Here is a 72,089-nt window from a genome sequence, read left to right as displayed (position 1 = left end):
AATATTTTAATACCAGCCAGAGCAATCTCAGGGTGAACTACTACTGAACATTTTTTCGTTTCTCGAATGGTCGAGTTGAATAAATATAATTACAAAGTGCCTACGCCTTATTTAAATCACATTTAAATGGAAAAAAATATTTTAAATAGTCTCGATACTAGATCAACAATTATATATACAATCATTTCTTATAAAAATGATGTATTAAATGATGGATTAAAAATTTCATATAAAATGATGTATCACATATGTATAACATAGTTACAATTGTATTTCGACACCTTTTAGAGAATATATTTTTTAAACTAGTTTTTATGTAATCACAGATTGCCTAATTTTTATAATTTATTTATCATTGGTAAATAAATTATAAAAATTACTTATCATGGTAAGTATTTTCCTTTTCATTTGTAAACCAATAAAACCCAGAACAATTTCAGGAAAACAGATGTTAATAAATGAAGGCTTGTTTGCTTGTATTTAGTTATGTTAAATTGATACTTGTCTTGTAAAGAATGTTGTTTGTTCAATGACAGTGACAGTATATATCAAGAAATTGCATGTGTAAATTTATAATATTTATACTGATATGTCTGCGAGTGATGCATTGGGTAAAACCTAGCAAATGTTGAGGTAAACGAAATGAGAAAAGGTTTTTTTTTATAACATTGGAAAGTATTTTTTTATATTTACTTCACTTTTCATCTAAATAAATTTTGTTGATAATATTGAAGCAAATTTGTTTGTGAAACAGTTATTTTTTCTATATACAACATTCATTTTTTGATTGTTGACCTTACTAATGAATTCGTCAAACTCGCATGAAGAACAAAGTTAAATATTGATCTTCAAATATTTTGTTACTAGAAAAAATATGTTATTTCTTTTCTTAATTATAATTTTTTTATGTTATTATTTATATGCAATAAGAAAATTCAGTCAATGGTTATGATGATCCATGTTGATAATACCTCATAGTAAAAAAATAAATTTACCTGACTACTTAATTCATAATTTTTCTATATTTCTTTATAAACGTTGATAAATTAAGTATGTTGACATCAGAATTAGGAAACAGGAAGTTCTTGAAGGTAATTTTATTCCCAATTTTAAATTAAATTGTACTATATAGTGTATTGTATACTATTAGTACACTTTATTGGTACACGAGCAATTATCATATAAACATACGTACAAATGGCTACAAGAAATAAGTGATATACGTTTTGTATGACCTAACTTTAAACAATTAACCGATAATTAATTTCTCACGGTCTATATACAAGAAATTTGAAAGCTACCGTTCTAATACACGAAAGAAATCCCACGAATGTTATATAAATAATAATTCTAAACCGATAATGTAAGCTTAGATCATTGTGATTATGATTGTATATTAACAAATACATATATGTATATGTATACATATATATATATATATATATATATATATATATATATATTCTGTTTTGAAACTAAATTGAGACAACTTTGTAAATAACCTTGATCTGGTACTCGGTCAAAAATAATCAGTAGAGTTCGAATAACTATTTATTTAATTTATCTCTTGTAAAATTGCTTTATTGAAATTAATTTATTTTTTCATTTCCTTTTTACACCTTTGCCAGTGTAAAGGTTCAGTCGGTCCTTTTTACCCCACCCAGCTTTTATAAAGGTGTTATATATTATAAAAATATTGAATCTAACAATTAAATAACGTATATTTAAAATAAAAATTATATTAAAAGCTTGTTAACTTAAGCACCGTTGCTCATAATTAAAGCAAATAACAACGAAAGCAAATACTTTTGTTATGAATTTTCAAACATTGCCGTTTATCTCTAAGAATCAAGGTGTTGGCTGGTTATACATCTTTTTCCGTCTACTTTCAAATATTGTTATTGAAATAATCGTACCCTTACTTGTTTTTGAAATACTGGTGGTAAACCTTTTGACCCGCAGACTTTTAAGCTCCGCTCTATCCTATATATTGCTTTCTTTTAAAAATTCTATAATTTACTGAAAATATTTCCTTGACTAGCATCAATTGTCAAAATGTTAAATCAAATATATACAAAATAAATAAACTATATAGTCCAGTCCTAGACTCCTTGGCCTACATTTCCGCAGAGGATATGTGTTTGCCGTCAACCATACCCAAACAACCGGACACGGAAAAGACCTTCCTGGGAAACTTCCTGTTTGCAATGAGAAACACCGGACCTTAGCCCGGAAAACCGGGCATAAGTTTGTGATATCATCATTATTATTGTTGAAAACTCTCTTGGCTTCTGAATACCTTTGTAGAACTACTATTTATGTTTGCAAGGAAAGTTTAGAACAACTTCAATGCTAATATTTATCTTAAGAAACACTATACATAAATGTAAATATTTGATGATTTTCTTTGTAACGTTGTGAGATGATTCAAATTCAATATGGCGATAGCAGTATTGAAACTACAAAAAAAATTTGTTTAAAATAAAAAAAACTGCATTATGTGACGCAGTCAATAAATTTAAAAATAAACATTATTAAAAGGGGAACCACGCTGAAAACCAATATATACAGTTAATAAGATATACCTGATTCATCGTGTCATAGTCTATTCGTCATAGTTCTATATATGTATTTATATATATATATATATATATATATATATATATAGAACTATATACATAGTTCTATATATATATATATATATATATATATACTTCTCGAAATAATTACTATACTATATTTTTCTATACCAGACTAAAATCATTTTATATTGTACCCTGCCATAAAAACGGAATATTTCTACTACATGTTGTCGAATATATCGAAGCCAAAATTATAGCTTTCATTATTGAATAAAATATTTCATGCGTGTCGTTGACAAATAAAAAATGTAAAATAACAACATAAATATTTAACGAAAAAACGTAATGCTAATCACGTAATATGACCAAAATAACTATTTATATTTGATATTTTATAATTGAAATATGAATAATAAATTCGTAAATTTATGCAAACCAGTAATTTTATTTTTTTAATAGAAATATTGTATAATAAAAAAATATATAAATAGTTAATAATAAATATTTTAATGAATATTTTATATTTAACGTAATTTAGTAAATATACATAATATATTCCACTACAATAATACTTGTAAAAAGTGGCACTAACATAAAATCTTCATATAAATATGATAAATATGATGAATTGAAGAATTCAGAGAATTAGTCGGAAATATAAGATAGATCTGTATTATTTTTCTTTTTATACATATTTTAATACCAATCAGGTCTTAACGTCTCTTATGGGCTGTAGTGCTGAGTTTTTTTTAACAATTTTATAGATAACATCTTGAACGGAAAAATATTTATATTTCCTTGCTTAAATCCAATAGGTCTAACCACTGAGTAAACAATAATATGATTCTCAATTTGTAAATAATTGATTCATGAATTTGATATCTATCGAACAATTTAATGAATTTATGAGAAATCTAAAATAAACCTTCAATATTTTTAATTTTTTCATACATTTTAACCATAGTCAGTTCTTAACGACTCCCATAGGCTGCTTTCCTGAATTCTTTTAATGATTTTATATAGATGGCAATCTAAACATTCGTCTTATTTCTATGTAATGTACTACTACAATTCTTGTTATACTGATGAATTCTTTGAAAACTTCTTCTGGCTATTTTTACTTGAAAACATATTGCTACCTATATTTTTGAGTAAAACCTTTGTCACAATTGCTTAACATTTGACTGTTCGAGGCAAGTATCAAATTTGAAACTTGTGATCAAATGCCATAGCTCTAACCACTAATTTTCCAGAAGATATTGAATCATGATTAACGACAGTTAAAATTGTATTTGTTTTGCATTTTTTTTCATCGTTTGATTAATACAAAAATTGAAACATATAAATTTAAAATAAAGTCCACATTGGAAAATGACCACTTTCTTATGCTGTTCAACATCAATTAGAAATTTAGGAACAACTGAGACTATAAAATTTATTTTTATTGTTAGGCAAACACAATGAAATGTATCCATATTTATGACACAAAATGTAAATATCAAACCGTTACAAATTTTATTACCACAACTATTTATTTTCGTTCAATAAAATTGTAAAACAATGAATCATTTATAAAATTGCCATGCGTACATCTCCATTGTTTCTACAAAGGCACGTACGTATAATAATCAATTATTATTTTTTCATTTTTGAAGCACGGACGTCGGATTGCACAACCTGCCATTATATTTTTGGATTACCCATGTAATATCCGCTTTTTAATTCCGGGTACGAAAGAGTTATTTGCATGTAGGATAATACTAAAAGTATACATGCTAAGTAAGAAGTACTTATACGAGTATTAAAATTATGTAATGTATAAGTAATAATGCTATAATGATGATAATTAAGAATTAATTCAAATTGAGGTTGCAGAACTTGTAGTCATAATTTGCAATTTTATTATTTCTGCAATAGTAAAATCATTGAACATATAGAAAATGTCCTTTCTAAGCACACTATATCTACAGCAATTAATAAAATTATTGTGTTCCAATTGGGCAACAATAATGACAAACATTAATCTAAAAAATGGGTATAAGTGACATTTAGTCTTGTTGGATGATCTGCCCGATATTGAAAAAAAAAACGACTTAATAATTGAGCTTAAGCTCGTTAATAAAAATTAAATTTTTTTGGTTTTGATATTTAATGAATGAGTTGAACCATTTGTCGTAGGTCCATAATATTTTGGTATGTTCATTAGAACCAGGAACGTTATCATCATACAAAGTTTCATCAAAATTATCAAGAAACCAATTCTCAACTTGAATCTTTCGAATAAATATTCTAAATCAGTTCAACATTTTTTGCAAAAACTTGGCGGAAAATTTTTGAATTTTTTTGCTGATTCTAATGAAACGGCTTCTGCTTTAGGCATTTAAAAGGCATTAAAATTTGCCTACAAAAAATATTGTTACTGATTTTTACTATAAGTAATAAAAGCATTAAGTTTTCTGCTGCGAAAAATTTGAGCCCATTTTCAAAATAAATTCTTATAAACTTCAGTTTACAAAATACAACAGGACGAATAATACAAAAACATTCACAAAATAGTTTTTACAAAATATATTTATTTAACAAAATAAATATTAGCAAAATATGAATTATTGCAGAGAAGAAAACATTACTAACATCATGATTTTGAGTAATATAGTAATTACACCTTAAAGTAACATTGTATGTATTAAAATATGTTATAAATCTTTCTTATGAATATATATTTCCGTAAATACAATATTTAAAATTAATTTTGTCAAATTATAATCATTATATTCATAATGCAAGTTCAAACTTACATATTATGATACTTTATCGACATGGTGTATTCAATGTGCTAATTCTGTAAGATAATTAGAATATATTATGTAAAGAAGATATTTCAGAAGTAAAATTATTCACAAGAAATTAGTGACAACAATGAAATTGACGATAGCTAGATAAGCGTAGAAACCAAGAAAATAAACATGTAGTATCAAAAAAATTGTGACGGTTCCAAAAAATATATAGCAGTCAGAAATATGTCAAAAGTCTATATATAATTATATAAAAACTAAAATATTTATTATAAAAATGAACTTTAGTATAGAATTACTAACCTAGTGTTAATGACATTGGTTTTTACTTGGATATACAGATAGAGATGTTTCAAGTGAAAAATGCCCTCACCCGAAATTAAAAATTTATCACAGAGATTGTGATAATAAAATTCATCACATGAAAATATAAGAAGTGTTTAGGTTGCTACATATAAAACCGAAATAATTAAGTCAAAACATCATTACTGCCCAAGGAACAATTATTCTAATCTCTGTTAAATTAATAATAAAATAACTGTAACACTGCATTTTGAGCAACACTTTGTATAAAATACAGACTTCAAATAAAATTTACACAAACTACTAGAAAGGATTATAAGATCAATAAAGTAGCAAATTTGTAAGGATATGTAAAAAGGATAAAGGGCTGTACTCAAATCCATTCCTACTCCGAGACTATTTCTAAGGAAAATGGTTAACAACTTGCTGGTGAAAAGCAAATGAATGGACCTAAATTGTAGGAGCCAGGTTAAAAAAAGCTAATTCCTTTGGACAAAACCCTTTTTCTCTCCAAAACCCATGCCTGTACTTGCCCAAATCAATACCTAATCTCTGTTTAAAAATGACATCACTATACAAGTTTTCATATTTACAGGTGTGTATCAATGCTAAAGTATAAGAATAAAGGACTCTACTCAACATCATCTGTAAGTTGCTTCAAAAAAAAAAAAAACAAGAAGCAAACGAATAGCACTTAGTAATTGGCACCAGGGTGTAGAAGAAAAAATTCTTCGAACAAAGCCCTTTTTCTTGTTCATATACATCCAAAATCTATATCTGTACTTGCCCACGGTCAATACCTAATCTACGATCTTAAATAAATCGAATAAACATGATTTGTGTTTAAAAATGACATCACTATACAGGTTTTTCAACACATTGATGGTTCCAGATGTGTTGAAGCGTTTCTCTTTTTTTTTGATCAATTATAAGAATTGTAGTAGCTGGAGGCTTTGGACAAACAGGACTCGGACGGAAGACACGTTCAGGGTCAACAGTCTTCTTCTATACGAATCTTGCGTCATCGAACAATCATATCAGCATAAACATTCCCATTAGATTAAGATACGCACGATCTGGTTTTATTTTGTTTTCTGGTTCTTGTATATATGAATACAGGTACTATATTTGGACAGAACTACTTAGGGACAAGTAAGCTACAAACTTGAACAATGCAGCATAACTTCATTCTTCCTAATTAAAATTACTTTGAACAGATTTTAGTAGAACTACTAACTAATATACATTAACTAAACTATATGAAATTTTACGGAGATATCTCAAAGACAAAGTTTGAGATAAAGTTTCAAAATTATTAAACACTTTGAATATAATTATACGTATTATCGGACATCTTTCTACTTATATTAATTTCACTCGACTGATCTCGTTATGATTAATAATTTTATATTTTATCTTTTGAACTATTTGTTTCTATGATTTTATAAAGAAGTTATGATCTATCGATACTGCCTCTTCTTAGAACTCATCATGATACTCTTTAAAACAGTTTATTTGAAGGGTAGTTTTAGGCGTTTGCCTTTAGATACAAATAACATAAATATCTCCAATGAATATATCCAACAATTTGTCGAGGAATTTTTAATGATTATTCTAAACTTTCTTTAGAAAAAATAAGAACTATAAATTAATAATAGTTTTTACTGATATTTTATTATTGACTTATTGGCTGCTTTCATTGCAAGGATATGTTTCAACGTCGAACAAAAAGCTCAGTATTATATATATATATATATATATATATATATATATATATATACCATTTGTGTGTATTTGTACACATTTCCAAATAACAAACGAATAATATAAAGATCGACCCATGTAATAGACTATATAGAATCCCAACATATAAAACTAGAGAGAAACCAATTAACTAATGTGATTGCTAAATGTGTCCAACTTTTCGTAAGTAATTCGCTTTCACTAATAAAACTAATTCGTTTATTACGATTCGGCCATTGATTGATATTGACATATAAAATCATTTTGATTGAATTAGTAGAAACTAATAATCTGTCTTAATTTATTACCAATAAAAATATTTTACCGCTCTAAGTCTTATGTGAATTTACAATATTTCAAAGGTTATTACAGAAAATCGTATTGATCAGCCTCAAACCAAGCTGAGCTACGTAAAAAAGCATGGATAAAATCTTATGCACTAAATTTATATTTGAGAATTTTCTCATTATTGTTAATGATCGACAATAAGTTCAAACCATAACTATTAATTATTAGTGGTCTTCATCTTAGATAACTTGATCAGAAATACTATAAGCAACGTAATAATGATAACTTGATCAGAAATACTATAAGCAACGTAATAATGATAATCGTAAAATTTAGATAAAATATTGGAGAGAGTAATCAACAAAATTTTACTGATAAAGAGCTATTTTTAAGATTTAACGTGATAATAGATTGCTCAGTGGATAATAATGACTAACATTATTCACTGGTCATATTTTGTAACCTTTATTGTAACCTGTAACCTTAAAAAAATCTATAACTGCATCAATATTATCATTATTAACTTAAGATCATGTTAAGATAAAAAAACATTGATTATCGTAATTATCAAAGTTTTACCAAAAATATTTACCCTGTAATTTATTATGGTAATATATTGCATAATAATGAATATTGACAAATAGTCATTGGTCAAATTTGCTAAACGTTAGCTTGTATTCTTAACAAATCGCCTGCAATTACATCAACATATACTTTTATTATTAACAGATTATTAATAGATCATGTGATGTTACAGATCGTGACAAAATGAAAATCAGACATATTACGTGATATTGCTTGATTAAGGTTAAGCGCACTTGTGAGTTCGAACCTCCATTCTGGAAAACCTGATATCATGCAATAGTGATATCAATATTAGCTCAAAAATATTGATATAAAATATGTTTCCAAGTGCAAATAGCCCATTTAGGGTACTGTGGTGTAAAAAGGCAATGGAAAATCTTTTACACTATTTTTAACCCTGAATCTAGTTGGAGTTTAACTTAGTTCAAGGACCTACCCTGGGGCATTACTATTAATTATTCATTCATTATTGCTTGATCAGAAATATTGCAAGCACTGTAATGATAATCGTAAATTGTGGGAAACTGTACATTTCTATCTATTTCCATTATTACCAGATCATCAACAGATCCTGTTACGTTACAAATCGCAACAAAATAAAAATCTTTTATAATATATTCATATATTAAAGTCGAGAAATCGCGTGGAAAACAGCAAATACATATGTATATATGTTTCCGCAACGGCACAATAGAAAAGTCCCTCATAATCCCGCGGGCGTTGGGACATCGCGACGTGTCTGAAACGTCATATTATGCACACAGTATTACAACACCTCAGAAAATATAACATTTTCATATAAAACAAGCAAATGGTACAGCACATTGTTGAACGAAATTTATTCAAAGCGTAGAAAATATTTGGTATTTGAACAGCTATTTAAATAATACCTATAAAATAAATTAAAAACGCATAAATCGCAGTAGGTACGACGACAAATAATTTTAGGTATCCACTTACTTTGAGTTATTAGGAATTTAAATTTATGTTGAATAATGTATATATATATATATATATATATATATATATTAGGGCGGATCGATTTAAAGGTGACTTAGGGACAAATGATTTTTCGATTTTAGGGATCAAAATAAGATACTTTGCTGAAGAAACTATACCTCCAAAAAGAAAGTCTGATGACGCGTGCATTGACCCAAAAATAAGGGTTAAATGTTAAATAACCTCTCAGGGGGGAACCCAGGGGGTGAATTACAATTCATTTTAGAGGTGTGGTTTCTTCAGCAAAGTATCTTATTTTGAATCCTAGTATCCGAAAATCATGTGTGCCTAAGCGATTTTTTTGACCCATACAAATCGATTAATATTAAGCCAAATCGGGGTGATTGAGCTTTTCAGAGCAACATAGAGCTTTGGTGAAATTATAACTATTTTTTGGTTATTGTGAGTAATTTTTATTTATTTTGCTAATATGAACTTTAAAACTCTAACCGTGAATGACTTATCTAGAACCACAGTCAAAAACATTAACACAGTTGCCTAAATTTCCAGGAATTAAGACTTTTTGCTGAACTATAAATTTAAAATTTTCAAAATCTGTCGCCCTGAGAGGCCATCTTTTACGAAAAATGTACGAAAGTGTTTTAGCAAGTTTCATCAAAAGTTTTCGCATTTTGCTCATTAAAATGTTTTTTTTCTCGCACATTTAGTGACCAATTCTCCGGTAAAATAGGCGTTGTTATGATAACGATATGTTACGCTTCTTTTTTGGTACTAAAAACTGGCAAAATTTTAGTTTTAATTTTAGTGAAAGTTTTACAAAAAAAACTTCTCTTATAAGCATAAAAAATAATGAAAAAGCATGACTTTTTAGCATCAAGTTTTATAATTTTCCATCCTTGAATGAATCAGACTAAATTATATTAAAACTACAAAATGAAAAATAATGAGCCTATAATACAATTATAATATATCACTGCGTAAACTTCAATCTATTAATCATATTGTTCAGTGCTTCGTAAGGGTTGTTACTACAAATCCATCTTTATTAATATGTTTCTAAACAAAGTAGGAAAAACTTCAATTTATAAGATATTAATGACAATCATGTAGTTTTTGTGCCAAGCCTTAAATTCATTTTTTTGGAGTAAAAATGATTCAGCAAATAAATTTCTTTTTTAATCTAAGTTATTTATACTACTAAAGCAATAAAGTTAATTGATTAGCGTTCACATGCAGACAGAAAATAAAAGCATATAAATTCATAGTTCTTAATTTTTATATCTTTTTATCATTATTTGTGAATATCACAAAGATCGCAAGTAATAGTATTACATTCTCTAACATAAAACACCAATTTAAAAATTTAAAAATAAATTTTACAATTTTGAAAGCTGAATATTATTTTTATTTTATGAAATAGCACATTGAATCGTAATCAGTACATAGATATTTTTTTGATATTTGAACGGTTATTTACGTACTAAAGCTTATCATATAAATTAAATACGCACTAACCATGGAGAATCTGATATAAATTGAGCATAATTACCTTTATAATTACATAATGATAATTACAAGATTAGACTTTACTATACATATGTAGTCGAATTACAAACAAAAATATTATTGCGGTATCCTGAATAGAGTTTGAATTGTACTGTTATTATTTTTATGAAAAAAGAGCGTGTGTTGTTTCGCCAATAATAGAAAATTACAAAATATTTTATATACCAAAGTGTTATATATAAACAAATATTTGCACTCGCTTAATCAAGAATACATTTATTTAAACACTAAATATGAGTCATTCAGCTGCTCAAAAAGTTTAAAAAAAATTAATTAACGCAGATAAAACAAAAATAGCTGAAACTAAAATTAAAATAATACATCTTTAAGAAAACAGAGCGTTTAATCAATCATATCATTTCACAATATGAATTTAAATCAAAGAATTCAGTAAATATAAAATTAAGTATAAACACGAACATGTTTCATGTGTATAATGAATGATCACATCATAAATGAATTAATAAAAAATTAATAACAAGTGTGCTGATAAGTGGAACAGTGCTGAAATATTTGTGATTTTTTGCTTATTCATTTCATGAATATGTATTTCTATACTAACACAAGCTAGATTCATCTAGTGAGTACCAGATTTAAAAAACTTTTTGAAAAGCAAATTATAGAATTAGATGCACAAATGCAGCTTATCAGTAATAATAGTGAGTTATATCTAGCCTTGATTTAAATTATGTCAAACAATTTTGTTATATTATGTAATTATACGTAATAAACTAATAAACACGACAATAAATATTTTCGTGTTATTTACAACTCAAAAATACAGAGGATTTCTCTCAACACAAGATTCGGTTCAGTTAGTCGACTTGCATATAAAACAGGCGAATAAAATACATTGATCTATAAAAAATAAATTAAACTACAATAAAATAGATAGATGCACTACCAGTTTTTATTTTTTAGTTTAATTTAGGATTGATTAAATAGAAAAAATGAAAAAAAAAATCCTCGAATATATATAAGCATACAGAATTACCGGAAAATGAGGTAAATTCACGTGGAACTCTATAGGGTAGAGTTTAAAAAATAGAACAAGATATATAAATGAATGAACTTTTTTATATAAAATATATTTATATTTTTTTCTAACGTTACAGGAAACATACCGTATAATTTTCAACACCTTTTCAAATTTTTTAAAGAAAATTCTTATAATATAGCATAGTGCTACGTCGTAGCTATATTTCCGTTTTTTGCGATTTATTAGGCAAGAATTAGAAAAATTGAAATATAGGTTTTGGCGTTACTTTAGGCAACATGGCAATTTATCTAATTTTTGTTTGAAGTCTGTAGTGCTCGGAAAATCAAATAAAAAATAAAAAAAACTAACTTTTTTGACAATTTTTGACAAAATTACTACATTACTAAAATTTAAATTAAAATGCTACATTTTTTAGGCTCTTACCATAAACAAGCGTCGACGCGAAATTACACATAATGATGATTAAGTAATAATTAACTATTGAATATCATCTTAATCACCGGAAACTTAAATTTTTAAATAACATAATGAGTCACAAAAGTACTTTTTATGTCACGAGAAGAAATAAAAGCAAATATATTTGCTTTATGAATGACATACGAAGGTTACTTAGGAGTGTTGAAATTGATACTTATTTTTTTATTATGAAAGCTTTGTAAGTACAAGTTTAATAACAGTACTTTGGTAATCATTAGCTATTACTAATATGCTACAATTTTGTAGTAATTTTAAACCTTTAAAATTAGCATTAAAAAAGGTAATTTACAACGCATAAATTATTACCTTTTCTTAGTAATTACTAAAATATCTCAGGTCTCATAATTTCACATAGAATTTCAGATTTTACTTTAGAATTTGTCACTACTACTTAGTAAAAAGTGCAATTATGAATAAAAAATTAAAAATTAAATATTAAATTATTTTGGTAACATAATAAAATTGTTTTTTGGTCGTTGACATTATATGGTTTACTATTTATATTCATATTATTTATAATCAGTCATTTTATTGATTTTTACGACGTCGTAAAAAGGAGGTATTTTCTTTAGTTAGTTTTCTTGGTTGTGAGCACTGTTGTTTAGTTGACGAGACCTAATTATAATTTTTAAATATACATTATTTAATTATTTCATTAGATGTATTGTTAATTTTAAGTTAGATTCAACAGATGTTTTATACAACCTGTGTAAAAGCTTACATATAGAGAGGGTAAAAAGAACCATCAGAACCCTTATCCTGGCTAAGGCGTAAAAATAAAAAATAGTTAATAAGAAAGTAAATTAAATAAAAAAAGCAATTTTACTAAAAAGAATTTAAATAAATAGTTATTCTAACTATGCTAATGATTATTACTGACAAAATGCCAGATCAAATATATATATAGAGTTATCCATGTGAAAAATGTAACCATGAAATTTATATTCTCCATTGGTTGAATAATGTAACTATTATATCGTAAAATCCATTTGAAATTAAAAATAGGATATAAGACCTTTTGCCCCCTGACCAGGTGACAAATTTAAAAAAAAAACAGCAAAACAATATTTCTGTAATGATGAGCTGGGAGTTTTACTGAAAATAGTCAGATAGTTGTTTGTTTGACACGTGTTGTTTGTTGTGATATTATTGATTTGGTTTTCAAACATTTGTGCCCCGCTCTACCCTATACAATTGCAAGCATAAAAATTCATTCTGCCGTTGCACTTCGTATTTATTATTTATCTTAATGCGTCCGGGCTTTTGAATGAAGATGAGGTTGAATTTTATGGTATCGAAAGGACGTGTAAAGTGTTTTCGAAAGAGAACCTACACCATTAAAATTGAATGAGAAATACTCGCTTCGAATAGCTCGTCCGCTCTTAAGAGTAACCTAAATAAAAAATACTATTTTATATTGTTGCCCTCTGGATATTTGATGAGCATCCAGAGATGGGCGCGCATAAAAATTAAATATTTACACAGAGCCCGAGTAAAAAAGTTCAATTCAAAGTGGAAAGAAAAAGAATTGCTCATTAATATTGCACAGAGTGATTATCGTGGAGTGAATTTGTTAGCTACAGATAGATATAGATAGTTTATCGATTGATTAAAACTACTTCCTACCATTCGAAACATATTGTAACACCAAATTCTAACTTCCCTACCAGATAAATATGAATTCAAAAAAATTCAATTAATTATTATTGATCTGAAAAATATTGTAATTTTATGAATGTTATTAAATAAAACTAAAATTACTGCAAGAGAAATTCTTGCAATTTAATACTATTAATTTGAGTAATGTAAATTAAAAAATATTTCAATAATTAACTCTTTTATTGCATGCATATAAACATAATATTTTATTATTGAAAATTCATAAAAATATAAACAAAAAATAGGTCATCAAACAAATTGCTTTACAATATAATTAATGAAAAATATTTAAAAACAAACAGCGTATGCAGCGTTGGTTTTATCATTGCTTTTATATGATCTCTGGTTATTATCAAACGTGACAAAAGGCTTTGTTATGCTAATTATTATAAAATTCATAAATAATATACATATTTATATATATATATATATATATATATATAAATATATATATATATATATATATATATAAATTTATAATAAAAAAATAACTTGGTGTTAGTGGTATTTCACTTTGAATCAACAATAACTTCCTAGAATGTGTAAATAAATCAACATTGTGCTTTACTGTTTTTAAAAATTATAACTATATAATTTTGAATCTTGACATGATCTATTATTCCAAATCTTGATAATTTTTCATAATTAAACCAAATTGATATTAACCATTTAATAAACTATGATCATGATCAAATTTTATCAAAATGGTCAAAAATAATTTTCAACAACTAATTACGAGAATTCGAAAAGCTGTTCTTAACTATTGCTAATCAACAGGATTTTCAACTGATATCTTTGGAAACATTTTTCAATTTTCAAAATCTTTTAAAGATTTGTGTGTACAAAAAATTTTTCATTTTTTCTAGATAATCAAAGAAACGGCTCAGCGATCATCTTATATAAATTCAATCAAGGCATGTTTATTCAGTTTTATAGAATAAATTTTATAGTACACCCGTTTTTGATATAACAGCAGCAAATAGTAACATTGCACAGAAAAACATAGAATTTTAACAGTTTTTAGTATCATTTTAAATGAAAATCACGGCGTGATATGGCTTCGCCATAATATTAGTCTACTTTACGGAAAAATTAGCCCATCAAATATATAAATATTTTATTAAAAATAAATAATATTAAATATTTCGGTAAAAATCCTATATAGTTACCAAATTTTTTCTGTACAATATAAAAATCTTTTCGAAAATATTCATACAATTTATCAATCCATTATAGCATTAATTGTCTAAATACACATTAAATACATAGAATAAATATTTTCTATTTATTTTCAACGCTTTTCCACCGCAAATCCTTGTATAGATAGTGCACACGTTTCACGAATGCTGATATATTGCAATCCCTAAGGATTTGTGTTACAAGTGCGAATATTTATCTAAAAGCTTAAACTATCGTTAAACTCATGAAGTATACAGGCAATATGTCTTTGGACCGATTTTCCTGCTCACAGTTTGCTAGTGCCCATTAAAAAATGTTTTCCTTGTAGACATGTAGGGTAGTGAACAAGTAGGTTTAATTAATAATTATTATATTTAATTTAATTTAAGTTTAATTTACAATATTATTCTGAAAATTTTAAGATTCAATTAAAATTTATAGTCATTTTCCTTACATTTATATAATGATAGATATTAAAAGCTAAAATAAGCCAGCAGCAATAAATAAAATATATGATATAATATGTGTAAAATTGAAGCTAACTATCAATAGTATAAAAAGATAAACAAATCGAGCAAAGTGTATTATTAGTCAAATATAACATTTCAAGTTTTAATGACCAGAAGCAAGTAGTACTACTAAAGCTCCAAAAACTATACAACACAATTATTTGCGTCGCTAAAGCTGAGCTTAATTACCGAACGCTCGTGCAATATTAAAGTAGTAAATATTCCTTAAGTTTAAAAGATTCCACAAGACCTCTTTCAAAATTTCATGGCAAGGATTCAATTGTATTTGACTGAGCTTAGCTAGGCAAAAGTTGGGATTATATAAAGGCCCGAAAAGGACGATTGTATTACGGCCACGACGAGGCGGCCAAAACAAAAGCCTCCATTCTTCTCTCTAATGAATCCTTTCAGAAAACTGCATGCGCCATATGAAAAGCCTTCTGTACGTCTTATTAAGAAAATATACAATGGAATTATAAAAGGTGCGGATGAAGCTTTTAATTGTTTAAAGTAAAATTTATGGAGACCGGTGTTTAATCGCTGGCGAAAGCAAACTAATAAAATATGCTGAATTTGGTAGAAACAACGTAATATAATTGGTTGAAGATTTTTTTGTATTTATATTTTATTATGAAATTTTCTTAATTATTCATAGTCATAAATTTTATAGACATAATATAGAGAAGTTGTTACAATAAACATTCTAACAAGTAAATTGTATAAGTAAATTTGAAAGATAGTGACTTTGTTTACTCGTACACATAAAACATAATACACAATTGCAGAATAATTGCACAATTTATTAAATAGATACTTATTTCATATATTTAATCTTTTTTACAGATGCAAGGTGAAGTAAATCTTAGCTACATCTCGGATAATGGCAAAGAAATTCCAGATTCCATAATAATAGGAGATAAGCAAAAAGGAGATGAGGTAAGCTAACTATTTCTTGCTCATTTGGAAGATTATTATTCAATAACTACCACAAACAGTTTTTATTCTTACGCCGCAAAGCAAACAACAAAAGTATTAGATGTATTAGATATACAATTCACATTTTTCAAAAAATAACAAAACAACTAATATATAAAATACAAATTAAGGAATGCTAAAATAATTTTGTGTCTTGATTTTTTGAAACTTGATATAAAGTCTTCGTTTAGACTTTAGAGCATCTTCAAAAGTTGAGGTCCTGTACATCCATTGATTCGCAGAATGTTTTTAAAAAGTTTGAAAGCTTTTCTGAAAAAAAGAGCAGTATCAGAGACGAAGAATAATATTTTACAGCAAAGAAAATTTTAACTCAGTTATAGCCAAAAAATGCCAAAGACATTAAATATAATTAGTAACAATACATAATTGTAATATGGAGGAGATGGTACCACTGTATTTCTTTAAGTAAAAATTCATATATTCAAAAATGTCATAAAAACTGTTGGCTTTTAGTAAATTAATCAAAACGTTGTGGAATTTATGATTGCTTAGTTGACGTATCTGTAAAGGTAATAAACAATATGGTTATATAATTGACAAAAAATAATTGGATAAAATAGCTAATATTATTTCAATTAACTAATAGTTATATATAGCAAAAATAACAAAATATTCATTTATTTAAAGGGTTTTCTTATTTCTATAAACACATATATTAAAATAGCAATAATGTTTTTAACTTGTAACAACAATAAAGTTTATTTCTATTTTTGATTTTATATTAAAAATAATTGTAATTTAAATTAAATAAAAAAATTAATAGAGAAATATCCAGTCTATGGGGTAAGAAGGAAAATATGACAAATTTTAGAAAAACGGTAACATTTTACATTTAGGAATTAACAGGGAATTTTGTTGAACACAGTTCGAAAGTTGCTTGAATAATACACGATAAGTGTTGTGAGGTATTGCATCTGGATTAGACAGGATAATTTCTTTAGGTCAAATTGGACCTTTGTGCCCCGTTCTACCCTATAATAAAATGATTGAGTTTTAGTTCAATTTTGGTAAAATTTATCCACATTTCATAAACGCGAAAATACAGAAAATAAAAAGTAAGTATAATCTAGAACGCTATTTCTATTCCTTCCGCGACTTCTCGTTACTCACTAATCTTGTATCGATTACCGCTTTGCTTTTGTTTCTTTTCCTAATCATTTCTACAAATCTGGCTTTAATTCCGTTTATAGATATCGGAGACTCCTAATCAAGAGCGCGACACTTGGGGCAATGGTCTGGAATTCCTGATGTCGTGTATCGCAATGTCTGTGGGACTTGGAAATATCTGGAGGTTTCCATTTACTGCCTTAGAAAACGGTGGAGGCGCCTTCCTGATACCCTACTTGATAGTCCTGCTCATTGTCGGTAAACCGATATACTACATGGAAATGTTAATAGGGCAGTTTTCGAGTCGAGGCAGTGTTAAAGTTTATGATTTTGCACCGATAATGAGAGGTCAGTGGTGAAAATACAAATGAATGGTTATTTTAATCTTAGGTACGAAGGAAAATTGTTTATACAGACTGCACGTTTATTTATCATATGAACTGTTTAATTATTAAACAAAATATTTTAGATTTAAGGAACAAAGAAAAAAGATTTTCAAGAGTATAGGCACCATTATTGTACGATTAATTTTTGTCTAATTTATAAATTCTTGCTGTCGTTTTACCCTCTCGAATATTATTTGATCTCCATATTTGATTGTGGTTACACAAACTTGCATATATTTAGCTATATACTGTACTTATATGAGTAGAATAGTTGAATCAATCCTTTCTGGATTTGTTCATTTCTGAAGTGTCCTTTGTGTTAACCGTATTATCGCCCCATTTCTAATTCAAAGATCTTTGGACAACTTCTGGTATTGATTATAATCATGTATCTTGAAGATGAATCTAATCAAAAAAATTCCATGAAAAAGAACGGGAGTTTGTTCAATAATATTTTGTTTTTTTGCGAAGACAATAGTATACAAACAGTTACTATAATTTTCGCATTAGCAAAAAAGCTCACATTAGTTATTCCAAAGTGATAATCATAATTAAACATTTCGCCAGCACGTAATTTTTCGGCGCTCGTTATATTGAAATGCAGAACTAAAACATGCGGCAGAAAATAATTACGAGGCCATTTGTAACGGTATGGAATAGAATTACCGTCGGACGTGGTCCATACAAAATGTGCATATGTTTGTACAATGAAATTTACAATTTCAAGTGCTTGTTAAGTTCGCATCAACCTGGAGGGAGAGGAAATCAAATAAAATGTTATATATGTAGTTAATTACAGGGTTTATTTAATTGACTCTGATGAAGTATGCTTAAAGTCACTTCTAGAAATAGTCTTTGTATACTTCTAGAAATAGTCTTGTTTTTTCTTATCAGAAATGATTAATCAACCATTATTGTAATTCGACATCAAAACTGACTAATAAAAATTATATCTACTAGAGGTAACCTGGAGAGCTTGCTACACATTGCCTAAAAATAAGTTATATCGGGATTGGACACAAATGTTAGAATATACTGTATAACAATATAAAGTTTTAGTTTTATTTACTCTAAATAAATATAGACGATTGCCATAACGGAGTTGTTGGATGAACTATGCTGAATTATCAACCAAACTGAGATTGTCTTTATTCTTATAAATATTGGCATAATTCTTTGAGGAGTTGATTTTTGCTATACAAAAATATCCATAATGATTTAAACTACTCGTAGTAGACTTTGCAAAAATTTGTTATATAGAAATATTAACAAGCATTTGTAGTATTTCTAATAGTTATTTGCAGACTGCAAATTTAAAAAAATGTAAATAAAATATCTCAATCTATTACTGTGTCGTCGACTCTCGGACTATTGCAGATGCACGACGTGCTTTATGAGTCATTGCTTGCATTACAGAATTCTCTCTATAGTGTGCTCCAACGTAGACAATGAGGCGCGTCGAAATGATAAATTGTTAAATTGTTATATTGAGATGAATTGTTCAAAAGTCCTCGACGGAATAGATAGGCTTGATATTGTAATATGCGAGTATTTACATTCCAAGAGCACCTTCTTCAGTTTCCATTCAATTCAAACAACAGAAGCAAATGATATTATTTCAGAATCGCAACGTGGCAATGATTATAAAGTTATACACACTTAAATATATATATATATATATACATATATATATATATATATATATATATATATGTACATGTTAAATTACGTTTTTTGAACAAGACAATGCAATTCTAACAAACGGTTTATATCTTTCCCCTTTTAGTCAAATATTAACATAAAGTTGATAACAGCCAATTTGATGGATTCTTTAATCTATAAATAACCGTTTTACTTTTCACACACAAATCATAATTTTTTTTAACAATCACTAGGAAAAAGATTACATGCATAAATTAAGAGATATATGAAAAGTTGGTAACTAGAGTAGAGCATTCCACAAATTGAGAAATCTAGCACACAATGATAATATGACAAGTAAATAATATTGCCAAACTAGAAAATATATATGATATTGAAATATGTCATTAGATGGCAGTCAAAATTTGCTCTGACTCAAAAGTTGTTTAAAGTTTTACGAAAACCTAGACTATGGTGCTTCAATTTCACTTATATTATAAATAGGATCAAGTAAATTAATTAACTAATTAAATAAATAGTATGTAAATAGTATATTAACTAATTGGAAATAATATAAATATTTAAAATTTCAACATTTAAAGAATAACTAATTTTTGGACAATATTGTTTTTATGCATTTTCTGCAAAGCCAATTCGTGGTACATGGTCGTGGTGCCACATCACTCCCCTTTTGGTGTTGTCGATAATCTACTAAAAATGCAGTTAATAATTTAAATTATTCATGATTTAATATATAGGTCAGCGTAATTATTAAAACTTGATCTCATTTGATTAGAATCAATACAAACGTCTCATTTCATTCTAACTTTAATTCTGGACCTCAAATATGGGAAAATATGTGAACATTCATACCATGACCTGTAATGCACATTAAGATACCCTCCAAATGTAATTCTGATCTTAATTAAGGAAGAATGAATGATTTATTAACAGCTTAACATATGCGTAAAGTACAAACATTCTGAAAGTATCTTTCTACGGAATTTGCGTGTAGAGAATTTAATAACAGATTCCTGCCCAGTCTTTGTTTTAATAATTTTCATACGAGTGAAAAAGCTCTTTGTTAGACGCCTTAGGCGCTCCGCCAACTGTTTGTAAAATCCAAATGGGTATTCCCTTATATAATTATCTGGAAAATAAATAATATTTTATATTCGTTCAGCCTCGTCTGTGCGGAAAGCGAACTGAATAAGTAATGCAAAGCTTTTGTGTATGTTATGTTAGTACGTTTTTAGAATGCTTTTTCATTGTTGTTCATTGTGAACTATGTGTTGATTCTATCCGTATTATGTACATTGTGGAAATGTTGTATGTTTCCATATACATAATGCGCATATGTTAATTGTGTTTGGAAATCAAAACCGTGCTTTAATATATACTCATACAGTAGTAATAAATTATTGAAATAGATATGATAATGCTAATTTAACTTCAATGGAATAACAAGATTATCATTTAGTTGTATTTTATGATCATTTCTCTGTGAACGTGTGAAACTATTTTCACAGTTCGATTATTCATTTAGAGAAACCTATTTTAATGAATTCATCTAGTATAATTTTTTTTTGCATATTTAGAAACACAAATTGTGAAAAACGTCTCGCATGAGTGAATCCCAGAACGTGTATTCGTATCATGACCTTACTTCTATATTTAAATTCTTTATCTATTCTCTCTGACTCTTTTTGTCACTTTTTTTGAATAACCTGATATCATGCAGAAGTGATATCAGTTTTTACTTAAAACTATAGATCAAAATAAGTGCATATTTGAAAATAGCCCATTTCGGAAACTGCTATATAAAATGACAATGGAAAGTCTCTGAAACTCTTCTTTGAATCAAGTTGGAATTTAACTCAGTTGGACCTGTTCTAGGACAGTATTACGTATTATTTTTTTACATTAGGAATAGTTAATTACGATGTTGAAACTTAGGAACATTTTTACGTACAATTTTATGTAATTATTAGGGGATCAACAATTTTACAAAGATGAAAATGATACAATTTAAATGTATGTTTCCCATGTTCATGCATTTTTTTAAATTTTTTTTATTCAACAATGTATAATATAATTTACAACTGTCCTACATGGACATTAAGTAAATCTTTTAGTAATTATATATAAAAAATGACATCGATATATAAATAGTGAAAAATACACAGTTGCATTTTTCCTTCATAAGAAGTAATGTAATGTGACACGAGTAATTACAAGCTAATTAAATCACTAAATATTTTTCTTTTGAGTCTTCGTGTTGTTTTTATGAATAGCAGTGCGTTGGCCAAATCGGCTTAAGTACACCTTTGTATATCAGTAGTTTCTTAATGTTCATGCATTTAGTTGTAATCATTTCTATTTCTGTCTATTTTTCAAAATTATAGATCTACTAATGATTACATGAATTGAATGTTGAAATGCCTGGAAAAATAAAAATGCTTCAAACTTATCTTTTTTAATTTGATGTTATGCCCTCCAAAATCCTTCAAGATTGTGGATCCACTGGTGATGACACTTGTATGTTGATAGATCTGAAAAAAATGAGAATACATAATAAAATTTAATATTTAATTTTATAAACTATTATAAATTAAAAGTAACATGCAAGAAAACTGTGTGGCCAATTAATAGAAATGTTAAAGCAACGCTTTAAGCAAGGAAGTTCTAGCAATTAAGGCACAATATCGTGAACCACTAATTTAGATTATTATTTTATTTTTTTTTGTTTTGAGTTTATATAAGATTTCAAAAACTAGTTTTATGCAATTAAAGAGTTAAAAAAAGTATGATAAAAAAATAAAACTAAAACTAAACTAATAAAATAGTTTTAGAAAGACTAAGGTGTAACAAATCTCTGACACTACTAGAGCCGATGTCATATAAACCTGCCTTGTTCACATAAGAATTTTGTAAAAGATAAAATAGTCTATAATAAAATATATATTGAAACCCTTTACAATATTTATCCCTATCCTAGGCTCTATCTTCGTATAAACTGATTGTAAAAACTGTCAAAAAGCTGTGTATGAAAAGCTGTTTTATCAGGCGTTTTACATATGAACAAGACAAGTTTATCGTAAGTGTTTTTTTTCTGATGTCTCATGGATAACACATACGTGAAGTTAGGTTTTATGTGTAACACGCCTGATCGCACAGAAAATACATAGACTTTTGATAGTTTTTACTACTAATTTATACTAAGACAGAACCGTAACATTGTGTTGTCATAACCTTTTTATTTTATCGGGTAATTGTACCCTGGATCTCTAATTAAATATGGATATTTGTTGGAACAAATTAACAAGTGTAAATTTATTACATATATTGTCTGGTTGTCCAGTACTAATAATTTTACCTTTGTTGCACATCTGTAACGTAATTTAATACTAACACTGAAAAATGTATTTTTAAAATATGTGTATCATACGTCCCCATTTATGTGTCATTCGCACTTGTCCAAAAATTTCGCATGTTCATTCTCAGGCACCGGTTACGGGCAAATGCTGTGCACAGCTGTTGTGAGTACGTACTATGTGTCGCTAATGGCCTTAACCGCTCACTACATGTATTCATCCCTGAGTGCGGAGCTGCCTTGGGCCCGTTGTAGGCCCGAATGGGGCCCTAACTGTTTTAATTCCGTATTGGAAGAAACGTCTGTAAACGACACTGCCGTAGTTACTACACTAAGTGGAATGACAGGGCAGAAGAGTTCGAGCGAACTTTACTTCATGTAAGTACTGAGCGAGAAATTCTATGTTGGCTGAGGTTCTTACACATGGGCTAATACGTATTTGGTGGTTTTTCTATGTCTGCTTTAAAGTTAGGTTTTGGTATGCATGCTAAATATATTTCTGAGTAAATTGTAATGATTCTAACTGTTTCAGGTGCTTTAACGATGGTTTACTTGAACAGAGATTTTACCCTTTCCACTCGCGAATTGCCGAATTAATGTGAATTTTGCCGCCGGCATCCGTGTAGAAAGGGTTATTATAAAATATATTGGAATAGGTCATGTAAAGTAAAATCTTAATGTAGCGTTAATATAGTGTAATCTTATGATATGTGCTAACAAAAACTATTTTTAAAGTAAACCAAGATTTATTATATATGATTACTAAATTCAAGATTCCAAAAAGTAAAATAGAAATAGAAGAACGTTTATATTATTATTTTCAAATATTATTAAAATGCAAATATTATTTTCATTAGGTCATGGATTAACGTTTCTATGGCAATATATACGCATACAATACATACACATACAAATATATATATATATATATATATATATATATATATATATACAAATATATATATATATATATATATATATATATATTCTTATACACATAAGTAGGAAAGATATTGAATCAATACGATTCTAATTATAATTATTTTCCGTCGTAAAAACGAAATGCTCTTTATGCTACCATATAATTAAAATGGATTCTTAATTAGTGAAAACTAACTATAATAGGTATTCATCTACTACAAGAGAGATATTTAAATACTCGAACATACTAAAATTCACTTTAATCTGCATGATTACAGGCCGAATATTCTGACTGCTGATTATCATCTATTATTTCACAAAATGTATAAAACGATTTAAACTCACAATGACTACAATCGAAAATTTAGATATAAAAAAAGTTTGCAACTTATTTTATTTAGTTATAAGAATCTTTTTAGCACTATTTTGGAAAATCATATTTATATTAATAACCCATGCTTAACTCAAAACTTAGTTATAGATATTATTTGGGAATATTTATAGATTTTGTATTTGTATCTAAAAATATTACATATGATCCAATAATTTATGTGCATAAGATATGCTATTTTGTTTTGTTATAGCCTTCTATAATGCAATAAGTAAGAGCAAGTGTTTCTTCTTTGCTAATTGTAAATAGTACTTTGGGCTAATATGGGTTTAGTAGTAATAATTAAAGGGTGTAATCTAGTCTAGAAGTAAAAAAATCAAATGTTTAGAATTTTTTTATATTTTCAAAGTTTAACTCTTTGTGAATATATATGCACGAGGATTTTCAACATTTTAAGTGAATTCGGAGGTATAGCTATTTGACAACGACAATCCTCCTGTCTGTTTGATACGATACCCACGATTTTTCAACATCTACTGGACCGATTTACTTGAAATTGTTACAGAGTCTTCTTTAGAAACTTCATCAGTATAAACTACGCTCATCCTCCTAATTTCGATTTTAAATCGATTAATATTAAAAATTCTAGAATATCAAAAAATTGTAAAAAAATTGTTTAGACAGTCGCTATTTTTAGAACAATGTGTTTTAACTTGTCCGTAGTTCATACAATATTGACATTATTTTAGATTAACAATCTTTTCATCGGATTATTTAAAGAGTTAAAATCAGCGGTATGGTCACATGCCAATTATTTGAGACTCTCACTTTTGTCACAATCTGGAATTAAAACTGCTGTTGTTTTTATTTTTTTTTTTCTGAATTCGTAAAACATTAATCAATATTTTATAAAAATATGGATAGTTAAAGTATCGTTTATTTTTTTCGGTCTTTCAATTTTTTTTAATTTTTTTTAATTCAATTTATTTTGCAATATGTTGAACAAAAAACAATAGGTAGAGATTATTAAGAATATAAGAAGGGATAACACTGTAATTTGAAAATCTTTTAAAAATCGCATAAAATTTATGCCTCTAGACTCGAATACCCCCTTAACTTTGCATGTAAGTTAATATCATCATATTCTCTGCTTTTTCTTCGCTCATGCTAAGGAATCGGTTACGGGCAGCTGACGGCTGTGGTGTACCTTGCCTCGTATTACGGCTCCCTCATGTCACTGACAATGATCTACTTCTCTGCGTCGTTTCAAGACCCGTTGCCGTGGGCATACTGTCGTTCTTGGTGGACGGAAAATTGCTTTGATTCAAGAATTAACCAAACCTCTTCCTACTCGGAACCGATTTATTCACAAAGAACGGAAAATGGTAACGACGTCGATGGAAAGCTCATGCCATCGGCAGAACTCTATTTCATGTGAGTTAGGGATTCTCATCTTTAGACAAAAAACGTGATGTACGCTTTTATGTTTGTTGCTGTTATCCACATTTGTCAACTCAAACGCAGAAGGTTGTGGGAAAAAAATCAATTTATTGATTCAATGCTATTATTGAAGCATTTTCATTATTAACAAAATTCATACTTTTATTTTTAATGTTTGTTGAATGTTAGAAAAAATAATAGTGACAGGTAATAATTATTTTTTTAATTAATTTTTTATATATATTGCAGAACTTGATTTATCCCGTGCATTGTAAAAATTAAAGTACAGCCTCGGACTTAGAGCCTTACAAAAATCGTATTAATTATAGATTTATATTTTTTACTCGATTTTATTACTACGAAACAATCATTTTACCATAGTAGAATCATAATTAAATACATTTTAGTACACTTTTTCAAAGGAGAGTCTTTCAAAGTCGACCAATTTTGATAATTGTAACTATATAGTTTAAATAGTCATTTTAAAATAACTTGGGTCAATCATGTCATTACTTTTTACTGTGGACCTAGAAATGTAATTAACTGCTATAGTTTCAAACATGAAATGAATAAAAATAACATCAAAAATGAACCAGAATAACCGAAAAATAATCAAATTTGATCAAAGCTCTAGACTGAACTTAAAAGCTCATAGTTTTCAAACCACACAGAATAATTTATTTTATAGTTAGTTTCAATACTATCACCCTGCTTCTGATTCTGGGACACCCTGTATATACATCTCTTAGGTCAACTTTTCAAATTTCAACTCATTCATCAATCAGCAAATATGACGCATCTCAACACTTTAGCTCTTGCTACCAAAAGCTAGAACACAAAGAATATAGAAAATTCGCATAAGATTTTCTCATAAAGAAAATTGAAAAATGAGCATAAATTTATCAAGGTGTTAAAAAACTTCAGGGCATTACAAATATTATGAAACGGTTGTCAGCAGTGAGATATTAGAATTTCACGGCTGCTTCGAGACGCGCCACTTCAGGTCCTTTGTCAGTATTAAGGAGTTAAAAAATATTACTACAACCCCCACGAAGATTTTCCATAGTAGTCTTTTGTTATAAGAATCAGTTCAGAAGGTATTTTGTGACCATCCTGCTTTATTTACTAACATTTCTGTCAGTTCTGCTGCATTTCACTCTAACAAGGGACTTTTTTCAAGATGTATTTTCGACCGAGGGATTTCGGTAATATATCTTTTTCACCATTTGCTTTTCCAAATTGGCTGTATTATTTTCAATAAGAAGATTATAGAAGACAAGATAAAGGAAGGTACGTAATCGTTATTGTGATAACATGCAATTCAAATAAATCACATATAACAAAATAACGTAAATTTTGCACATCAGTGATGTAATATGGTCATTATTAACACAGACATATACTACTTAGAATCGGGAGCTTAGGATCTGGAATAGATACATATACTTACATATATACGAATAAAAAATGAAATGTATATATGCTTTTATATACACAGATTTCATAAAGATAATATACATTTATACATATATAAATTATCACTGCTCACATATTCTTTTTCATCTAAGTACAATAAACGATAATTTTATTTTTTCAGTTAACATATACAATTACTAATATTCTTTTATTACGTATTAATTTGATAAAAATTATCCAATTATTTACAATAATTTTTTTTCCACCTATAGACATGAGGTTCTTCACGAGAATCCTGATTTGACCGATGGTGTCGGCATGCCCGATTGGAAATTGACAATATGCCTATTCATATCATGGGCATCCATTGTTTTGATGTTACTAAAAGGAGTGAAAACTTCAGGAAAAGCAGCATATTTTCTAGCAATTTTTCCATATGTGGTCATGCTGGTTTTATTAATACGAGCCGTCACTTTACCTGGCGCCGCAAATGGTATATTATTCTTTGTTAAGCCGAATTGGGGAGAGTTGTTGAATCCAAAAGTGAGTAGTTTTTTTTTTAAATATTTAATTCATATTTACTAAAAGTCAAAAAATATTTTTACAAACTTCAAGTCGTACAAATAAAATAAGTTTTACAAATAAGTTTAATTCATAAACTCATAATAATACGAATTGCCTACGCGTGTATGTTGCAAAATATATATTTAATCAATGAATTAATCAAGCACTTGTTGAATAGAGCAAAACATTTTTTTCTGCATTCTATTACTATGAAACACATTGAAAGTTTATAATTGAAACACAAAGTTTTTATTTTAAATTTAGGGAATTTCATATACCAGTTGTTCGATAAAATATACAATAGAGGCTTGCAAAATCAAAAATCTGTTCATTTACCATCAGCATAGTAACCAATACAAATTCATAATTGAATTATGAAGTTTTAATTACAAATTTTCATACAATAGTGTTCGTTTATAAATCGCCGTTGAACATTTATAAATTCGACACGAGTGTTATAAAGGCAAACTCGATGAAATTCCAACGGACTTGAAGAATTACCTAATAAAGCAAGAGTAACTTTCTGAGATGATTTCAGAACAAACTCTATTATATCATAAAACTTTCTTGTGATAGTTCCATCAATAACTTCAACGTCTCGCACATAAAAGAAGAAAAACCTTGTTGCAACTGTAGAAAAAGCTCGAACTTATAATGATTGCATGAAAATATGTAAAAATTACCAACTTGAAAAAAAAATATAAACTATAATAAAATGATGTAAACAGATATATTTCATTCTGATTCTGTATAATTTTATTACGATTACCTACCTAGCTTCGGCTTGACGTTAGGTTCTGGAACACCCTGTATATGTCTGTGTACTACAACGAGACTACTATAAATTAAGACAATGTAGAAGTTAAAAATAATGCAAAAACGCTAAAAATTTATAATACTTCATGGAAAAACTCTTTCTCGTGTGATTTGTGTAAAAGCTTTCTTTCAAGCAATATAATAATAATAACAATATCGATAAGAAAAATGATTGATTTTCGTCTCTCCAGGTGTGGTACGCGGCTGTGACGCAGGTGTTCTTCTCGTTATCCGTCTGCTTTGGCAACATCATAATGTACTCCTCGTATAATAGCTTCCGACACAACGTGCACAGGTAAGACAATGCCGGGGCTTAATGTTCATCGTATGTAAAGGGGCACACGACAACATTAGCCTAGAGGCTGAATGAATTACAATACTCTGCTCGATAGTATCGATCGATATTTATTTCTCAACAATAGACTTGAATATTTGATTAAATTTATTGATCGGATATTTCCTTGAAAATAAATTTTAAATTCAGTATACGAAAATAGGACTTATATACCTTAATTCAACTGTTTCACGAGCGACCTTTGGGTTGAAGTCATCAATGGCTTAAACTTAAAAAAATTGATACTCAAAATAAAGTGAGATCGTTTACTGAGCAATGTCATTCTATTTGATTTATTCCGAACAGAATTTTTTCTAGTTTTAAACAATAATAAAAATATTGGTGCATTTATAATCATATATTGCACCACAGAGCCAGCGGTGGCGAAATCGCCCAACTAGTCCCAGGTTCGCTGGTTTGATTCCCGCTATCGCTGTAGCCCGAAACCAGCTTTGATGTCAAATTTTTACTTGGGGATAAAAATCGCAATATAATTCCAAGTGAAAATCGTCCTTCGTGGACATAGCTGCAACTCCCAATCACATGTTAACTATTAGACGTAAGAGCTAATATCAAAAATATCCCACACATAAGAGAATGGTAAATCGATGGATTGCCTCTCATGAAATAAATAGTCATAAGTTTTAATCAACAACTTATAGAACTTATGAGAGTTCTGATTACTGTTCAAACAATTACAATAAATAAAATAAAATATATTGCACTACAAATTATTGTTTTATCAAAGAGAACCTCAGCTTTACATATCAGGGAATTTAATGATATAATTGCATTGTGTTGGAGTTAATATTCACAACAAAACACTAAAAGTATTTAAATACTCTTAAAAATTGAGCGATGTTTATATTTTCAAATGAAGATAGTGCTTTTTCGAGTTATGTTTTAGTTTGATGAAAATTGTCCAATTTTTTGGAATATATTCTCATTATGAATAGTAAGTTCGGGTGATGAACACTGACACATCATATAATTTATTACATACAGTAAATTATTTATTGTCGATAAAATGCGTCTAAATAACAAAATTGATGGATATTACACATAGAAAATTATGAACATCAGGTATACGATCGCATGATGTTAGAATTGACAGTCAAAACCAAACCAGTAAAAAAATAAATTAGTTAACTGTTATTGTCGAATATATTCGTCATGGAAATAATATACTTAATTAATCAGATATAGATTTAATTATTTAAATAATACTTTTACATTGACACTTAATTTATGTTCGATTTGGACGACATAAAACTGTGCGCAATGTGTGATGGGAGCCCCACAGTTAACTGGTTAATAATAAAAATTAATCAAAATTCAAGTTTAAAAATAAGGGAAATATTTATTTTCTACTCTAAATTTGTATAATATTCCAATACCAATAGTCAACAGAATGGTTAGTACACCATTTAAATACAAAAATTAATTATTAAAGTTATAAGTACGTAGGTAAGTGGGTAGATAAACCATTACCTTATATTTTTCAAAAGCATATAATCGTATCAACAGGATTTATCCATGAACTTCCATATTATTAAAGTGGAGCGTATGCAAAGGGGCATATGAGAGAGAATTAAGCAAGCCACCGGGCTGCGACCTTTGGAGGCGTGCCAGTAGACGAACGTTAGGTAATGATGTGATTTAGAGCACATGCATTTACTGGAACGTGTAACGCTGATTTATATGAGAAACTAACTAGATTTATCTTACATATTTGAAAATTACACCGGAACGATTTCTGGACCGTTTAACCCTCTCTTGGCATATATTGTCAATCAACTTCAATCATGAAGTCGATGGAGTATTTAAGTCTGTGAGGTAGTAAAATATATTAAACATAGGACTTATCAGAAAATTTAGGAGATGAACAATGGCAATAAAATGGTCAACTATGGCATAATCCCATTTGCAATAGATATGGCTAAGAAAAATACGAACATTGATCCTTATCTCCAGATTTGAAAATATAGACCACTTGCTTCATTCTTTTTGGTGAAACAAAATTCAAGCTCGCAATAACAATTTAACCTGATGCCAAAACATTTTTAAAATTTTAGTTTTTTGTTAGTTGAATAGTTGGTTGCACCATTGTGTCATTTTCTATAATATATCGTTGATAATTTCGACGTTATCATGGTGTCAGAGTTCTTGGTTAATTCAAAATTAAAATGATATAAGAAAGTTTTGCAAACTTAATCAAATAATTCAAACTTTCTTATGGTAGAAAAATGTAAATATATTATTCAAATAGAATGTTCAAATTATTTTTTTTTCATACAGAGCATTGAGGAAAAGGTAGTATTCATATATAAATAGACTTTTGGACTACTACGCCCCATATTAAAATATTAAATAACGATTTCGACCAAATAAACTCGTTAAAATGCATTATATAACAATATTTTAAATATTCAAACAGTCTTGACATCAAAGTTTCTCTTCTTCCAAGTAGATCATCTGTATTCTGAAAGCGCACAAATTTATTTTCCTAACTTTTCCCACATTGATGTAGTAGAGTATTAGGATTAAGTGCAGACAGAAGAAAGACTAGAAAATGCCTATGGGTGTAGTTGAGGCGGCTTGGAAAATTGTTTTTGTGTTTTAGATAGAATGAGCTTAATTGAGTAAAAACTGAAACGTTCCTTACGCTTTTTCGTTAGGCTTAGAAGAGATAAAACGCAGGGCGTTACCAATTGATTTATCGCACGGCAAATAGAAGTAGAAGTAAAATCAATTCGTGAGAAGCAAATCCATCAGGGATATCAATCTTGAAGAAGAACAATTATTAGTTGATACTCAGCATTCGTTATATACATACACACACACACACATATATATTTATATATATATATATATATATATATAAATTTGTACTGAGCCCTATTCCTTCTTTTTCATATTTGATATTTCGTGACTCATCTAGTTGACCTTGATAAAGATTTCAAGCTCCGACGATCATTGGTGGGGCAGCATAATGAACGACTTGTAACGGATAACTCATAATGCTAATTTAGGTTTCCATGTTTTATATATATTTATATATATATATATATATATATATATATATATATATTTATATCTAAATTTATTTTATCAGGGACGCTTTAATTGTTACATCTCTGGACACAGTGACATCGATGTTGGCCGGTTGTACTATATTCGGGATACTTGGCCATTTAGCCCACCAGACCGGGACGGACGATGTGGCTTCGGTCGTGCGCGGGGGAACTGGCTTGGCGTTCGTCTCTTATCCGGACGCTATTGCTAAATTCACCTATCTACCACAGGTAAGCAGGCAATTTAATCCATTTATATTGACTACTGAGTTGATTGAATTTGAACGTTGGCAAACACTTTCCATAGAATGGTCAAATTATTTGGGAATTGGTCAAGTAGTTCAGAGTAAATGTAGTTTTATAGGTCTAGATATTTTTGATTTGGTGTTTTTATGTGTACCAACGTACCGAAAATTCATCAATTAATCAAACACCTTCAATAGAAATGTCAAAAAATAGTTATATTAGAAGTGTAATATCTAATAAATTTATCAATGTAATTAGCTTATTAATTAATTTGCAATAAATATTGGATGACCCATACAAATATAGTGAAATTATTGTCTATGTTTAGAATTCATTTTATTACTTAATAGTTTTTATTATTAATCATTATAAATAAATATTGACTCCTTAAAAATCAAAAGATAAAATCCTTATGAATTGCATGTTGGATTCCATAATGCCCTCATATTTTCGATAATATGGTTTAAAATGTCCTTAAATTACTTCTGAATTTTCAACTTTTAATATTTGATCGTTTAAAAATCACTTCAAAGTAAATGAGAATAATTTAATCACAACTGTAAAATTGGTATTATAATGATGAAAAAATGTAAATCCTTGAAAAAGGTTTAAAAGTCATTGCTTAGTGATTGACACTGAAAATTTATTTTAGAACTAACTGTACCCGTTCACGCTTTGCCGTGATTTAGTTTAAATTAAAAAGTTGAACAAAGACGTGTATTTGTTAAATTTAGTTTAACGTTACTACTATCTATTCAACAATTTACCTATTCAACAATTTGTCTACGAATTTACCTATAAACTTGTCAATCAATCTACCATTTTACCGACTTACGAATTTACCTGTCAACCAATTTACCTATCGACCTGTTTATCAATACATAATTTTACCTGTCAACCATTTTACCTGTCAACAAATTTACCTGTCATCCCGTTCTAAATGTCTACCAATTAACCTGTTCAATAATTTACTTGTTGAACAATATACCTGCTTAACAAAATGTCTACTAATTTACCTGTTAACCTATTAAGACTGATAGTCTATCATTTCACCGGCCTACAAATTTACCTGCCATCCCGTTCTACATGTCTACCAATTAATCTGTCCACCTGTTTATTTGTCTACATATTCGCCTATCTACCAGTTTTCTTCTCTGTCATTTTACATACGCTTCAATTTACCTGTCCACCAGTTTACCTTTATAAATTCTCTAATTCACCTCATTTATTTAGGCATTATAAAAAAATTGAAGCTCAAATTGATTCTACGTTTTAGTTAGAAAACGTTTGTATGTGAAAAAGAAAAGAGCTGTTTTTAGGGTTTTCTCGGCAATTATTCGTTTTTTTTTGCCGTAAAAACCATCCTTGGACTTCAACGAACATTTTAAAAAAAGAATTGACCAAATGGGTTCAGGCGTTGTTGAGTTATGCACTTACCAACAGATTTTGCGATCCATTTTTATATATAAGATAACCGTTTATGTAGTATCTTTTTATTTTATTTTCTAACAAAAAATTATTTACAATTTGTCTATATTACAAGAATAATTAGCAATTATATTTGTCATGTAGTGTATGGTCTGCTTTTGGTAGGCAACCCAGTAATTGTCCTGTTCAGTATTAACTAATGGCTTAGAACATGCATGAATTAACATACTTGCTGAAAGCGATTTTCACTTGAGATTATATTTGAAATCTATAATATCTAATGAAAATTTGATATACTTTCTGATCTCGAGCTTAGCTGAGGTTGGGGGATCGAATCCAAAATCAATTTGTGCTATGTAATATCTAATAATCAGAATGCAGCTACTGCAAATGCAAAGTTAAATATATATAAAAAAAGTTGTAACGATTTTTCTGTCAATGACGATTTGCCAACGAAATCGCAGTTTCATAAATATCTTAGAATTTTAACCGATATTCAAATAATATTCCTGTAACATAAATGGCAAATCATTAACCAATTTCATGGCTTCGAATTCAATGTGCAAATTTGTAGGTTAAAGCCATTATAAGGTGTAATAGAACATATGACCATATATTTTAAGGCATTTTCTTCAGCAAAATTCCACAATATCCAACATTTTATAAAAAATTAAATTAGCCTTTTTGGTCTCGAGATAATTCACTCCAAATTAGTTATTCAACCCGAAAATGCAGGTTTGTATTCAATGCTTCAGCCTAATTTTATTATCCACATTTTGCAGGTGTTCTCCGTGCTGTTCTTTCTAATGCTGTTCGTGCTGGGAATAGGAAGCAACGTCGCCATGGCCTCGTGCATGATGACGGTTATAAGAGATCGTTTTCCTCAGGTAAACCACTACGAATGCGCTACTCTAAATTGTCTCTCTAAACAAGTTTCCGCGCTTTTCCCATCTTTTTGCCAGTACTCAAGTTTCTTGCTTGTTATATTTCGAAATCGTATTGCACGCGCTTTGAGCTTTCCCGGGCGTCATAGAAATAATTCAATGGTTAGTCTACAGTCTAGTCTAGACTGTAGACTACAGTTGTTCAGATAAAAGATCACTGCAAACGGATTGAATTATGAAAATATATGAGCACATTTGGAGATGGAATTGAGAGGCATGTAATATTATGAATGTAAAGACTTTCTTGCATCAACAAGTAACATACAGTAAGTTTATGGCTATGGTATTATTTCATTCATTTCTTTTACTACCAATTTAGTGTATAAGCAAAAGGAAAAAATAACAAAAATTTTGTTCTGTATATATATACCACATTCAGGTTTAAGAAAGTTTTACACTCCTTTACAATAGCTCTAGAAATATCAAACTTGCTATAATGCCGTCAGGCGCAGGCAGCGCACGTACAGGAAGAATTAATTGATATGCAAGCGTAAAAAACTTATTTGCAGAAAAAGCGCAAAAACTACGTGAAAGAGCGAACATTTGCAATTACGAGGTAGATTCAGGATGTTTCTATTAAAACGTCAATTAAGACTAGTGACTGCATTGAATTTCTCAAAGACAAAAGTTTTAGTTTTAATTAATTCTACCCAACTCTTGGAACAAATGTTTCATAGCTTAGTTGATATATAAATTGATAGTGGTTGATATATTATATATACAAAAACACTGAAGGCTAAAATTACTAATTAGCTAATTATAGATGGTAAAGTTCCCCGTCGTATGAATATAATCTTTAAATCTTATTAATTTTATAATCCACTAGGATTTTAATATAGGATTTTGCTTTTTTGTAGAACATTTTTACAAAAGAACAAAGATAACAATATTAATAATATATAAACTTAATATAATTAACGATAATTATTGGAAATGTAAGTACTGTCGATGTCGATGATGAATTAGAGTAGAAAATCGTATCTGAATACTAACTATAAGTTCCAATATAAAGCACGTCCTATTTATAAGTCATAATCTTTTCGTACAAAAAAGTACTAATTACCTTAATAATAAAACACCTTAATTTTGAAATGTTATACAATTTTTTGTTCAGGTAAAACATTGGCAAGCTGCAGTGGGAATCGCTTGTGTAGGTTTTTGCGTGGGAACAGTTTATGTTACTCCGGTAAGTAAATCGAATGTAAATTATATGCATGAATTGAATTAGATGGAATAATTACTTTTGCATTTCTGTTGAAGTTATTAAAACTCCAGTAAAATATATTTTATATATATATGTGTGTGTATGTGTGTTCCTGTGTAAATCCCCCAAAAATTTCTATATTGCTGTTTATCCTTGCATAAAATATCTTTTATTAAAAACCTTTGCTCATTGAAGCAACTGTATTAAAACATTCCATATTCGCTTGGCTTTATATATATGATTTGATGTATTTATTTAGTAAATGCATGTTATTTCAGGGAGGCCAAGCCGTTTTAAACCTTGTGGATCATTTTGGAGCTTCATTCATCGTTTTCTTTTTGGCGATAGCACAAATGTTGGCAATCAGTTGGATATATGGTATGAATTTTAATAAAATTATTTATTTTCAAAAATTAAAAGACAAAATATGCATTTCTTCTATGAATGAAAATAGAATTATACAAAAACTTCATATACAAAAACACTAAAAAATACTTAGGATTGAGATGGAAGATCAGGTTATTACTAAATCAATATAGATTAGAGTTGTGTCAACATTCATGTTCTGGCTCGGTATAATTAGTTGGATATATAATTTGATAACAGTGCAATTAAAATATTTATTACATTAATAATGAATCACAACGCAAGTGGTATATTTGTTAGTGATCACATTTCGCAATAATTAAAGATCGCATTATAAATATGAACAGTTAATGAGATTAATTAGATAGCACAAAACAATCGTAGAATATATCATAAAAGTTCAATTAAAATATACAATTAAAAATATTTATAAATATCTAAAGTGTGATTTATGTGAAGTTAATTTTATAAGCGATTATCGCAATTGTAAATTTTATATTAGTGAATATCAGCATTCAATATAACTAATATATTTATAAAATACAATTCTACATATAATATCTAACAAGCAGTCAGAATCAATATTACTCCTGAAATAATAAAAAATATCTTATGTAGGTTTGAGGCTGAATGCTTAGGAATATCACAAAAAGCAATATAGATAGGACGTTAAAGCAATCAAGCCGTGAGAGAGCACTTTGCATATTTCTTCTCTGCCATACATAACGTATGAATACAGCGTGACACGTTTATGAATTCCTAAAATTGTTTCAGCATTGCACATCAGTTATATATCAACTCATCCGGAAATTGAACTTGCCGTATACAGTGTGCGTCAGCAAAAAGATTTGCATATTCCCTTTGAGACGAGCAGGCGCCTTGCGCCATTTTGCCCTTCATTGTGATTTTTTCCTTCAAATTTTTAAAACACCCTGGAAATCTCTTTATAAAAGGCATTATTTGTGTATGTCATTGTGCCTTTTGCCAATTTACTGCAAGTTCTGTTTATAACAAAGACAATAACCTATTTGGCTAAATTGAGATACTCTTCTGACATCTAGTTAGTAAGATATATTATGGAGTATAAGTTCCTCAAGTTGGTCAAACAATCCATAATCAACCAGTTGTGCACCTTGCTCATGGTTTTGTAAAACTAATCTAATTGACCTTTTCTTGATACGGCTGTTTTTGAAGTGATACTGATGTACAGAACATCGAGCTGCCTAATAGGGTTAAGGAACTGACCAGAAACAAAAACGTCTTTCAAGACTCTTCAGTCATTATCCATAACAATGTATTTATATATTAAAAATTTACATTTCAAAAAAGAAGTACGAAAACCAATAAGAATTCTCTATAATTTAACTCAATGTAATAAATCTTAAAGCAAGGATCGGGATACTGGGTGTCGTCTATAGGCGACATTTGTACACAAAGGCAATCATGTAAAGGGCTAAATATAGCTATAAAAAATTTGTATAAAATACGATTAAATTATTGTAATTCATTACCAAAATGCTGAAAATTTTAAGGAAGTCATGCCCCCTGTAGGAAACGCTTGTAGCAAAGGGTTAAATATAGCTACGATAGATTTTATATACAAACACGACAAAACTAAGTAAATACTTCAAAAATGCTAAAAATTTCAATATTATTTTAAAAATCTAACATTTTTAAAAATATTTACTAAATTATAAAAACAAAATCTTGATGGAACTAAATAATAATAACTACACAATATCATTCAAAATATTTTCGGGTAATTTACATAAGCAGGTAAATTATCTTGAATATTAGAAATAACAAAAATAGTAATTTCAAACTACTATAAAAAAAATATTTTTTTTGTGAAAAGTTTGTTATAAGTTAATATTTTTTTATTTATCAATATATTAAGTAGGTCTTGAAACCTGAAGATATATAAAAATCGTTTTCGATTTTCAACTCTATGACAAGTTGAATATCAGCAATTTTTTTCCAATTATAAATAATTGCCAATTAAAACGATTCCGGCACAGAGTAATTATCGACGCTATAGATATTGACATAAATGTTCAACGTTCTGTAGCTATCGATTGAAAAATAAACTACGCTTTTGTTGTATAAAGAGTCAACATGCCACGCAAGTTTGCTATTCTGTTAATTATCGATGGGTTTTTAATTAGATATTTATTGCGAATCCGTTCTGAGAATGGGAATTATAAAAATTCTGAATGAAGTGATATAGAAAAAACATTTTATGGCTTTTTAAAATAAAACTTCTGTAATAGCATTTTTTTAGTTTTCAGTTTTTTTTAGAATGGTGTAAAATTGTATAGTAATTCAATGGGGAAAATAAATATAAACGGTGGAAATTTGTTAACTTGTCGATATTAAATTTTTTTATAGGTTTCGTGTTTGAAATATAACTTGAACTTGTGTTTTAATATATTGGTTATATGTATATATAAATATTAATTATTTACATAATTCAAACATTAATAACCCCCAATGAAGTTTTAAGTAAATAATTTCTCATGATAATTGAAATATTGATATAAAAATAAGTTCCTATCTACAATATTACAAATAATAACGGTAAAGAATCGGTAAAGAAAAACAGCAATAAATGCACGTTCAAACTTAGAGGCTAAAAACATCGTTTTACTCAAAGATCATGCAAAATTACATAGTGGGGAAATTACAAATGGGGAATGGGGAAAATAATTATATTTGGTGGCATTTTGTAAACTCCGTATGGACTTTTTATATATTTCAAATATTTTCATTAATATATTTTTAAGCATATACCGATATATTTTTTTATTGATTTATTATGTAATTTTTAACTATCTTCTGCATACTTATCTTCGACAAAAAGTGAGTTTTAAAAGAAGGGGTCACTTTAGGATATTTTCAATAATTTCTCTGAAGATAAGTATTGTAATCGTAATCATAACATTCAATTATTATCATTTATCAAATTGATGTTTAAAAAGATAAACAAAAGCTTCAACTTAATTGTTCTTATACCAAGGGATAACACAGTGCATGCTAGTCTTTTTCCAATAGCATTTATTTATTTTAACTTATTATAGTAATGACAAAAAGGTCTCTACTTACAAACTTATTAACTTCCTGTAGGGTAAAGTTATAGTGATCGCAAAAAAATCGAAAATGAAAAATTTTTGAAATTCAAAAAACATTTTACTTGTATTAACAACATGAAGAACTGATCAAATTTTCATGAAGGCAGGTCTAGCGGTTTCGGATATCTAGTAAAAAAATGAAAAAAAATGCCATCTGGCGGTCAAAAATGATCATTAGACATATGCACATCAAATTATCAGATATTTTATAGAGATTTTAACAATAAGTATAAATTTTGTTTATATTCCTATGGGTTCCGCACCAATGCTTATCCGTTAGACGGTGGCGCGGCGCTTACGCGCTTTGATATTTCGTCTCTATTCGGTTAAAGCAGTACGATTGCTTTGAAAAAAAAGTTCAGAATTTCCAAAATATTTCAAAATACACTTTTCTTCATAAATTCTTTTTTTAAAAAAAAAGTAATTTTTGTCAATAATTTATAGTTTCTCAAAAATCTAATTTTTCAGAGTATTTTTTTTTGAAAAATGTTAATCTTTTGAAAAAAAAATTGGTACGGGAAGTTCCAGCAATTTGCCTTAAGGCACGATGCCATTTGCTTCACTAGTTTTGATTTATATATTGAAGTAAAAATGAATAAAACTATTGCTTGATGTCACATAGTCCAAAACAGGAAGTCTGCATTTTTGTTATAACAATTCTGAATGCTTACGGTTGCTCTATTCACCATGAAAATGAAATATATATAAAAAAACATAAATAGGCATAATAGAAAGTATCATATACTTCTTCATTAGATTTTCTATAAACGAATGCAAATAGTTACTTATAAATCATTGTAATCAATCTTGTATCTTTTCCTCCCAAGGTTTGGACAATTTCTGTCGGGACGTCCGCTTCATGCTGGGCGAGAAGGTGGGCCACGTAACCCGTTACTGGCGTATCTGTTGGGGCGTCGTGACTCCCATTCTGATGGTCGTCATCCTGATATACACGTTAGTGACTCTGACCCCTCTCAAGTACGCCGGTCAAGATTATCCGGATTATGTGTACGGTGAGTACGATGAAGGGACAACGACAACCACCGGGCATTTGTCTATTCATGCGTTTGTGCATATCGAATAGAACGAATAATAGATATTTGTGGTTTGAAAATGTCGTTCTGGGATATAAAGTTTATTTTTTGCTTAACTTCCCGTAGCGTAAGTTATTGTAATCGTCCAAATATTAAAATTAAAAATTTTAACATGTCTTCACGTTCTGAGAGTTTCTGAACACTTTGGCATACCTTAGATAAAATAAATGCGTATGTGTGTATGTATGGATATAATTTTTTGTCCAAGTTTTTAGGCGCACAAATCAACCGATTTAAATAATTCAAAAACCACTCGATTCCTATTGATAGGGAGATGTGCTGATTAGTTTTTGGCAAAGACAGATTTAGCCGTTTTGAAATATAATTAGAGATTTTTTTTATTTCAAGATTTCGAAGAAAAATAAATTAATTTGCAAAAATTTTATTTTTTGAATATCAAAAATAATTTTGATCCCAAATTTAATTCTAGCTAAAATTCCGAAGCTCACTTATACACTTCAAATAAATAATTTTAACGTTGCAATTCAGTACATATAATTTTGATAAATATTAGACAATGCCCTTCAGTATTATTAACTTCCCGCAGGGTAAGTTATTGTAATCGTCCATAAATCGAAATTGAAAATTTTTACATTTCTCGACGTTTTGAAGGTTTCTGAACATTTTGGCATACCTCAGAATAAATGGATGTGTATGTGTGTGTGTGTGTATGTATGTATGGATACAAATTTTCGGTCACGTTTTTGGGCGCACGGATCAGTCGATTTTAATGGTTCAAAAAACATTCGATTCCTATTGGTAGGGAGATGTGCTGATTAGTTTTTGGCAAAGGCAACTCCAGCAGTTACGGAGATAAAGAGCAATGAGTGCAGAAAATAGAAATCGAGTTCTTGAAAGAACGGAGTATCCGATTTGAATGATTTAAAAAACATTCAATTAATAATGATTGGGAGAAGTGGTTATTAGTTTTTGGCAAAGTTAGGTTCAGCCATTTCGAAGATACAGAGCTAAATGTTAAAAAATAGCAGTTTTTGAGGGAACTAAGCGTCCGGTTTAAATGAATCAAAGAATTTTCTGCTTGTTTTAACAAAATAATTGATTTTGGAAGAAAAAACTGTTTCAAAATATTTTTTTTTTCGAATTTTTTTTCGAATTTTTTTTTGTATATATTATTTTATATCAAAAATAAATCAGATTTTATTTTTAATTCTGACTAAAGTTTTAATATACTTTAAACAAATAATTTCAACCTTGCTATTCAGTTTATAATTTTTATAAATATAAGACAATGTTACAATATTTATAATAATCTATTTAAAAACATTTAGTATTCCTCGAACATTTCGTTACGGTACGGGAAGTTCGAGCAATTTGCCTTAAGGCACCATGCCACACACCCCACTAGTTTATTTACTGAGATTCTGTTCAGATGGTAGATATAACAGTTGTAGAAAAGTTAAATATAAAATAACACGAAAGTTTATCATGGTCCATTAACAATATTTTTGAAATTTTCATAAATTTTATTCCTTTCAGCTGTTGGCTGGTGCTTGGCGGCCGCTGGCTTGGCTCAATTACCATGTTGGGCAATTTGGGCTTTATACCAACAAAAAGGACAAAACTTCTTACAAGTATGTAATTTTATTTTTATAAATTATATTGTAAATTTTCTATACGTTCATGTGTCTTATATTCAATGCGTCATATATGGCATTTACCTAACTTTTAGTATTATAGGTCAAATATAATTATTGCACCTCATATAAATAAATAGTGCGTGGATTACGTTTTACATTGAATTTATATTTGCACTCTGATTAGCTCATATTGACTTTAACACGAATGCTATATATTTTTTGCGGAAAAGCAAATATTGTGATAATTTAATCAAATAATTGGAATAATTTGATTATTGCACGGCCCAATTAAACTATTTGAACATATGCAGAACTATAATAAATAAAAGTAATAAACTTTTCTAGCTTAAATATTTAGTGATAAAAAATAATATCGAAAATAACTGCTAGAATGACTTCTGTTATATTAATTTTTAATATTATTTTTTATTATTTCGCATTTAAATTCATCATTTGAATTTCCGTATTGAAGAGTGTATGTCTTGCCAGAAAATCTGACTCTATAATTTTATGTTTTCTCGACGTTCAGTCCAGTCATTATAAATCATTTGATACCAAAACCAGAAAAAAAGTATTCAAAAATAAGTTTTATTCAAAAATTCACCAATCTTCCAAATTTATGGCAAGACATACCTCTTCAATGGAAAAATGGCACACATTTATAAATCAATAACTAAAACTTTTATAAAAAAAATGTTCATTTTTTTTTCAATGTAAATTAACTATTTTTGCTAACTTAGTAATTACAGCGTAAATATTCATGAGAAGTTATTCTGTTTATGTGAAATAAATTTCCCAAAATTGTAATAAATACAGTTTTTGATATAGTATAAAGTATACTATGTATCAAATTAGATACAACTTATAAGTAATACGCAATAGAGAAGTCATTGTTTGAAACGCACGTCGGTTGTGTATTATAAATTTCGCCAAAATCAGAACAAAACAGTAAACAGTATTTTATTTTACTTATTATTCAATTTTTTAACATTTATAGAGGCTTTGGGGTGCTTTATCCCCTCAATCGAATTGGGGACCCCTGGACGACCAAACTCGCAGCGAGTGGAGAGCTTTCAAACAACTCGAAGACGAAAAGGAACTCGCCCGAGGCTCACCAAGAAACTTTTGGGAAAGGCTGAAAGACGCGTTACTTGGACAATAATTAATTAAACCTTGTAATATAGCTTAAACTAACATTATTTCAATTTGTAAAGTACCTAAAGGTGATGTATAAAACAAATAGTAATTAAAAGTATTTTAAGATACTTCGATAAAATTTGTACCTACTCAAATTGGTTCAAAGTAATTATGATTTGATATGTCATCAGTATTCAAAATATATTCAATCTTACTTTTAAGTTAGATTATTGGTGCAATAAGATATTAATTATTATTCATACTTAGCAGGTTGATTAAATACAAAATTATTCTCAACATAAAAATTAGTTACACAAAATAATTTAGTAAATCTAATTGATTTTAATTATATTATAAAAAGCATCATGAAGATGTAATATATTTAATACAATGCAGTAAGATAATGAAACAATTAACTTAAAATATTTAGGTGTTTTTGGACATTTATTCGCGGCATCAAGATTGATGAAATTTAACTAGAAGTTAATAATTACACAGCTTAATTCAGTTATAAAAATTGATTTTTAATATAACGAAATGTGACTGTGATATTATTTCTTAATCAACGCGCAATATTTTTATAAAAACTGCAATGGCATAACATTCTATAATCTTTAATATATAAATTCGCTTTCTCATGTGATATATAATAGAAATACATTACTGTCAGTTTAATCGAGAAATGACAAAATGCAATTTAGAATTTTTGATATAAAAAATATAAATATTCTGCGCTAAAAAAACAAACTTGCCATAAGTCTTAAAAAAAGACAGTCTTTGATTTATTATAATATATACATATCGAATTACTGTTACTAAAACATTGAAATGCATTTTAAATTTAAGTGTTTATGGAAATTTATTACTATATTATTATTAATTTTATTATAATTATGTGAAATTAGTTTCCATATTAATAGTATTATATGATAAGTGTTTACAAAGTCTCGAATGAAGGCTGTATTTATTATATATAACACATACAATATTAACAAATACGTTGAATTAAAGTAATTGTACATAATGAATAAATAATATTTTAATTTCTATATATTTTTCTATATATTTATTATATTGCATATAGGGTAAAGCGGAGCTTGAAGGTCCACGGGTAAAAAGATCCATCACCAATATTTCAGAAACACACAGAGTTAAACAATTTTCAACAATATTTGCAAGTAGAGGGCAAAAATGTATAATTAGCCACATTACCTGGATTTTTACGACGTCTTTATTAGGAGATGATCGGCAATGTTTCAAAATGCATAACAAAAGTATTTTCCTTCTATTCTGTTGTTTATTTTAAGTTTGATTCAACAGTTTTTCATTTAAGAATATTTTACACATTTGTGGAATAAAAGTAAATAGCTGAAACTTTACCCTGACAAAAGTGTAAATAATAAAAAATAGTAAATAAAAATGTGAATTCAGTTTAAAAAGCAAACTTAGAAGAAATAAATCAAATACATAGTTATTCTAAATCTGTTGATAAATATTTTAGACGAAATACCAGATTTAGGGCACATTCAGTGCTATCTCTGTGAAAATGTACCCGTGGAATTTATATTTGGCATTGGTTGAATAAAGCAGCTGTTATTTTATAAAATTTCTTCAAAATTAAAAATAAGATCGGTTTGATCATTTGGATCTGTTTGCCCGCTGGCCGTCGCATTTCACCCCGCCTAAATCGTGAAAAAGACCAGTTGACAAGTGTCTCACAAGAGAAAAATAAGATATCTCTATAATAATGAATTAGCTGGGAGTTTTACTGAACATAGCCACTTAGTTGTTTTATTATTATGTTGGGATGGTTCCCACAATATCACTGCTCAAAATCAAATTGGACCTTTGTGCTACGCCCTACCCCACCTATATATATATATATATATATATATATATATATATATATATGTGTGTGTGTGTACATATATATATATATATATATGTGTGTGTGTGTGTGTGTGTGTGTGTGTACTCTGAAAGTGCAGAATATATTATTAGGATAAAAAAGATGGCCCTGCAATAATGAGACAGAGGCACTAAATCTATTCCCGCAACATTCGTAGTACTAGACATTCTTCCAATGTGAAACAAGCTCATCGTAAATTCTCCGACCTGTCTCAGGAGCAGCAATAACTCTTGATTTAACATCTGCCGTTTCATTGCGGTAACTCCGATATCGACACACCTCTCATGTATTTGAAAAAGATAGAGAACTGTTCACATATACGCTAATGGAGTAACATACAAAAAAGAACCAAAATCGTATACGGAATTCCATTCTGACTAGGTACATTTATATTTATTTCGATTATTCCGAATCCATACCGCGGTCTCTACGAATCACGGCGTATTTTGTTATATCACGGTTTATTATGGTTAGTACGTATGCAAACGGGTAAGCTTGGTTCAACCTTTAGAAAAATTTAAATGGTTTTTATAATCTCACTGAAAAGTGAAGAATGTAATATACAGATATATATATATATATATATATATATATATATATGTGTGTGTGTGTGTGTGTCTATACAGGGTGTCCCAGAAGTTGTTTGAAATTTATGAGCTTTTAAGTGCAACCCAGAGCTTTGCTGAAACCGTGACCATTTTTGAGTAATTGTGGTTAGTTTTTATTTTTTGGTACATATAAACTCTTGATCAGTAGCCATAAATAACATTTCTATGTCAGAGTCCAAAATAGTAACACAAGTGCACCAAGTTTTCTACGGTTAAAACAATTTGTTAAGCTATGAATATACATTTTTAAAATTGGTCGACTTTGAGAGGCCATCTCTTAAAAAAATGCTAAAGTGCGCTGGCTGTTCAATAAAAAATTAGAGTAAAAAGATGAAAATTAAAAAGAACATTATTTTTATTAGTGCATTTCATTCACAATCAGTAATTCACGCACATTGAGCTTTCCCCCAAAACAAACACTTGAACTTATTGTGAGTAAAATACACTAGCAACAATCATGTTATTTTAGGTTTCTATTTTTTTTTATTATACAACTATTATGAACTATTGATGTAACTTGGAAAAACACTTTGGTACATTTTTTTATAGAAAGACTTCTAAAAAAGAACCATTTTGAAAATTTTAAATTCATAGCTTAACAAAAATATCTATTTCTAGAAACCTTCAGGCCATTGTGCTGTTATATTTGACTGCGATTATTTAAATGTTATTCGCCATTATGGATCCAAAGTTTAAATTCCCAAAATTAACCACAATAAACAAAAAATGACCAGAGTATCAACAAAGTTTTAAGTTCCTTCAAAAGCTCATAATTTTCAAAGTGTATGAAATAGTTTTATTCGTGATAGTGACGATCAATACTGACCCTCCCGTTTGGACTTGATGTTGAGTTCTGACACACCCTGTATCTACATCAGACTGATAAGTTTTAACGAGGAAACGCAAATGCAGTATTTTGCTAATTTGGTAGAAAGCAAAGTCCGACTAATTGTTAGCGTGTATTTTCTCAAGAGTTTGGTCAAGCAATGTTTTTTCAATAATCAACCAATTTCTTCAGCAATAAATCATAATGATGTTCTAATTCAGGCACGCATTATCGATTATCATCATCCCATGAATAACTTTCATTTTAATTGTTATTCACGATTACGGATCCAAAGTTTAAATGCCCAAACTTAACCACAATAAACAAAAAATGGCCAGAGATTCAACAAAGTTTAAAGTTCCTTCCAAAGCTCATAATTTTCAAAGTGTATGAAATAGTTTTATTCATGATACTGACGATCAATACTGACCCTCCCGTTTGGAATTGATTTTGAGTTCTGACACACACTGTATCTACATCAGACTGATAAGTTTTAACGAGGAAACGCAAATGCAGTATTTTGCTAATTTGGTAGAAAGCAAAGTTCGACTAATTGTTAGCGTGTATTTTCTCAAGAGTTTGGTCAAGCAATATTTTGTCAATAATCAACAAATTTCTTTAGCAATAAATCATAATGGGTTCGCCCGTAGGTAAGCAGTTTAGAGCGACGGGACTTGTTTCAGAGGTCTCGGGTTCGATACCCACTTCGAGCAGCCTGTTGTCAGGCAACATTGACAACGATTTTCACTTGGAAATATAGATAGCAATATGTTTCCAAGTGAAAATAGCCCTCAACCGGCATTGTTGCACCTATTACAGAGATTGTAATAAAAATTTATCATACAGAGATGTGACAACTGTTTGGGTTGCCATCTGTAATAAAACAAACGTAGTTTGTAAGATATTAATCTCAACAGCTCATAGAACCCATAAGTTCTGATCGCTGTTCATATAAAATTAAAAAAAAAAAAAAATCATAAAGTTGTTCTAATTCAGACACGCATTATCGATTATCATCATCCCATAAATAACTTTCATTTTAACCAGATCGAAGTAAACGCGGCCGGCTGATAAACTTCTGCCTCCGGCTGCCACATATAGCACTCCGGGGCGCGATAATTTATTTATGCTCGCATTCGCTCTCTACGGCCCGGTGCGTGGGTACCTGGGCATCAGAGTTGCAAGAGAGCACATAATAACAAACAAGCCGCCTGCATGCGCGATGTACGAGCGGCGCGCCGAATGTAAATCGAAATCACGCTCGAATCTGGTCTAGTCCGTTCTTTCAACTGAAGCGGAATTGAAACAGATAGATTGGTGCAACAAATGTGCAAAATAGGAAATTATGAAGAAAAACGAAACGAAACAAAAATAGGATTTCCAAGGGTGTTGTATAGAAAATTAAGATGTGCTTTGGCGATAGAAGTTAGGCTGTAGTGATAAATCCAGCGACAGTTCCAGATTGAAAGATTCATACGATTATTATAGAAGAACAGAATAGCATGATGTTTTATTTTTTAATGATATTTACATATTTAATCTATATTCCTTGTCTCACAAGCTTATGACTCGCGTTAACTAGTAACTCCTTGTTTATAAGGAAGAATTGCAAGCCCTAATTCCGAAAAGGTTTCAGCGCATTACCCCGGACCTTTTGGCCAAGGAAAAACTGTTGATTTTTTATCAATAAAATTGGATGCTCGAATATGATATTTTCAATACCATAATCTTTTCGATCGTTTTTTCACATCATAGATTCATTGTCTACTATTAACATAGTTGTTTAATCAAGCGAGAACTATAATAATATAATTATTAAGAAAAAACAATTAATTACGAAAACCATGTTGTCCATACAGTACAGACAAAATGATACATTAGTAAAACGTTTGGTCCTCTTTGGGACGTCAGCACATAATGAGCCTAAAGGGGAGCAAATAATACATCGCATTTAATCTTTGCCGGCCTCAAAACGTGAAAAAAGTTGTTTGCAATAAATGAAAGTCTCCTCTATTTACCGGTAGAGCTTTTGATACGTTTTCAGGAGTTAGAGTACAAGTTAAAAGACCTTTTAGAGGTTTTAATATTATTTGTTTGACATCGAATGAAAAATCCTGTAGTTCTTGCGAAATATTTCAGTCATTTTGTCCATTGTATAAAAATGTCATTTTGTCCGAGGGTAAACATTCTGATCGAAATTATTAATATTAGCATAAGTTAATTGATTTTAATAGAAATAATTACAAATTACAATAATAAATACACAAAACACAAAGCCACTTTGAAAATAATCATTTGAAGGCGAGCTGTGCCATTGACTTCGACAATGACGCCCAACATCTGACTGAATTGTGGCCGTGTTTTCTTTATGTTATACAGCCAGGAAAACGTTACTAAACGGGCCACTGTATCATTTCGTCTATATATATATATATATATATATATATATAAATATACGAGTATATATATATACCATTGGGTCTGTCTTATTCCCTCGACTTTTGATAAGTAATATGCCCACACCAAATGAACTATAACCCAACACATTACAGACCACTATCGAACGGTGTACAGTGAAATTATATAAAGTATACATTTAATTCCTAGTTATAGAAATATTTCTTTCACTATTTTGCTAAAAATTCGTCATCTGTCTCGTTTTTCTCCGGGGCAAACTGATCCAAAGTCTTATTTTAGAGGTATTTTATTTTAGATTTTAGTCTTGGTCTAGTAATTTGGAAACAGAATAGCAACAAATAATAATTTATTTGATTTTTTTTTGTTTTTCACAAAATGTGCCACCAATATGACAAAAATTGAAATGAATAAGTCTTCAATGTAACGCTCCTTTATAACTGCTAAGTTTGCAAGTTTACATAAATATCTCATTTTGTTTCTTTACCAGTTCGTACTTCTTTTAATCATAATATATAATAATATTATTGCAATTGAGCGAAATAAATCTGTAACTCTGAAATATATAGTATGAACTAACAGCGGGCAAGAAGTTACCCTTGCTATAAATTAATTTTATGCATATCCAGATAGGATCTCAAAGCTACAGTGCTAAAAAGTAAATGTATTCTGCATAATAAGCAAATAAAATGAAATTAAAGATAACTTTACATTATATGAAGTAATTTTAAATTATAATTGGACTCGGTTTTGCGGTTGAAGGCTGTATGCAGTGTAAATACCAATTATTCTTCTGGTAATAAAAAGTATAAATGATGATAAGAGTATTGAAGTAATAATTAGACAGAGTACGTTTTTCTTATTGAGAAGTAGAAATCTGTAATATAAAAAATAACTAGTGGGGTGTATGGTATCGTGCCTTAAGGCAAATTGCTGGAACTTCCCGTACCGTAACAAAATGAATGTTTTCAAATAGATTATTATTAATATTGTAACATTGTCTAATATTTATAAGAATTATATAAACTGAATTGCAAAGCTAAAGTTATTTGTTTAAAGTATATTAGAACTATAGTCAGAATTAAAAATAAAATCTGAATTAATTTCGATATACAAAAAAAATTTTTTTGAAAAAAAAAAGTTGAAACAAAATTTTTTTTCCAAAGTCAATTATTTTGTTAAGACAAGCAGAAAGTTCTTTGAATCATTTAAATCGGGCGCTTAGTTCTCTCAAAAACTGCCATTTTATACACATTTAGCTCCGTATCTTTAAAATGACTGGGCCTGCCTTTGCGAAAAACTAATAAACACTTCTCCCAATCATTACTAATTGAATGTTTTTTATATAATTCAAATCGAATGCTCCGTTCTCTCAAAAACTCGATCTCTCTTTTCTGCACTCTTTGCTCTTTATCTCTGTCACTGCTGGACCTGCCTCTGCCAAAAACTAATCAGCACATCTCCCTATCAATAAGAATCGAATGTTTTTTGAACCATTCAAATCGGTTGACCCGTGCGCCCGAAAATGTGACTGGAAATTTGGAACCATATATACATACACACATCCATTTTTTCTGAAGTATGCCAAAATGTTCAGAAACCTTCAAAACGTCGAGATATGTAAAAAATATAAATTTCGATTTTTAATTAAGAAGTTAATTAAATAATTAGTATAGGTATTATGAAAAAAAATGTTTCAGTTTTTAAAAAATAATTAAATACGGAATGATTATGCACAATTTTTTGCATATAAGTAAGAAGCCATATATATATATATATATATATATATATATATATATATATAAATTTATTGTACGCATGTTATCACTAAACGGCTCCTAAAGGGCTATTCGAATTTTGATGAAGATTTTTGAGTTTGTCATATACAATAGTAGTTCTGAAATGAATAAAACTAGTAATCATAAAGAAAAAGGTGAAGTAAGAAAAAAAATACTTTGAAATAAAATTAGCAAATCGGATTTTTTGCGAAAACAAAATTCTTCGGGCACTTAAAAATATAAAGAGCAGTTTCCAGAAAATGAATCTTTTGAAAAGCATACAACATCACAAGGTCGACTGAGCAATTTTCCATCTCAGCGACTTTTAAGTCGAAGTATTTGTTCCCAAAAGTTTTTCGTCGTCCGCGATAACTTTCTTAACATCTACATTTGTCAAGACGTTCCATCTTTCTCTTCCTGGTGGAGGACGCAAGAAAGGCCTGCACCCCGCTGGTGGTGTTATAACAGATGCTATCTGCGTGCTCGCGTTATCCGCCGGCCCGGCGGTTAATAAGAAATTACCCATAAATCCATTACGCTTGTTAGTACGTTGTGTCGTTTTCAGGCGGTGGCCGCGTTCGCCCGTGTTTCTACATGTGCGATATCTCATTTTAGCTAATACTGATATCAAGATGCTTGTTTTTAGCATCGTTACATGGGTTTATACTCGAACACGGTTATTTGCTTAAAGCAATTTAGTGCCCATTAAAAATTATTGCTTAAAAAACCGAGAAAAAATTTGTAATACAAATTGAAGAAGCGGGGAATGGCAAAACGCAATTATGGCGTGATACTTTTGATACCAGATATTGAATGTGATATTTATTTATGATTTTTAATTTTGATAAAGATGATAAAGACCATTTCTAAATATGGTAATAAAAATAACTTATACTTTACGCACCTGGAGTGAATAAGGTTGATCTGTCTTGATCTAATTTGTTCGGGAATAAATTAATATAAACATATATAAATAAATTAACTAATAAATATTTATCTAAATAATAAATTAATAAAAAATAACAACATAATGTTAATGGTATAATAAATAAGAGCGGTTACCTTTTATTTATAACTCCTCACTAAATGACTATATATTTTTAATATATTATTAATGTTAATACTATTTCTAATTCTAATTTGTTGCCACTTTATTGTGGCAAATGTAATTTTATTGTGGCAATTTTATTAAAAAATGCTCATGAGTGAAATAAGAAAGGTTGGCAGGTAGACAGGTAGTCACGTAGAGAAATAAACAGAAAAGTTACAAGAACAAGTCAATAGGTATAAATGTTGAAAGGTTGATACGTAGGTTTACTTGTAGACATTTAAATCAGATGATCAGGTGGACAGTTAGACAAATAAATAGTCGACAAATAATAAACTATAAATAATACACAGGTAAACTAGTATAAAATATAAGAATTGTAATAGATAGTATATCAGTATATAAGGAGACTGGTAGGAGTGTAGTCAGACAGGTAGATAAATAAATAGTTCGACAGAATGGGTAGTCAAAAAATAGGTAGAACATTTTACTTAAATAGCTGAATCTCAATTTTTTTATTAAGTTTGTTATATATACATATCGGAAAGCTTATTGCTACTTGTCTTAAGGCAAAATGTTTTTTACAACTAGTTAAATTTATTTTTCAGCAACGTATTCACATTGTTAATGAATATTTATGAGGTGCTTCATAATGGCAATTGACACATTCTGAGAATCGATAGTAAATATTTAGCTATTTAGTTATTTACCATTTAGTCTAGAACGCTAAACTGATTTGTGACACTTCAACATATGTGGTAAATAATTGAGTTATAGAGAGCTAAATACAGTATTTTTAACTTTCCGTGGGATAAGTTATTATAGTGGCCCGAAAATCGAAAGGTTTCTGAACATTTTGACATACCTCAGAAAAAATGAATGTGTGTGTGTATGTATGTATGGATACAATCTTTCGGTCACGTTTTCGGGCGCACGGATGAACCGATATAAGTGGTTCAAAAAACATTCGATTCCTATTGATAGGGAGATGTGCTGATTAGTTTTTGGCAAAGGCAGGTCCAACAGTTGCGGAGATAAAGAGCAAAGAGAGCAGAAAATAGAAATCAAGTTCTTGAGAGAACGGAGCAGAAAACATTCAGTATTTCTCAAACATTTCTTTACGGTACGGGAAGTTCCAGCAATTTGCCATAAGGCACGATGCCATACACCCCATTAGTTAATAGTTTTAAGTAAAATTAATTCATGATTTGTAAGTTTATAACATTATTATGCACTGGGTTATCGCACCCAGGATCAAAAAGGCCAAAGTTTTCTCCGACCCTGATCAATGTTTCGCAAAGAATTCCCAAACGATATATATTTTTTCGCGCTCGACTTGGCCTGAACGAAGGCGCTCGGACGTTCATAATTTCCTACGAGAGAAAGACTTTGTAATATTTTTTGTACTTTTGCAATTTCTAACGTGACACTGGACTTTTAGTTAACCCCGTGAAAAGATTTCTATGAAAGATAACATCTTGCAAAGCAAATCGATTTTTTTTTTGCAATATTACCAAGGAATAAATTTTGTGCCGTCCATGATGCAAGGTAACGCTGTACTAAAATGCTCATCAAAAAGAATTCCGCCTTGATAATGCGCAATAAATAAGTATATAAATAATAATACAAATAATCAATATTACTATTGCATTAAGAAACGTATAATATTAAGTTAAAATTTATTGACTGAATAATATACTATACCAATATGAAAGAGCATTAGGTTTTTCAATGTAATCTAATTCGTTTACTTTAACAACATGATTTTAACAATATGGTGTATTGATTAATTGTCTGAATAACCCGCAAATATACCAGTTAACACTTCAAAATGCAGGTGCATTTTCAATGAATAATTTTAATAATATCGTCTGTCCAAATAACTTTTTTCATTTTAACTTTCTCAGCTTAAGTTTATGGAATTTTCCACGTGTATTAAGCCTGCCAGCCTTTCTTGTTATATAACATGCTCAGTTCCGCCTGTTCTATATTAAATTCAAATAACGTTTGCGAGAATCTGAAAAGAGCATGCAGTTCTCTGGAACAAGAATATTAAATATGATGTGAGAAATAAACCTGTTTACTGTTTATGATGAGTCTACTAAATCCAAATTCAAGTTCTATTACAGAAGCAGCTAGATAGTGTAAATTATTTGTATTTGTTTTACTATGTCATATTCCTTAATAATATTACCTACAAGAGAGAAAATTTACGAAATTAGGAACACAAGTACAATCGTCAGTTTTTAGACAAAATCACAATAAGAAATAATTAATTAAATATAATTAATTGACATATCATATCACTATATTATTTAGTACTAAGCAATTAATTTATTCATTATTCTATTAAAACTTGATAAATATAGAAATAGAGAGTATATAATGAAAACCAAGTTTCTAATTTAAATAAAGTTTTGTGGAATAAAAGTTACATTATTCAATCAATACGATGCAGTTTAGTTATAGGTTTACCCAAAAAGTTAACTAAATATGCATTTAAAAAAATCTTTCGTTGTAAAATTGCCAATGTGGCCAGGTTTTTTGTAGTAGCGAACTCGACCAATTGAAGGCGATGGCTGGTTTCCCATTTTTTACCATTACTTTCAAATATTGTTGTTAAAAATTGCTAACAAGTTAGTGACTCAATATTATCCAGGATTTAACTTTCAACCTCGATAAAAACGATGTAATATCAATTGATATATGCGCGCAAGATAATAAAATTTAATAAAACTCACACAAAAGCTATAAAGAATATTATATTACATGATATAAGAAATATTGCACTTACATTTTGTAAAGAGAGTAGTTTCTCTGAATTTATGCCATATTGGAAAAGTATTTGATGCAAATATATTTCATCAAAGTATCAAATAGAAATTCTATAAGACGATTGACGATGGCTTCTTAACTCTATATATAGTCCACCGTTTATAAAACAATATCAGGATATTCGTGGATATTTTAAAATATTGTCGAATATTATTAAAGTAAAAAGTAGTCTATTGATTTAGCTTGATAATTATTATATTCAAATTGAGTAACATATGTTTAAAAAAACAGCGAATAGTAGTCTGTTGTTTTAACTTGATATTTAGTATATTCAAATCATGTTAAATGTGCTTAAAAAGACCGTTTACAGTAATCTATGGCTTTAACTTAATATTTATTATTTTAAATTTAGTAGAATATATTTAAAACAACAGTGAATAGTAGTCTATGGTTTTAAGTTGATATTTATTATATTCAAATTAAGTAAAATGTGTCTAAAAAAACGTTTATAGTCATCTATGACTTAAACTTAATATTCATAATTTTTAAATTGAGTAAAATGTGTTTAAAAAAATATAGAATAGCCTATGTTTTAACTTGATATTGCATTTTATATATGTATAGTCTATAGTTTTAACTTGAATTTATTTATAAAATTTTAATATGAACATTTTATTAAAATTAAACTAAATTAGTTATAAATTATTAATATAAAATTAAATGTATAATTGAAATCATACATTTTATTCATCAGTAATAAGAAGTTAAATGAAAACCCACAGGTCAATAAAAATAAATTTATTATTGAACACATAAGGTATCAACATTGTGAAAATCATCAAAATTGGAAACAAAAAATTTTCATCCAAAATCGGAATACAATACGTGATATTCGCATCATGCTATAATTTCAGTTTTTTGTTATTTATTCGGCAACCGTTGAGAATATTGAAATGCAGTTTTTTTCACGTTATTCTAGCCCACAAGACAATTCACCTGACGTCTAATTGAAGCTTCTACGTGCCCGGGAAGTGTGTGAAAAATTAAAAAAACTAACTAATTTTTCGTCCATTTTTTGGGCATTTTTACTCGTGTGATCTTTAAGCGCCTATAACTTTTGAACGAATCATCATAGGACATTGATGTTCCCAGGTGAAATGTTCGAAATCAAAAGATCTTTGACCCAGTATAACAATTTTTAAAATACCTCTTACCGTTCGCGAGATATACTCCAAAAACAGTTTCAAATTTTCGAATTTGAACAGTTAAATGCCCATATCTCGGAAAATATTCAAAATAGGGTCATGGTGTATATGAATGAAATATGCGCATTTAAAATATGTATCTGCAGGTGCAAAAAATTTTATGATACCTCCAACCGTTCCCGAGATATTCGCTAAAAACCATTCGCCTCCTTTTCACATATTAAAAATGCGTTTTTCTCGAAAACTATTTGAAGTGCGATCAAAATTTTTTAATAGCATTTTCCTTATGTCATAAGGTATCAACGTTGTGAAAATCATCAAAATCGGAAACAAAAAATTTTCATCCAAAATCGGAAAAAAAACGTGACCAAACGTGAAAAATTTTCATCCAAAATCGGAAAAAAAACGTGACCCTAGCATCATGCTATAAATTCAGTTTTTTCTTATTTATTCGGCAACCGTTCAGAATATTAAAATGCAGTTTTTTTCACGTTATTCTAGCCCACAAGACAATTCACCTGACGTCTAATTGAAGCTTCTACGTGCCCGGGAAGTGTGTGAAAAATTAAAAAAACTAACTAATTTTTCGTCCATTTTTTGGGCATTTTTACTCGTGAAATCTTTAAGCGCCTATAACTTTTGAACCAATCATCATAGGACATTGATGTTCCCAGATGAAATGTTCGAAATCAAAAGATCTTTGACCCAGTATAACAATTTTTAAAATACCTCTTACCGTTCGCGAGATATACTCCAAAAACAGTTTCAAATTTTCGAATTTGAAACAGTTAAATGCCCATATCTCGGAAAATATTCAAAATAGGGTCATGATGTATATGAATGAAATATGCGCATTTAAAATATGTATCTGCAGGTGCAAAAATTTTTTTGATACCTCTAACCGTTCCCGAGATATTCGCTAAAAACCATTTGCCTCCTTTTCACATATTAAAAATGCGTTTTTCTCGAAAACTATTTGAAGTGCGATCGAAATTTTTTAATAGCATTTTCCTTATGTCATAAGGTATCAACGTTGTGAAAATCATCAAAATCGGAAACAAAAAATTTTCATCCAAAATCGGAAAAAAAACGTGACCCCCATCATGCTATAAATTCAGTTTTTTCTTATTTATTCGGCAACCGTTCAGAATATTAAAATGCAGTTTTTTTCACGTTATTCTAGCCCACAAGACAATTCACCTGACGTCTAATTGAAGCTTCTACGTGCCCGGGAAGTGTGTGAAAAATTAAAAAAACTAACTAATTTTTCGTCCATTTTTTGGGCATTTTTACTCGTGAAATCTTTAAGCGCCTATAACTTTTGAACCAATCATCATAGGACATTGATGTTTCCAGATGAAATGTTCGAAATCAAAAGATCTTTGACCCAGTATAACAATTTTTAAAATACCTCTTACCGTTCGCGAGATATACTCCAAAAACAGTTTCAAATTTTCGAATTTGAAACAGTTAAATGCCCATATCTCGGAAAATATTCAAAATAGGGTCATGATGTATATGAATGAAATATGCGCATTTAAAATATGTATCTGCAGGTGCAAAAATTTTTATGATACCTCTAACCGTTCCCGAGATATTCGCTAAAAACCATTCGCCTCCTTTTCACATATTAAAAATGCGTTTTTCTCGAAAACTATTTGAAGTGCGATCGAAATTTTTTAATAGCATTTTCCTTATGTCATAAGGTATCAACGTTGTGAAAATCATCAAAATCGGAAACAAAAAATTTTCATCCAAAATCGGAAAAAAAACGTGACCCTAGCATCATGCTATAAATTCAGTTTTTTCTTATTTATTCGGCAACCGTTCAGAATATTAAAATGCAGTTTTTTTCACGTTATTCTAGCCCACAAGACAATTCACCTGACGTCTAATTGAAGCTTCTACGTGCCCGGGAAGTGTGTGAAAAATTAAAAAAACTAACTAATTTTTCGTCCATTTTTTGGGCATTTTTACTCGTGAAATCTTTAAGCGCCTATAACTTTTGAACGAATCATCATAGGACATTGATGTTCCCAGATGAAATGTTCGAAATCAAAAGATCTTTGACCCAGTATAACAATTTTTAAAATACCTCTTACCGTTCGCGAGATATACTCCAAAAACAGTTTCAAATTTTCGAATTTGAAACAGTTAAATGCCCATATCTCGGAAAATATTCAAAATAGGGTCATGATGTATATGAATGAAATATGCGCATTTAAAATATGTATCTGCAGGTGCAAAAATTTTTATGATACCTCTAACCGTTCCCGAGATATTCGCTAAAAACCATTCGCCTCCTTTTCACATATTAAAAATGCGTTTTTCTCGAAAACTATTTGAAGTGCGATCGAAATTTTTTAATAGCATTTTCCTTATGTCATAAGGTATCAACGTTGTGAAAATCATCAAAATCGGAAACAAAAAATTTTCATCCAAAATCGGAAAAAAAACGTGACCCTAGCATCATGCTATAAATTCAGTTTTTTCTTATTTATTCGGCAACCGTTCAGAATATTAAAATGCAGTTTTTTTCACGTTATTCTAGCCCACAAGACAATTCACCTGACGTCTAATTGAAGCTTCTACGTGCCCGGGAAGTGTGTGAAAAATTAAAAAAACTAACTAATTTTTCGTCCATTTTTTGGGCATTTTTACTCGTGAAATCTTTAAGCGCCTATAACTTTTGAACGAATCATCATAGGACATTGATGTTCCCAGATGAAATATTCGAAATCAAAAGATCTTTGACCCAGTATAACAATTTTTAAAATACCTCTTACCGTTCGCGAGATATACTCCAAAAACAGTTTCAAATTTTCGAATTTGAAACAGTTAAATGCCCATATCTCGGAAAATATTCAAAATAGGGTCATGATGTATATGAATGAAATATGCGCATTTAAAATATGTATCTGCAGGTGCAAAAATTTTTATGATACCTCTAACCGTTCCCGAGATATTCGCTAAAAACCATTCGCCTCCTTTTCACATATTAAAAATGCGTTTTTCTCGAAAACTATTTGAAGTGCGATCGAAATTTTTTAATAGCATTTTCCTTATGTCATAAGGTATCAACGTTGTGAAAATCATCAAAATCGGAAACAAAAAATTTTCATCCAAAATCGGAAAAAAACGTGACCCTAGCATCATGCTATAAATTCAGTTTTTTCTTATTTATTCGGCAACCGTTCAGAATATTAAAATGCAGTTTTTTTCACGTTATTCTAGCCCACAAGACAATTCACCTGACGTCTAATTGAAGCTTCTACGTGCCCGGGAAGTGTGTGAAAAATTAAAAAAACTAACTAATTTTTCGTCCATTTTTTGGGCATTTTTACTCGTGAAATCTTTAAGCGCCTATAACTTTTGAACGAATCATCATAGGACATTGATGTTCCCAGATGAAATGTTCGAAATCAAAAGATCTTTGACCCAGTATAACAATTTTTAAAATACCTCTTACCGTTCGCGAGATATACTCCAAAAACAGTTTCAAATTTTCGAATTTGAAACAGTTAAATGCCCATATCTCGGAAAATATTCAAAATAGGGTCATGATGTATATGAATGAAATATGCGCATTTAAAATATGTATCTGCAGGTGCAAAAATTTTTATGATACCTCTAACCGTTCCCGAGATATTCGCTAAAAACCATTCGCCTCCTTTTCACATATTAAAAATGCGTTTTTCTCGAAAACTATTTGAAGTGCGATCGAAATTTTTTAATAGCATTTTCCTTATGTCATAAGGTATCAACGTTGTGAAAATCATCAAAATCGGAAACAAAAAATTTTCATCCAAAATCGGAAAAAAAACGTGACCCTAGCATCATGCTATAAATTCAGTTTTTTCTTATTTATTCGGCAACCGTTCAGAATATTAAAATGCAGTTTTTTTCACGTTATTCTAGCCCACAAGACAATTCACCTGACGTCTAATTGAAGCTTCTACGTGCCCGGGAAGTGTGTGAAAAATTAAAAAAACTAACTAATTTTTCGTCCATTTTTTGGGCATTTTTACTCGTGAAATCTTTAAGCGCCTATAACTTTTGAACGAATCATCATAGGACATTGATGTTCCCAGATGAAATGTTCGAAATCAAAAGATCTTTGACCCAGTATAACAATTTTTAAAATACCTCTTACCGTTCGCGAGATATACTCCAAAAACAGTTTCAAATTTTCGAATTTGAAACAGTTAAATGCCCATATCTCGGAAAATATTCAAAATAGGGTCATGGTGTATATGAATGAAATATGCGCATTTAAAATATGTATCTGCAGGTGCAAAAATTTTTATGATACCTCTAACCGTTCCCGAGATATTCGCTAAAAACCATTCGCCTCCTTTTCACATATTAAAAATGCGTTTTTCTCGAAAACTATTTGAAGTGCGATCGAAATTTTTTAATAGCATTTTCCTTATGTCATAAGGTATCAACGTTGTGAAAATCATCAAAATCGGAAACAAAAAATTTTCATCCAAAATCGGAAAAAAAACGTGACCCTAGCATCATGCTATAAATTCAGTTTTTTCTTATTTATTCGGCAACCGTTCAGAATATTAAAATGCAGTTTTTTTCACGTTATTCTAGCCCACAAGACAATTCACCTGACGTCTAATTGAAGCTTCTACGTGCCCGGGAAGTGTGTGAAAAATTAAAAAAAACTAACTAATTTTTCGTCCATTTTTTGGGCATTTCTACTCGTGAAATCTTTAAGCGCCTATAACTTTTGAACCAATCATCATAGGACATTGATGTTCCCAGATGAAATGTTCGAAATCAAAAGATCTTTGACCCAGTATAACCATTTTTAAAATACCTCTTACCGTTCGCGAGATATACTCCAAAAACAGTTTCAAATTTTCGAATTTGAAACAGTTAAATGCCCATATCTCGGAAAATATTCAAAATAGGGTCATGGTGTATATGAATGAAATATGCGCATTTAAAATATGTATCTGCAGGTGCAAAAATTTTTATGATACCTCTAACCGTTCCCGAGATATTCGCTAAAAACCATTCGCCTCCTTTTCACATATTAAAAATACGTTTTTCTCGAAAACTATTTGAAGTGCGATCGAAATTTTTTAATAGCATTTTCCTTATGTCATAAGGTATCAACGTTGTGAAAATCATCAAAATCGGAAACAAAAAATTTTCATCCAAAATCGGAAAAAAAACGTGACCCTAGCATCATGCTATAAATTCAGTTTTTTCTTATTTATTCGGCAACCGTTCAGAATATTAAAATGCAGTTTTTTTCACGTTATTCTAGCCCACAAGATAATTCACCTGACGTCTAATTGAAGCTTCTACGTGCCCGGGAAGTGTGTGAAAAATTAAAAAAACTAACTAATTTTTCGTCCATTTTTTGGGCATTTTTACTCGTGAAATCTTTAAGCGCCTATAACTTTTGAACGAATCATCATAGGACATCGATGTTTCCAGATGAAATGTTCGAAATCAAAAGATCTTTGACCCAGTATAACAATTTTTAAAATACCTCTTACCGTTCGCGAGATATACTCCAAAAACAGTTTCAAATTTTCGAATTTGAAACAGTTAAATGCCCATATCTCGGTTAATATTCAAAATAGGGTCATGATGTATATGAATGAAATATGCGCATTTAAAATATGTATCTGCAGGTGCAAAAATTTTTATGATACCTCTAACCGTTCCCGAGATATTCGCTAAAAACCATTCGCCTCCTTTTCACATATTAAAAATGTGTTTTTCTCGAAAACTATTTGAAGTGCGATCGAAATTTTTTAATAGCATTTTCCTTATGTCATAAGGTATCAACGTTGTGAAAATCATCAAAATCGGAAACAAAAAATTTTCATCCAAAATCGGAAAAAAAACGTGACCCTAGCATCATGCTATAAATTCAGTTTTTTCTTATTTATTCGGCAACCGTTCAGAATATTAAAATGCAGTTTTTTTCACGTTATTCTAGCCCACAAGACAATTCACCTGACGTCTAATTGAAGCTTCTACGTGCCCGGGAAGTGTGTGAAAAATTAAAAAAACTAACTAATTTTTTGACCATTTTTTGGGCATTTTTACTCGTGAAATCTTTAAGCGCCTATAACTTTTGAACGAATCATCATAGGACATTGATGTTCCTAGATGAAATGTTCGAAATCAAAAGATCTTTGACCCAGTATAACAATTTTTAAAATACCTCTTACCGTTCGCGAGATATACTCCAAAAACAGTTTCAAATTTTCGAATTTGAAACAGTTAAATGCCCATATCTCGGAAAATATTCAAAATAGGGTCATGATGTATATGAATGAAATATGCGCATTTAAAATATGTATCTGCAGGTGCAAAAATTTTTATGATACCTCTAACCGTTCCCGAGATATTCGCTAAAAACCATTCGCCTCCTTTTCACATATTAAAAATGCGTTTTTCTCGAAAACTATTTGAAGTGCGATCGAAATTTTTTAATAGCATTTTCCTTATGTCATAAGGTATCAACGTTGTGAAAATCATCAAAATCGGAAACAAAAAATTTTCATCCAAAATCGGAATACAATACGTGATACTAGGCATCATGCTATAATTTCAGTTTTTTCTTATTTATTCGGCAACCGTTGAGAATATTAAAATGCAGTTTTTTTCACGTTATTCTAGCCCACAAGACAATTCACCTGACGTTCAATTGAAGCTTCTACGTGCCCGGGAAGTGTGTGAAAAATAAAAAAAACTAACAAATTTTTCGTCCATTTTTGAGCGTTTTTTACTCAGGAAAACTTTAAGCGCCTATAACTTTTGAACGATTCATCGTAGGATATTGATGTTCCCAGCTGAAATATTCTAAATCAAAAGATCTTTAACCCAGTATAAGAATTTTTAAGATACCTCTTACCGTTCGCGAGATATACGCCAAAAACAGTTTCAAATTTTCAACTATGAAAGAGTTAAACGCCTATATCTCGAAAAATATTAAACATAGGGTCATGATGTATATGAATGAAATATGCGCATTTAAAATATGTATCTGCAGGTGCAAAAATTTTTATGATAACTCCAACCGTTCCCGAGATATTCGCTAAAAACGAATCGCTTCTTTTCACATATTAAAAATGCGTTTTTCTCGAAAACTATTTGAAGTGCGATCGAAATTTTTTAACAGCACTTTCCTTATTAAGTACTATGAGAAAAGCTATAATGCAACAAAAGACATTTTCGTAGCTAATAAATTTAGACATTTTATCGCCGCTGCAAGAAACTAGTAATTATAATTTTAAAATACTCAGTAACCCTTCTAATTAACAAATTAGAATTGTAACAAATAAAAAATTAGATGTGCAATATATAATAATGCGAGCTCTGAAAATAATAAAAGTGAATAAAACTCGTACGTACAAGTCGATAAGAAACAAAACTAAATAAAAACAGCAATAAAGAAGGAAAAAGTGCAGGCTGTGTTTGATCGATCGTTAGGCCGTGCGCCATAGTTGGCAAAAAACTTCCGATTGTTGGCCAGTCCTCGCGGGAGGATGTTAACAAGAACCGGCGGCAAAGTCATTAAGGGGGCGGCCGCAGCATTTGACGCGACGACGGAGATCGATTTGTTAATATATATAAATAGACATAATACGAAACAAAAAACACGCGTTCGAAAACCAGAGACATCAATCTTATCTGAGATTTTATAGGATTTCTTTAACGTATATATTATTTCTAATATGTATTCAGTCTCTGAGTTAATTACCTCAAAAAAAAAAAACTAGAGATGACTACATAGCATTCATATGTACTCACAATAGACGACAGAAAAATTATATCGTTTTTTTTTAATTTTTCAGTATTTTTCCATTGGACCCTCAATTTTGACTTTAGATTTGTGTTCAGCGGAAAAAAACTACATTATAAAACATTTGTCGCACACCCATTACTTTTTCTATTTTGAGGAGCCGTGTGATTTCTAGTGAATATAGAGTATAATACTTGTTGAGTGTTTGATTTGCAAAAAATCAACTTCACAGTTTTTGAAGAAGTGTCAGCCCCTTGTTAACGGTAAGGCCATTTATTAAAATATTTATTAATGACTAGTAAATGATATTTATAACTAGTGGTGCATGGCATTGTGCTCTAAGGCAAATCACTGGTACTTCCCATACTGTAATTAAACATTTGAGGAATAAAAAAAATCAATAGTTAATGAAAGATGATTATTGATCAAGAACAATTGGCTTAAATATTTTTAAATAATTAAAAATACGCAATAATATTATAAACTATGAATTTTATCATTCATATTTTATTTTGCAATGACCTAACGCGCATAACACTTATGTATGTTTACAATAAATAAACTAAACCTTTTCGACCCGAGTTGATAAAAGAAGGCGTCCTAAAAAGTCTATATCTGATATTTATAATATTATGTGAATTACCGTTTCAATTTTATTATATGACTTTCATGTATTTTTTTAAAAAAATTACTTGATGTTTACGACAATTTTCAACACAAACAATCATGAATCATTCTAATCGGATGATCCGACTCTCAATATCAAAAACTCCTATTTTTGCTCCGTATCTCTGCATCGGCTGGGTCTGCTTTTACTAGATACTGATCAACAAGTCTTAATTATAAATCGAATCTTTTTTGAAACATTTCAATCGGAAGCTTTGTTCTCATAAAAGCTTAACATAAAATTAAATATATAAGTGAAATTATGCATTTTATTCAGCAATAATAAAAATTTAAATTAAAACCCATGGGCCAATAAAAACAAATATATTATTAATAAAATAAAAATTGCTATTTTTGCACCTTTTTTTTAATATTTCCGTTATGACTGGACTTGTCTTTGTCCATAAATACAAATGGAATATTTTTTAATTTTTCAAATTCATTGATCAGTGCCTCCAAAATCGTGGACAAATATTGTATCAAAACATATATACGCGCACACATCATTTGTGGTATGAAAAAATGTTCAGAAATCTTTGGAACATAAAGATAAACATCAAGTTTTATTTTATGAATAATAATTCTGTCAATAATTCGGCAGTCTTTTTTAAAGCTCAATTAATTTTATTGATTATCATTAAATCTAAACCAGTATTGTTTTTTTTTTAAGTTGTAGAAAGATTCAATTTTCTTTTCAACTTAAATGTCAATCTGAAATAATATAACTAAGTAGGTAATAAATATTGAAATAGCATTGAAAAATTTTAATGGACTTTAAAATCCGTATGAATAATATGATAAAATTTATCAGATAAATGCAGAATTTCTATCAGAGTCGCCTCCATAAAGGGCACGACTGGCATAATGAGATGATACAGTTGCTGAAAACATCCTCTCAGAATTATATAATCTCCGTCTAGAGTACAATGAATTCTGTTTAATAAAATGCAGCGTCTCCTTTGAATCTGCAACTTTTGCTGCAGGAATGAAAAATATCTCCTGACTTAGATTAAATATTTGAAACGAGACTAATAAATTCTAGGATAGTTGTGAAGTTTCCATAAACGGACCAACTGTTTTTTGTTATGCAAGACTAAAAACAGATTTATATATTTATCTCTTTCGTTAAATAAAGGAGATAAAGTTCGGTGTCTATAAGTAAATCTTAATATCTCTCAGATGTAACTTCTGAGGTTTTAGTAATTCATTCACCAATAAAAAGCTGTATATTAATTTGAAGAAAATCAACAGTTAATAATATACCTAAATTAAAATTAAAAATGAATTACGCCGGAATTACCTTGTGGAATAAATGATTTAATGCTCCAACAAGTAAATGAGATTTGAAATTAAATTATATTATATCACCATGGTTTCGAATATAATTCAAATTTATAATTACATTACGAAGCTGCATAATTAAATTAGGATCTAATTCCGAAATAATTTTATTAAAAACAGCAGCAATCTCCTGCTTTGGCAATTGCATCTGAATTAATTTTCATATGCACAACTAGAGAACGAGATAACTTCAATCTGCTCGTTTCAGTAATATAATTTCAGCATTCGCCACGAATGAAGTGCAAATGGATGCTCCAACTTAATAAAAACGAACAGAAAAGTATATCGCACGCTAAAAATAAATGTGCATCAAGAAAAATAATACCAAGAACACATATTTATGTTTTCAACGAGAACATGCAGTAAAAGAAAACAATAGTCGTGTATATTAATATACATCCGCGTAGAATTTACAAAATATAATAAAGTGCAGGTCAAAGCATAACCAGAGGTTTTGCTTGTGTGTTTTTTGTAATGCCATTATATTTTAAAAAAGCTCTGGTATATAAAGCTTTGGTATAACACTTTTCTACCTCGTAAACTGGGTAGAAACAACATTATATTAATTAAATTTAAAATATGAGTAGGGGATACTGAGTATAGAGTCGTCATAATAGCTAAATTTTACTAATTTTGAAATGAAGTATGTTTGTTCAAACAAGTTTCCATTATCGCATTACATAGGGTCACCGCTCTATATTTACAAGATCCGTAGACTAAATTTCTTTCAAAGAGTCAACTGTAAGTTTTTTTTGTTCGATTTATTTCAAATTTCTTATCATATTTTAAGTAATTTCCAGGATTAAACAGCTTTAAAAATGAAATATTATTAGTTATTTATGTAGAACTTTTACATAAAAAGAGAAAATATTTTTATAGTAGTGAAATATACTATACAGCATATTGTTAAAAATGAAAATTTGTTTTAGAAAATTTAGATATTTTGCATTTAAGAAGCCCATGATTTCATATATATATCCATTAGAGAGAAGAAATATTATTTTATTGTTTATATTAAACTCAAAACAACTTACACTTGTTGTTGTAAAGATAGTCGTAAATATTTTTGTGCTTGTATAGTTGATTTTGTGTACATGGATGAGGTGATTGATGATCCATTAGTTTTTCTCGCTATACTAACAGAAGAAGTATTATTTCATTGGCCAAAATATTGATGAGAAGATAACTCAACTATAATAGGACAAGAGTGATATCCAATAAAAAAATCAGAAAACATTTTGGCAAAGATATAACTGATTTTTTTTTATATTTCCATATTGAGTGAAGAATATCCTATGAAATTTTTCTGAATTTTACTTGAAGAATCATTATTTCATTATCCTCAAAGAATCTCCAGACCCGCACTTTTTCACCATAGACCATTATAATGCAAAGGTATTGTTATGACTGCGCAAATTTTCCTCGTATATTGAGATACGAAGTGGTCGGATAATCCGTCGAGTTATCCGATATGCCTTTCAGACAGAGCGCAAGTTTGCTTGACGATATCATAAATGTCATCCGATAAGGGTGCAATTAAGGCACAGATTTATAACGTTTTATTATTTCCGGGCATTATAACTGCATTTGAGAAGTAGAGATGCAAAACTACGTGGAGATTTTTCTCATTAAGAATTCAAGTTTGTTCATAATATTATTTAGAATCAAATATAATAAAAATAATAATGAATAGGAACTATGCCTGAAGGAAGTGCAGAAAACGTGTGCGTGAGAGATTTTCCATTGCCATTTTATGCTCCAGTGACTAGAGCAGTTTGCAGTTGAAAACTCATCTATACTTTTAAGTGGAAATGAATATCACTGTTGCATGATATCAGCTATTTGTAAAATCTATATGCAAAAAACGAAGATTACATATGATTTCACGTCACCTTCTATTGAACCAACTGAATAGAAAAATATACGATTAACATTTTTGAAAAAAAATAAGATTTTTGAAGAACTATAAATTTGACAAAAAATTACTTGCACACATATACACACACATACACGCACACACACACATACATCCATTTTTTCGAAGGTATGCCAAAATATTCAGAAACCTCTGAAACGTATAGATATATAAAAATTTTCATTTGCGATTTTTTTGCGATTACTATAACTTACCCTACGGGAAATTAATAAGTAAGCAATTGGAATTGTTGTAGAATGTTGATTGGGTGCATATTTATATGCCTGCAACATTAGCACATCATACCCTATACACCGTTCTGAAGATAAAGATAAGTGAGCAAATTTGCATATGAACTGCGCCTCAATTGCGATTGCTCCGTTGAATATCTTGAAAAGCAATGAAGATATCGATTTGGGATTATTGGAGAATGTCGATTGGGTGCATATTTATATGCCTGCAACACTAGCACATCATACCCTACACCGTTCTAAAGATAAAGATAAGTAACAAATTTACATATAAAGTGCAAATTGCGATTGCTCCGTTGAATATCTCGAGAAACAATAAAGATATCAATTTGGGATTGTTGTAGAATGTTGATTGGGTGCATATTTATATGCCTGCAACACTAGCACATCATATCCTACACCGCTCTAAACATAAAGATAAGTGAGCAATTGCGATTGCTCCGTTGAATATCTCGAGAAGCAATAAAGATATCGATTTGGGATTGTTGTAGAATGTTGATTCGGTGCCTATTTATATGCCTGCAATATTAGCACATCATACCCTACACCGTTCTGAAGATAAAGATAAGTGAGCAAATTTGCATATGAACTGCGCCTCAATTGCGATTGCTCCGTTGAATATCTCGAAAAGCAATAAAGATATCGATTTGGGATTGTTGTAGAATGTTGATTGGGTGCATATTTATATGCCTGCAACACTAGCACATCATACCCTACACCGTTCTAAAGATAAAGATAAGTGACGTGAAGATATAAGTGAGTTTTTAGCACTTTCTGCCCCATAATTATTCAAATTGCTTCATCCGTGTTCCCGAAATCGTCGACGAAAATTTGTATCCGCACACACATACATACACGCACACACACATATACACACACATACATCCATTTTTTCTAAGGTATGCCAAAATATTCAGAAACCTCTGAAACGTAAAGATATATAAAAATTTTCATTTACGATTTTTTGCGATTACTATAACTTACCCTACGGGAAGTTAATAATATCAAAACATATAATGCACATTACAATATAGTTAGCTGCTAATCTGCCATTTAAATTGATTATTAATGCCAATTAATTTGTCCAATCATGGATTATTTAGTAATTGTAGAAAATTAATTGATATTGACAATTTCTTATTTGCACATTTAGACTCTTACTATATATGTCTTATTATACTATATGTCACAATTTAGCAATTCTGCAATAATCACAATTTAAATATTTTTCTTCGAAAATTATTTTACAAAAATATACAGACTATATGAGGAAGAACTAAACGCAATTGGTCTATATTAAATTTTATATCAAATTTCAATTAGCATTAAAGTCACTAAAACGTGACGATTATTATAAAATTAAAAATAAAAATTGTTACATCAAAAATTTTTGCATCCATTGCTTATCTTTTCTTCCCTCATTGAAACATTCACGTATACATGTAGGTCAACAAAGTTCACAAATTATTTAACAACTTCTACAAATACCCTCATTTAATTCATGTATAATATCTGAATCGATTTTCGAACAAATATTTCTTCAAAGTCGAACCCGTTCGCTTCAATGCATACACGAACTTTTAGAGCATGTATTCAACCCCTCCTCACCCTGTAGAAGCTTTTGGTTAAGTTACAAGGAGTAAAGCTTCGAGCTAAACCCCGAAGTGCTTAGCAGAATATAGGGCCCGATCGGCTGCGTGGGTGCAGGTCGTTTAGGATCCTCTTCCCCGACCACGTAAAACTATTTCTTAAATCACTACATATACAAACAAACATATATACTATATATGTGTGTTCGGGTGTAAACATTATGCTTATTTGGAGTACATCTACTAATTAAAAGAAAACAAAGTGAGATTTGAAATAATAATAATAATAACGCTTGCAGAAGTTGAAGGACTTGGTTTGATAATAATAATTCTTGGGTTTTCTTCTTTGAAAATTTTTCTAAAAAAAACTTTACTTGCCATTGTTTACCTTTTAATATGTGGGTGAATTTGTTTTAATAAATTTATTTCTTTATTTAAATAGTATATATACACAAAGTCCCAGAATTCAACGTTAAGCCAAAACAAGGTGATAGTATTGATCATAACTATAATGCAAAAATTATCCCACGTAGTTTGAAAATGATAAGTGCAACCTAGAGTGTTCGTGAAACTATGACCATTCTTCGGTTAATGTGGTTGATTTTTATTTATTTTGTTGTTTTATTAATTAACCGCAATTAACATTTTTAGGACCAGAGTCAAAAATAATGGCACAATTTCTGCAATTTATCTGAAATTGAAACTATTTGATAATCTACAAATTCAAAATTTCCGAATTTTATATATTATGAAGATGTTTAGAATAACGGAGAATAAGGAACGTAATTGCTGTACAAGCATGGACAAAGTTAACTATCTTATTGCGGATGAATAATCCCATATACTGCGTAATTTACACATTGACAATTAGTGAAAAAAATACCGCTAATAATTATAAATAATTATAAATACTAATGAGGACCGTAGTGTTCAACAATGTATATAATAAACATGTGATCAGTGCTTTCCTCAAGAAAAAATAAAATATTCTTCTATAGTAGTAGATCGAGCTTAGAACATTTAAATTTGATATGAATGATTAATAAAACGTGCAAAATATGTGACTATTTTAGTCAATATATATATATATATATATATATATATATATATATGTATATATATATATATGTATATATATATATATATCTTAAGTGATATAAATATAATAAACATTAAAAAGTGTGTAATTATGCATTATCATTTATTTGGGAATCCATCACCGTAAAAATGGAAATCTAATAGCACCCTTCAATATGCACTACTTAAATAAAACACGATATGAAATAGATACGCAAGGAAAAACACTTTTCGCAACCAATACTGATATAGGAAAACATTCGCCGAGCTGAATGTTTAAAGTGGCCGGCCGCCAACACCCCGATAAGCACTTACCCGAGTCTCCGGGCTCGTATATAACAGGGGTAGTATGGGGCCCTTGCAGGACGATCATACTCATTAGAAAAAAAAAACGAGTGTGTGAATTTTTTAAACGATACATTTATTAAATAACTACATGAATTATGAAAGATAAACGTAATGAAAATATGACCAACAGTATAACAGTAGATAAAAGAGATATAAACCAACATATAGATTGCAAAGTGTGGGCTATTGACGAAATTTATTCAATCATGTTTTTATTTTTTTATTCGGACAGAAATCAGAGCTTGAGGAGTTGTTTCGACGATATTTCTTGCTTGTTTTATTGACCTATCTCTATTTTATATTATTAGATTTTTTTAATACTAATGATTTTTAATTTGAGGCCGTAATGCTAGGCAAGGATCATTTTAAGAAATATATTATTTGAGAAAAAACCTATGTCACTACTGTTTGATATCAAACTGTCGGAGGCGAGTGTCGATACCTTCTTTGAAAGTCTAAAGCTCTGAATACTACGCCTACACTGTGTCGGACATAAATATGCAAATCTGACCTTTATTAAATTTATTAAAAACCGTCTATGTAAGATGTAAGATACATTGTTTAATCATTTATGACCATATATAGATTATATAGTTGATATATAAATAACTATTTTATAGTTTAGGGCATTTTGAAATTTTAAAAAAAGATCTGTAAAATATTAATAATATATTAAAATATTTATCGGTTTGTAAACAAAAGTGTGGACCAACGATGTCCAATATCAAGTTAGGGTTGTATTTTATTATATTTATAAAAACAATGTCGAATCTTTTTCTCCTCAACAAAAATGTTCATATATCAATTTATATTCAAATTTATTATTCTGTTCAATATATTTTTTCTTGATTATAAGTAATATTGAGTGTACGAAGAATATCAGCACAATATTTGATGACCTCGACCGGTATAGTAGCGACCGGCATTGAAGACACCAGACAGTTCCACATCATATAGAAAACATTAAAGTATATATATATATATATATATATATATATATATATATATATATATATATAATTTGCCATCAGTGCTCTGTGAAGACCGAGCTGCCTTTATAGAAGCACGGACGGAAACAAACAGCCTCGTTGTTGCCTTTGCAGTCGGTATTAAAATTTCAGAAGTTCCCATTGCAATCGCGCACCCAGAACATTGATTGAATTTATGCTTTTGTTTAACAAATACAATAAAATTGTAACACTAATGGGTTTTTTCTTTACATAGAAACTTTTTGATTAAAATACTAATGAAAAAAAAGAGCTAACCACACAATAACCTTAATTATAATGGGCACTTATAACTAAGTTTGAAATGATGAAATCAGATCAATTATGAGTTATTAAATTAATTAAATAGCTTCTGAAT

At 29.3% G+C, this 72,089-nt stretch overlaps 1 protein-coding gene across 1 annotated transcript; it reads left to right on the top strand.

Annotated features, from left to right (window-relative positions):
• Positions 1–17,015: 17,015 nt before the first annotated feature.
• Positions 17,016–43,215, top strand: LOC113373591 (sodium-dependent nutrient amino acid transporter 1). The gene is made up of 13 exons (XM_026613881.1): positions 17,016–17,027; positions 17,833–18,097; positions 23,281–23,468; positions 25,807–25,835; positions 27,530–27,800; positions 28,829–28,932; positions 32,087–32,276; positions 34,502–34,606; positions 35,778–35,849; positions 36,146–36,245; positions 40,189–40,374; positions 41,953–42,047; positions 43,051–43,215. The coding sequence occupies exons 1-13, from the start codon at positions 17,016–17,018 to the stop codon at positions 43,213–43,215; spliced, it is 1,782 nt and encodes a 593-aa protein (XP_026469666.1).
• The last annotated feature ends 28,874 nt before the right edge of the window (positions 43,216–72,089 follow it).

Source organism: Ctenocephalides felis, unplaced genomic scaffold, assembly GCF_003426905.1.
Source record: "Ctenocephalides felis isolate EL2017-DRISC unplaced genomic scaffold, ASM342690v1 CF-g0.4_SCAFFOLD_01604, whole genome shotgun sequence".
NCBI classification, from domain to species: Eukaryota; Metazoa; Arthropoda; class Insecta; order Siphonaptera; family Pulicidae; genus Ctenocephalides; species Ctenocephalides felis.
The sequence above is the reverse complement of the archived record's forward strand: the minus strand, read 5'-3'. Positions and strand labels throughout refer to the sequence as shown.

What these genes read in the sequence shown, in the direction of transcription:
- LOC113373591 (XM_026613881.1), top strand. An exon ending in CGTCTGTAAACGACACTGCC is followed by an intron (nt 23,469 to 25,806) that starts GTAGTTACTACA and finishes GTCGATGGAAAG; the next exon opens with CTCATGCCATCGGCAGAACT. An exon ending in GAACAGTTTATGTTACTCCG is followed by an intron (nt 35,850 to 36,145) that starts GTAAGTAAATCG and finishes ATGTTATTTCAG; the next exon opens with GGAGGCCAAGCCGTTTTAAA.